At 47.4% G+C, this 71,337-nt stretch overlaps 1 protein-coding gene, 1 long non-coding RNA gene and 1 pseudogene across 4 annotated transcripts; 2 read left to right on the top strand and 1 right to left on the bottom strand.

Annotated features, from left to right (window-relative positions):
• Positions 1 to 19,698: 19,698 nt before the first annotated feature.
• Positions 19,699 to 24,349, bottom strand: LOC105476680 (praja ring finger ubiquitin ligase 1). Of its 3 annotated transcripts, none has more exons than XM_024791210.2 (2): positions 24,221 to 24,349; positions 19,699 to 22,297 (listed from the first exon to the last, which is right to left on the bottom strand). In XM_024791210.2, the coding sequence occupies exon 2, from the start codon at positions 22,071 to 22,073 to the stop codon at positions 20,139 to 20,141; it is 1,935 nt and encodes a 644-aa protein (XP_024646978.1). In that variant the 5' UTR covers positions 22,074 to 22,297; positions 24,221 to 24,349; the 3' UTR covers positions 19,699 to 20,138. The 3 variants fall into 3 exon arrangements, with proteins under 3 accessions (XP_024646978.1, XP_011731124.1, XP_011731125.1); XM_011732822.2 differs by having other exon boundaries at positions 19,699 to 21,975; XM_011732823.2 differs by having other exon boundaries at positions 19,699 to 21,969.
• Positions 24,188 to 38,861, top strand: LOC139360680 (uncharacterized; annotated as a pseudogene).
• Positions 38,862 to 38,914: 53 nt separating this feature from the next.
• LOC105476679 (uncharacterized) lies at positions 38,915 to 68,836 on the top strand. The gene is made up of 5 exons (XR_984178.2): positions 38,915 to 39,003; positions 60,457 to 60,612; positions 63,352 to 63,469; positions 63,800 to 63,936; positions 67,173 to 68,836. It is a non-coding gene; the product is annotated as an uncharacterized lncRNA (long non-coding RNA).
• Positions 68,837 to 71,337: the final 2,501 nt, after the last annotated feature.

The raw sequence follows: 71,337 nt of genomic DNA, 5'->3' as shown, positions 1-71,337 counted from the left end.
CTGCCTCAATCGCAGCACTCTCAGCTGCTGAAGTCTGCTTGGGAGCCTTGACCCAGTGGCTTCTGGGCCTGGGAGAGATGTGAAGAAACCAGGAAGGATAGAGAACATATAAAGTAAGAAGAGAGATGAACTTCTCTGGGGGAGCAGAGGAGGAACTACCGGGTCATAAGTAGAGTTGTGCATCTAGGAGACAGATGTCCATTCCAGCTCTTTTCTGCCACTCTGATGCCACTGAGGTGGAGCCAGTTGTTCCTCACTCTCAAAAAGTCCACAGGGCAAGGTTTGTGTTCCCCATACACCACACTGTGTGCACCCGCATGCACACACACACTGATGCACATGCACAGAGCCCTAGGGGGGAATCTGTCCCATTATGTGACAGAGGCAATGGTTATAAAGACAGTCTCTGTCCCTCCATCTCACAGTAGGGCCTAGCATTGCAGTTAGAAGGGAAGTACCGGGTGGCTTGGGGGACAAAGGCCCTTGGATTCCATACACCCCCGATGGATATTTTTCTTGTTAACATACAATGCTGCTTGCATAACTGGAACTGGCTAGACACTGTGAGAAATGTTTAGTGCTTGGGAAAAAAGCAGGAGGAGGAATAAACAGCCACAAAGCCACAGGGTCCCAGGGGCTGCTTTCCCAAAGATGGCCTGCTACCCCCACCCTCCCACATTCCATGAATGGGGTTCTGGAAAGGAGGCTGCGAGGAGCGAGCAAGCGCTCCTCTCAGCCACACCAAATGGCCCACTGGGTATGCAGGGCTTGTCTCTTTGCACAGAACCCAAGGTTCTCCGTGGCCTCTCATCTTTTTGTCCAGCTGACCCAGCAGGACCCTCTGGTCCTGGATTCTGGTCAGATCCAATCTCTAGGTTGGGTCCAGGCTGGGTGAGCAGCAGTTGGACAACTGTCAGGGCCTAAGCCGAAGGGATGTCTCCACATGCCTAATCAGGTCTATGTAGAAAAACCAGTTGTTTCTATTCAACCCAAGCCCCAGTCTTGGCCCTAATTCCAGCGATAAAGTGATCCCTGAGATGGTAAGCAGTGGCTTAAGGATGTGGGAAAGATGAGGGGGAGATGATCAAAGAAAACTGATTTTATCAGATGATTTGGGAAAACTTCTTTGGCGAAAATGTGGCAAACTCCTTTGTCCCCTCAGCTGGCCCCCTTAGCATTGTCAAATGCATAGGCCTTATCTTTAAATACAGGGCTAGGATGAAAGGACAAGGGAAAATGGGCCCAGATGCCTCAACCCAAGTGTGCAAGGAGATGCATATGGGTACGTGTGCAAGGCCAATGAGCAAAGATGGCATGATGCCCGTCCTCAGCCACCAGGGCCAAGCCATATGAAAACCACCTTCTTGATGCTTCCCTGGAGCCAACAGGCCCAAGGGTAAATAGTCCTCAGAAACTGACATTCTCTCACTGTAGGCTTTGGGGTGGGGAGGGTGAGAAACATTGTATCCCCTGGCCCCTGCTCCTCAGTTCTTTTGCAGACAACTTCCTGTTGCCATACCCTTAAGCCTTTTCTGGAGGCAAGACCCCCCAGAACTTCATTTTCTTCATTCCCACCTCTGCCTTTCCCATTACCTTTTGGGAGGTGGACTCCTTGAAAAGAGGCCGTGCTAGGCCCCAAGCATCCCATTCCAGTTCTCGTTCTGCCTGCCCCCTGGAAAATGGGTAAGGGGGATCTGGTGACTGGCACCCCTGGGTCCTTAAATGAGAAGCGTGTTTGTTTATAGCCAGAAGAAATTCATCCCTACTCCTACCTACCCCCTCCCACGTCTGTGTATACGTCTCAGAAGTTCCTGCCACGGCCTCTGCACCAAGCTGGCTGGGGAGGTGGGGTCCCCTCCTCCCACTTCTCCCAACCTTCCCACCCCTGGATCCCCGAGAGGCGGGGCTGAGGCAGCTGCCACATTCAGCGTGGCAGAGCCGCTAGCTCAGTACAAATCAGAAACACATTGGAGGCATGCAGGCCGGGCGGGGAGCAGACAGGCCGGGGCTGGGGCCCATTAAGGCCGGAGCCCGGCCGCGCTGTTTACCGTCTCAGCACAAGGTTTCAGGTTTGCCTCTTGATTGTTTGTTTGTTTCAGAGATGAGAAAGGCCAAGAAGGTAGCTGACAAGGACCATGGGGGGCATGGCGGGGAGGGGGCACGGAGGCCCTGGCTCTCACAGGTTCTCCCCACCCTGTGTAGGAGAACTCACCAAGTGTAGGAGAAGCAAGCTGCCTCTTTTCCCTACCCCCACCCCCAAATTTCAACCAGATGTGCAGTCAAGATTCTTCCTCTCTTGGTTGGGGGAAACAAAAGAAATTAAAAATGGGACCCTAGAGACACCACTTTAAAAAGAACCCTAATATAAAGAAGGGATGAAAGGGAGACACAGGAAGGACTTCCGGAGGTGCAGGTGAAATGGGAGAAGTGAGGGGGGTAGCTCACCCCTTTCCCGAAAGACAAGTTCCTAAAGATTCCTATCTGGGGTTGGGTGGTTGCAGGGAGAGTGGTGCTGCCTGGAAGGATGATTGCTCTGGGAGGTCCCACTGAGTCTCAGATGTAAAGGATTCAAAGATGTCCGCAGACATGAATAGAGTCTATATATCTTGATTCAGTGAGTCCTGACTTAATCAGGGCTGGCAGTAGAGACCCTGGAGCCCAGCCCTTCACTGAGAGACAGAGACTCTGAGGCCCAGGGAGGGGAAGGCATTGCTCAGGATAGCACGGCAGATCAGGTTCTGGACAAAGCCTGCATCAGAGGTCTGCTGGCTCCCAGTCCAGTGCTCTTTTCATTTTGTGCTGCTCCCCTTGCTCAAATGTTGTGATTTTGTAGGAAAGCAGATTCCGGGCTTCTCTCACCCAGTCTCACCCCAGCTCAAACCTAGTGTCTCGGCGTTCTCTTTCAGGGGATCTCTGCAAAGTCTGAAAGTTCTCTCTGGATTTGCCCTGCAACCACAGCTGCCTGTGAGGGGGTTTCTACTAGTGCCTGCCTCTTCACCCAGGCCAGTCTCAAATTGGTTGTGAACAGTGTTGCCAAATGGTGAGCACCTGAGTTTAGGCGACTGGGCCAGTGACCTTGTTCCTGGAAGCAGAGCTTCCAGCCTGCCACTGGCTAGGCCAACCCAGGCTACCAAGAGTTTCATGCCCAGCACTGTTCAGTCCCTACTCAGCTCCTCCCTCATCTCAGATCTGTCTGCCTCCTTGCTAAGACTGTTGTAAACCTGGTCTCCTTCCATGCGCACCAGAGGCCAGGCTGAGGGAGTAGAGACCCTCTGGTCTAGTCTGTAGCAGACTCCAAGGCTGTCTCTGGATGCTCTCTGGACTCCTGGAGGGACCTGGACAGAGATGGTCCCCACAACATATACATACTTGCACACATACACTGTTTCCAGAAGCATCTGGTGACGGCTATTCTTCCACTTGTGCCTAGGGAACTGGCCAAGCCTCACCCTACTGTTAAGACTACTAGCCCTGCAGTAACCCATGGCCCATTGTCTACACAAAGCCCTTACCCCAAGGGGCTTTGAAAACGCCTGTGTTGGTGTCCATGCTAACAGCGCTAAGGATCAATGCTAAAGAACAGGTTTGGGGAGATGGTGACCAAGGAGATTACATTCTCTTTCAGTGACCCCCTCCTCTCTCTCTCTCTCTCTCTCACACACACACACACACACACACGCACACACGCACATGCACAAACATCCTCCTCGTTCCTCTCTCTTTCCCCCCTCACTCCCCAGTTCTCTTTTTTCTTGCAATAAATTCTAAACAGATGGGCAAGTCTTCTACCCCCACTTCTGAAGTTGAGAGGGAATATCAGCCATGGGGGAACAAGAAATCACTCCCTTCCTCAGACTGGATCATCCCAGCTTCTCTGGGCCTCCCTTTCCAGTGTCTCATGCCTCACTGGATTAGGCCAGATATTACAAAGTATTTCCTTAGTCCTTTTTGTTCTGCGTCTACTATTGACACTTGTGCTTTCCTCACTGCAGGGCCTTAAACACAGTGGGGGGTGAGGAGGAGGGAGGGGGGAGGACACACTTTCTAGGATTCAGCTATCTGAAGGGCCAGACCCAGGCTGCAACCCTATTATCACAGGGGAAGAAAAGCTAAACTCTTGGGCATGACTGAGAATATCAATGGAGTGTCGTGTCTGCCTATACAATCTCTCTAAGCCTAGAGACAAGCACAAACAGAAACAGCAGCATTTGGAGCAGTCAAGTGCTGCTTCTTGCTTTGCAGCAAGAGCTGGGTCTTGTTATTTGAGCTATAGACAGAGGGATTTCTGTCTCTATGTGATTTTCCCTCTCAGTGCCAAGGCCCAGAATCCCTATGCATAGGCAGGGCTGGGACAAAGCCTCTCACATCTCAAAGACGTTCCCAGAATCAGCAGCGGGGACAAAGGTGGGCTGAGCTACCTGGTTTCTTCGGCTTGCAGCCCCTTATGGCTACGGCTGTGGCCACAGAGCCAGCACCCTGGCCCCTGGGGTTGACCTTTAAACTCAGCTGAAGCTTCACCTGGACTCTTAGATCCCTGGCTTGGGTGTCATCATCACCTGCAACTGGTTTCACAACAACTTGTGCCTCTGCCTTGCACCCCAGATCCAGCAGCTAACCCCCAAGCTTATCTGTTTGGGCCCATCATAGGACTATGGAAGGATGCCATAAGAGGGACACAATCGCTACTTACTTCTCTGACAAGTAATAATAGCAATGATAACTAACACCTTTTGAATGCTTACTATGAGCCAGGCACTGTTCCAAGAGCTTTATATGTATGCTATGACATAGAAACTCAGCATTGCTCTCATTTGAGGCGAGGGACCTGAGGCACAGAGAGGTTGAGTAACATGTCCAAGGTCACACAGCTAGCATATATAAGAAGTGGGATTCAGCCAAGTATAAAGATCATGCCCTCAAGCACATAATCACTGCCTTCCAGGGCTGCTGCCCTGTTTTCTCAGTCTTCCCAGGATTGCAGTCAGGCCTCCAAACCCCATGCCCTGTGGCTATTCTTCGATTGGCTGCCTATCAGAGTCTTACCAGATGCCACCCACCTGCCTAATACCTCTCCAACTTTCCGACCCTAGGCTCACTGGCCCTCCTGCCTGGCAGGCGGGGCCTTGGCTTCTTGCCATCTGATGGGACCTTCCCCCATTACCTGCCCTGCTCTATCTAGGGCATCTCTTCAGAACCGACAGCATTGTTACCTCTACTGGAGATTTAGCATGGTGCTGTCCAATAGAAATATAATGCGAACCACATATGGAATTTTCTAGTAGCTCAGTTCAAAAAGTTTTTTTTAAAAACAGGTGAAATTAATTTTAGTAATATATTTTATTTCACTCAATATGTCCAAACTATTATTTCAACATGTAATCAATATAAAAATTATTAATGAGATGTTTTACTTGTGACCTTCCACAGTAAATCTTCAAAGTCCAGTGTTTATTTCTGCTTCCAACACATGTCAATTCCAAGCAGGCACAGGTCAAGTGCTGACTAGCCACAGGCAGCGAGTGGCTACTGTATTGAATTGCACTGATCTAGAGACACAGTGTGGACCTGGAGGGGCCCAGAGTACAGAAGATAACGAAAATAATGCAGAGGCAGGGTCAGTACACTGTGCAAGGGAAGCAGGAAGCAAGAGGGATATTGACTTGGGAGCTAAGAGTCCTGGGTTCTACTCTCAGTGCTGATGCTACATGACCAGGGAGTTTGAATAAATACTTCACCTTCTCTAGATATTACAACTGTATTACAATGAGAGGATTGGCCTGAAGACTCTTCCAGCTTAAACATTCAACCACCACCGCCTCCTATCTCCCCACACACCGAGGGTATCCAGTTATTAGTAAAAATAGAAAGTCCAGTAAGTGATGCAGTTCTCAGGAAGCAAGATGAGCACTGGTAGAGCCCCATTTCTCCAGACCATAAAACTGTGGCCTCTTCTGGAAATATCCCTGGTTTTGTGGAACTTGGCCCTTCATTCCTCAGAACCAAAGGACACTGAAACTCGGCCTTGGACTGTCACAGATAGACACTTAAATCGATGCAGAGTCAGGTCACCTTTCCAACAACAGGAGCAGCTTAAGCACAAGTCAGCCCAGGAGTGTATCAGTCAGTCGGTTCTCAACTTTTTGAGAACCCTCCTGGCTCAGTGTTTCTCAATCTTCATTCATGCGCATCCACCTCCACATTCTGTGTATCCCATATCAACCAAAAAGGTTTGATACAAGCTTGACTTTCTGGAGGTCAGATCACGGGGAAGAAAATAGGTATCTTGAATCTGCTTCTACAAATTACACATGCCCTTGGGAATTCTGTAATCCACCACCAGCACATCCCTACCTCCTGACCAAGCTCACAGTCATTGACCTAAATGAAAACACTTTTTCCATTAGAGAAGTGTTTTTAGTAGAGTTCTAATCCTGAGATTTCAGAAGACAAGGGAATTTTCCAGTGATTTGGGCTAGTTATAATCCACTTGGAGCCATGTTGGCCTATTAGAATTATTCTTCTAAAGAAAATATAGCCTGCTTAAAGTTATTACTGGAGTAGCCTTATCACCAAGGTCAAATGTTGTAGAATTAAAATAAGTATTCTACTTCCAGTTCATAAAAAGAAATAATTTTTCTTTTTGTTTCATTATCATTATTTTGAGACAGAGTCTCACTCTGCCACCCAGGCTGGAGTGCAGTGGCGCGACCACAGTACACTGCAACCTGGATCTCCCGGGCTCAAGGGGTCCTCCTGCCTCAGCCTTCTGAGTAGCCGGGACTACAAGTGTGTGCCACCACACCTAGCTAATTTAATTTTATTTTTTTTGTAAATACAGGGTCTCGCCATGTTTCCCAGGTTGGGCTCAAACTCCTGGTCTCAAGCAATCCTCCTTCCTCGACCTCCCAAAGTGCTGGGATTACAGGTGTGAGTCACCACACCCTGCTAGAAGTCATTTTTCTTTGGTAACTTAAGACTTTGTTTATGACGGTGGGATGGGCCAGTGTATGTATTGATAGGGGAAAACCTTTGCAAATGTGGTCCAGGACACAGAAAAAAAAAATGGACATTTTGCTTGGACATTGCCCCTGAGACAAATATTTCAAGACTTGGTTACAGCTTTTGGCTATGGGACCTTGGGTAGGTTTCTTCCCTTCTCTGAGACTTGGCGCCCCCATCTGTAAGGTGGGATCAACAGAGCCAGCCTGCCTGAGTCCCAGAGTTGTTATGAGGGAAGGGCCTATGAGATAACTAACTTGCAAACAGAATTTGTAGACTTCAAAGTGTTGAGCACATGTGAAGGGTTATCTCCCCACCCAGAGGAAAACAGGGGTACAAACGCAGAGACTATCCTGTCTTTTGGCTATCTTCTGCACGTTCAGTGTCAGTGGGGAGGCTCAGAAAATGTTTTGTCTACTATGGTTGAAGGGTAGATTGGGCACTGGGAAGCAACCAGTGCCCAGGAGGAGTGGAAGGAATTCCTGAGTCAGAGGTGAGAATGGAAGAGGCAAAGGATGTAAAGATCTTGGGTAGGATCTTGAGCAAAGTTAGTAACAATAATTTTTAAAGCTTATAGTTTATAGCATTCTACTTTTCGAGAAAACACTTGTGCAAATATTAATCATCATAACAACTCTGAGAAGTGAGAGCTATCATTATCTCCACTTGACTGCTGAGGCCCAGAGAGGGTAAGTCATTTATCCAAAGACACACAAGGCTAGTAAATGACAGAGCTAGGATTTGAATCCTAGGCTGTCTGATGACAAAGTTATCCTCTGTTCACACCATGCTGCCCCTGACCCCAAGAGAACCGTGGACAAGCACACAATAATACTGACAGACTCATGGCGCTGTCCAGGCACTGTTCTATGTCCCTTGTGCATATTATCTCATTTAATGCTCATTACACCCCTGTCAGGTAGGTATCATGATTATCCTCCTCACTACATAGGGAATACTGAGGCACAGAGACACTAAGTCACTTATCTAAGGCTACCCAGCTGCCAAGTGGCAGAGCTGAGATATGAAGCTGGCCATCTGGCTCCGGCGTCCTTAACCACTTCCCCATGCAGTGTTTTAGGCCAAGCTGTCTTGCCCAGGCAGTGGCCTAAAGGAGGCACCACCTATGAGCCTCTTAGTTAGTGGCAGCTGGGAAACAACCCAGGCCCTCCTCTGCAGGCTGGATCCAGCATGCCCTCCCCAGGAGTAGTGAGCCACCATGTCCATCTTTTTTTTTTTTTTTTTCTCGAGACGGAGTCTCACTCTGTTGCCCAAGCTGGAGTGCAGTGGCAAGATCTCGTCTCACTGCAACCTCTGCCTCCTGGGTTCAAGCGATTCTCCTGCCTCAGCCTCCCAAGTAGCTGGGACTGCAGGCGCGTGCCATCACGCCTGGCTAATTTTTTGTATTTTTTTTAGTAGAGATGGGCTTCGACATGTTGCCCAGGCTGCTCTCAAACTCCTGACCTCAGGTGATCTACCCACCTCGGCCTCCCAAAGAGCTGGGATTACAGGCATGAGCCACCACGCCCGACCATACCCACCTTTTAAGAGAGCTCAGCCAAGCAGAAGCAAGCTCAGCCTGACAGAGAGGCAAGATGGTGTAGTGGAAAGAATGTGGCCTCTAGCATCAGACAAACCTGAGTTGAAATTTTGGCTTTGGAAATTACTTTGTGACCTTGGGCAACTCACTGAACTTCTGTGGATTTCAGTGTTCCACATCACTAAGGGCTGTTGTGAGAAGTAAATGAAATGGCTATATAGAAAAGTGAATTATATACTCTAAAGTGCTCTTGAAGGTTAGTTATAATTGTTAGTTGTTCTATAGGGCTAAGTTCCTTGGCCGAGGCTGGGCCACAGCGGCGACACGGAGAAGTGGGCTTTAGAAATGCTAATACCATGGGTGAGTGACAGGGCGAGGACAATGGAGGAGGGCGCTGTGAATGGGGCCGCCGAGGCCTGGGAGCCGGGCTCCCCACGTGGGAGCTGGGTGGGGGAGGGGCGGGAGGGGAGAAGCGGGTCCCAGCCTAGGGGCTCCGAGCCTGGGCTAATTGGAAGGGGCTGCAGCTCCGGGGGCAGGAAGGGGGAGGGGATTACCTGCTGGTCGGCCGCGGAGGGGCAGGGCTCTGAGGAGGTGGCGGGCCCTGCCGGCATTGGGAGGGGGCGCCGGAAGAGCCTTGGACCCGCTGACCTGGAGACCTGGAGAAAAACGGTGGGGAAGCCAGCGAAAAAAGGCCCTGGGCCTAGGCCTGCTGGGGTGAAAACTGAGCAGGGGTTTTTGGGATGGGCAACTCTAGGTCCAAGCCTCTCCTGAAGGTAGGAAAGACATGACAGCTAGTTTCCAAAGTCAGCTCGGATCCTGACCACCTTGGGTTGACTTGGGAATCAGCCTCCCCAGAGAGCGAGGGAGCGAGCGAGAGGTGTGCGGGTGCGTGTGATGGGTTGGAGGGTAGGGGGAGGCAGGAGCTGGGTTCTTCTTCTCTTCTTCCCCCACTCCTCACCCCGTCTCTTCCCTCTCTTCCTCTTCTCTCACCCCTCTCCTTTTGCCCTCCCCTCCCCCTCCACCATGAAGGCTGTTTTTGTTCCTCCTCCTGGCCTAGCCCCTGAGGTGTGCAAACAGGAAGGACCTCTCCCTGGGCAGTGAGTAAGGAGGGAAAAATGAGGTGTTGAAAAGATGACAAGTCGCCCTGTCAGAGCTCACCTTGGCAGGGAGCAGGCGGCAGGGGCCTGTGGGTGGTTGGGGGAGGTCGGCCCTGGAAGCCAGCCTACATGTGCCCAGAGCCAGGCAAGCTGATACGCAACAAGCAGGCACTGTGTATGCGTTTGTTTGGTTTAGAAAAGTCTAGCCCCCTCCCATTCCCACCATCAAAGATTCCTTCCTTTCCTTCCCAGTAGGAAGAGTAAAAGCCGCTGGGCCAGCGGTTTAGTGTATGATTGAAGGAGGAGGGGCACTGGGAGAGGGCTGGGCAGGAGGCCCAAATCTGTCTTCTAAACTCCGAGACTTGGATCCCAAAGCCTCCTGGACATCCCTTGCATGTTTCAAAGGCTCCTCGCCCTTGACACATCCTAACCTGAATTCATCAATGCCACTTTCCACACCCGTGCATTCAGTCTCTCCTATATGGCTCCTATCTCAGTAAATGACCTCATCCTTCAGCCACCCAAGCCAAAATCTTGGGAGTCATCCAAGACTTCCTCATATCCCCGTTTGGATTGGTCTCCCAATCTGTTCAGTTCTCTCTTATCTCTCAAATCTGTCTCATCTCTCTTCCCTGTGGCCACGACCCTATTTCAGCTTCCTTCATTCATTTACTCATTCGGCAACTTTTCATTAAGCCCTTACCGTGTGCCAGGCACCGTGCTAGCCACTGAAGATTTGGCTGTGAATAAATCTGATCTGGTTCACACTCCCATGGAGTTTTGTGTCAGGCACAGCTGGGCTCACTGCAGTGGGATGGGGCCGACAAGAGGAGCCAGAACACGATGGTTAAAAGCAGGGATTCAGGTCAGGCATGGTGACTCACGCCTGTGATCCCAGCACTTTGGGAGGCCAAGGCAGGCAGATCACCTGAGGTCAGGAGTTCGAGACCAGCCTGGCCAACATGGTGAAACTCCATCACTACTAAAAACACAGCTGGCTCTACCACTCATAACTGTGTGGCCTTGAGCAAGTCACTTAATCTCCCTGTGCTTCAGTTTTCTTGTGTAGAAGATGCAGATGATGATAGCACCTACCTCATAGGGCTAATCTCAGGGTTGACTACATTGATATTTTAAAGTGCCAGGTAGCACAGTGTTCTATTCGCATTGTTAATTTTATTATTTAAAATATGCAGTGAGGCAAGGCCTGACCATAAACCAAGTTCCAGGAGTCCAGGGAGAGGCCAGGCTGGGCTGGGAAGCAGTGGGTCGGATTGCAAGAATATGACAGCAGGAGCTTGCCATGGTCCTGTCAAGAATTCAGCACAAGGAAATCCAACCGAGTCCTCATTAGCTGGCAGAGGCCTGTCATAGGACCTCCAGGTGCAGCATCCAGAAATCCAAAGGATATGAAGCAAAGGGTAGCATAACAGTTACTGCCAAGAAGGCTGGACTAGCAGCTCCAGCTCTGCTGCTTCCTAGCTATGTGACCCTGAACAGGTCATTTCCCCCTCTGAGCCTCAGTTTCCTAAGGATGGCAGTTGGCAAGTGCTGAGAGCTTAATATGTGCCAGGCACTGTCCTATGCACCTGCTCCCTGCAAAGGGAGCTACTATTATTTAACTCCCATTTTACAGATGAGAAAACTGAGGCACAGAGCGCTTCAGGCTCTTGCCCAAGGTCACAGAGCAAGTGAAGTGCAAAACTCAGACCTGAAGGCAGGTATCTTTGAGACTAGTGATCAGAGCACCTTCCTTATAGAGCTGCTGGGAAAATTCCCTGAGATGATACTTAGGGAAGTGTTTAACAGGCTGGCAGGCTGCCCAGGAAGGACTGTCATCAGACTGTGGGCTCTTGCCACTGGGCTGAGGCTACAAAGGCTAGACCAGCAAAAGGAAGCCTGAGCCTCAGGCATCAAACAGGCCCTGAGGCAGCATCAGCAACTCCAGAAACAGGCCAGAATTCCGCTGGTCAGAAGCAGGGCTCAAGGTCAATCCTGGGCTAGTGGCTAATAACCCATGAGACTGAGGGCAGAGACCATTTTCCTCACTTTTGGATTTCCCAGTGCTCCACAAAAGGAAGTACTTAATAAATATAGGAAGGAAATGGCACTTTTAGAGTGCCTCCTGTGTACCACCACGGCACTAGTCCCTCATGTCCTCTTTGAAGCAGTTCTGTGAGGTTATCATTCCCCTCCAACTGATAAGGAAACTGAGGCTCAGAGAGGTGAAGTGTCTCACTAAAGATCTAGAGCTGATAAATAGTCAAGTGACTCTTTCAACCTAGAGAAGAGAGGGAAAAAAAAAAAAAACAGTACAAAGAACCCCTCCCATTCATGGCAGGGGAGGAAGGTGCATTTTAAAACCCCAATTGACAATTTTCTGGTGATCATGGGCCTTACCACCTCTGCCTCACACTACCCATCTATAGCCAATGGACGAGCTCTACCTCTGCAGAGCCAACACAGGACGAGATTTGCACTTACATGTCCTAAGCCTTCACTGACAACCCTTGGGGACTGGGCCATAGAAGCCCCCATCCTCTCTGGCCTAAAAACTTGGTGCTGTGGGACTTTTCCACGTGAGAACAAAGAGACCAGCAGGAATTTCCGACTCTCACAACCCTAGATAAGATCCCAGGTCAGCTACCCTCTTAGCTGAAGGGACTCTGGGCAAGCTTTGGGCTTTTCTTTTCCCAGTGCCCAGCCTGGGAGGGAGGAGTCGATGTGGCAGCCATGTCTAATCAGGCGGGGCCCCATGACACAGAAGCTCCTTCATCTAGGCCTGCGGAGGGGTCAGACTGGGGCTCTGGGAGGGGCCACAGGAGACACAGAGCCCATCCAGCCTTGACCAGCCCACATTCCTCAGCAGGCCTGGATGGGGTGGGCACGCGCAACAGGAAGCCAAGCCCTTCACCAAGAGGCTAAGCCACCATCTGTGCATGTAGACAGCAGTGAGCAAAGTGCCTGGGCCAGCAGAGTCAATTGCACAGAAAAAAAATAGCAAACATTTTGCTTCCTCCCCCTACTCCCGCCCCCACCCCACCATCATGCAACACTCCGCTTCCAAAGGGAATGTTGGAGTCCTGCTAACTATTTTTCTCCAGACTGGGGCCAGGCATCCGGAGCCAGCCTTGCTAAGTTGCTGAAGACAGAACGATGAGGTGGAGGGATTCTTTCTACCCAGGGAGTTTGTTTGTTTGTTTGTTTGTTTGTTTGTTTGTTTTCCTTCTGAACCTTAAGCTCCTACTGCCCCAGCCCAGAGAAAAAAGAGCTAGGAAAAACAACAACAAACAACAACAATCCCATTAAGATGGTATAGTATATTTTGTCTATCATTTGCTCATTCCCATCACTCTGTGGGATAGGGATTTTTTGGGGGTCCCATTTTATAAATAAGCAAACCAAAGCTGAGAGAGGGCATATGCTTGATCAAGACTCGCAGTTAATTAGCACTAAAACTGCTTCAGACCCAGGTCTGACTCCAAATGCTGTGGTCGTTCCACTAGGCGACACTGCCTGGGTGCAAAGCCTCTTTGCAACTCCAACACAGGATCAGGGTGGCCAACAAGGGCCTGCTTGGCTTCCCTCAGGAAGATCCCGGCCTGAGAGGTTTCAGTCAGTGTTCGAGCAACATTTTAATTGTCTCTTAATTCTTTCTCCCCAATCATCTGCTTGTTGAAGAGAATTTAAGAAATGCCCTCAAAAAGGAAAGACAATTAAAATTAACTACATCCCACCACTAAGAGAGAATCACTGTTAGCTAACTTCATGGTAGGTTTCCTGATAATCTTTTTATTATGCACATATACAATGTGGAGATCTCTTTTACATACCTGAGATCATGGTGGACCTGCTTTCAGTGCTGGGCCACCTTCCAGCCCCCACATCATGTCTTCATGAGGCTAGCTCAACTGCAGTTCTTCTTCTCCGTTGGAGACCTGCTGGAGCCACAATTTCTGGTTCCCCGGCGGGGGCCTGACCTTGTAGCTGAAAGTCCCGACTGGTGTTTTTCCATTTATATCCTGACAATAGACTCCCCACTTCATTACTACATTACTAGATGTCACTTGGGAGGGTCTTTCTTTCACAACTCAGGGTCTCACGTGCACAACACAAACACACGCACACACACACACCCCACACCACACACGGTACTGTTTCATACCTCCATGCCTTTGTTCATTCCGGCCCTTTGCCTGAGATTTCTGCCCTTTTTTCTCCCTCCTTCCCTCTTTCTCTGTTTCTGTCATGTATACACATGGTAAAAAAAACAAAAAAAAAAAAACGAACAAAAATAAAAACAAAATCAAATTAACATAACAAAAACTCCAAAAGGGAAAAAGCATACAGTGAGAATTGAGGCTCCTCTTGTCCCTCACTTTGGCCCGTTTCTTATATATCGTCTTTCCTGAGATATTCTGTATATTCGTTAGTACAAATGAATATGTATCTTTTGTGAAACGTGAATGATGATAACTGCCCACTGTTTCACGCCTTGCTTTTGTAACTTCTTGATTTTTTGATACTGCTGCACGGCAATAACTGTGGATGTGCCTCATGCTGGGTATAGGCTGTCTAGCGAAGTATCTGATGGCTGTGCCATAATTTATTAAACCAGGCCCCTAGTAATGGACATTTAAATGCCTTTCTGTCTCTTGCTACTACAAACAATGCAACAATAAAGATACTTGTACAAACAACTTTGTGCTTTTGCACATGTAGCATAAATTCCTACTACTGGAATTGCTGGGTCAAAAAGTATGTGGATTTTAAATGTTAATACATTTTACTAAAGGGCCCTTCAAACAAATGGTAACAACTGACACCCCCACCGTCAAAGACAACCCGACAATGTAGAAAGGGCCCATCCTACACTCCCTTTCCTTACCTGTTTGGTGCCTCTGAGGCCCAGCCCTTCCCAGCTGGGCCAGCCAGGCTCTTTGCTCTCAGGTCACCCTGTGCCTGCCTCCACATTGCCTTTCACAAAGAATATGGCAAACCTATGTTTGTCTGTCTCCCACACTCGACTATGAGCTTTTTGAGGGAAGGACTAAGCCCTACTCATCTCTTGCAGGCCCCAGTTGAACACACCACAGGCAGGAGCTCAATCAATATTTGTTGAGCTAAACTAGCCAACTCTGAACCTCCGTTTTTGAGTGCAAGAGTGGGCAGAAATGTGTTTGCTGAATGCAATTCGAGCATGGTCCTGACTGAGCAGAGCCTTGGGCTTGGTTCCCTGGGTCCCTGCAGATCTGTCTCCATGGGTTCGGTGGCCCAGTCACACACCTCTGACTATGAGCAGACACTATCTGCTAGTCCCCAGTTCTATGTATGAATTCTTCTACGTATGTGTCTTGTTTCTCCTCTTCCTCCTACCAAAGTGCCTGACTTCTATTGTCTGCGTGCCCCTGGGCTGCTCTTGCCCTGGTCCCACAGTGCTGTGCTTGGACGCAGGTAGCACACAGTGCTTATGACCAGAGTGCCTGAATGGGGTCTAGCTGCAGCCAGTTGGGGGTTCTACATTGACGTCCAGATCCCCAGGTGCTCCCCACCACGCTGGGACTAGGATGGATGGGGAGAAAACATCTCTGCTGCCCTCCCCCACCAAGCAAACATGCTCTTGCTCTGTCTTCAGAATGTCATCACCTTTCTGAACATTGGTCTCCTTACCACTCACCTGAGGTTGATGGCAGGGTCTAGTGAAATCAGTGAATGCAAAGGGGTCTGGGGAAATCTTATCCAAATGTGAGAGATTGTGAAGTCTCACTAATGTTTTACCACCCTTCTTGGGATAGTGAAGTACCCAGGGAGGAAACAGGAGGAAGGGGGGCCTCCAGGGGTCAGCAAAACCCACAGCAAAGGGCCTAGCCACTAAGTTCCAGGCTGCAGAGGCATATGCCAAGGCAGGCTGAAAGGGTTGCCCAGGGGTCCCAGAATCTGGCTTGCTCCACACCAGACCTTGTGCAAGGCTGGGACCGTGTCGGCAAACACCCTATCAGCTTCATTTTATTCAGAGGTTCAATCCAGGCCAAAGAGGGGTGTGCTGAAGCTTGTTGCCATGTATTTCTCCATCTTCAGATAAATGCCACCTTCTCTCCACAGGCCTTGGGTATGAGAACAGCCTCTGACACACTGGGGATTCCACAGGACAAACAGAAAATGGGATAGAGTTTGAGGGTTGAGAGGGTGGCAGGAGGGGAGGGGGGCGCCAGGGCCTCAGAGGCTGGGGGTGGGAGTGGGGCTAAGCTTGGTCCAAGTCCCCATGACCCCTACTGCGTTCTCTGAACACAGCCCCTGCTTGAGCCTACCTTGGGAGAGGAATCTATTCACGCTGTCACCCAGTGTTGCAGAACACTTTTGTGCCAAGCAGTGCATGCTGGGACTGTAGAAATGGCTCACACATAGCTTTTGACATCAAGAACTTAGAGATGGGAGACACAGAGAGGCAAGGAGCTAGGGGATATTGAATTTTTCTTTCCAGGAGCTGGCAAATTAGTTTTTTTTTTTCTTTTTTTGAGATGGAGTCTCGCTCTGTTGCCCAGGCTGGAGTGCAGTGGTGCGATCTCGGCTCACTGCAACCTCCACCTCCCTTGTTCAAGCCATTCTCCTGCCTCAGCCTCCTGAGTAGCTGGGACTACAGGCGCGTGCCACCATGCCTGGCTAATTTTTGTATTTTTAGTAGAGACGGGGTTTCACCACATTGGTCAGGCTGGTCTCAAACTCCTGACCTCGTGATCAGTCCACCTCAGCCTCCCAAAGTGCTGGGATTACAGGCGTGAGCCACTGCGCCCGGCCACAGATGAACTTTTTAAAGGATGAATAAAATTTAAACAGAGCTGGAAAGGACACTTCAGGTCAGAGATCCCTAGGCACTTCCATGGAAGGGTTTCACTGAAACAAAGGGCTAAGAGAAGGGTAGGGCCTTAGGGCACAGTAAGAGCCTTCTAATGGTTCAGCTGTAGTGCCAGCTGGGGAGACCACCTCAGGAAGTTACAGTGCTCTCTTGCAAGATGTAGTGCTTTATGCCTCAAATGATTGACCAAATCTGGGGTTTTTTATTTCACAGCCAGAAAACAAGACCAGAAACCCAGAAGTAAAGTGTAGTGGGTGATACCTTCAATGAATATCCAAACAACTTATTTTCATAAATGACTGCTTCATGTCTGGAGGCCCCTGAGGCCTGCTGTTCTAAAACCATGGCCCCGGGTGCCAATGACAGGTCCACTGCATCATAAACAGAAATTGCCTGACCCTTGGCCATGTGAAATATCTCATATGATGAGGAAAACAGCCACAAAAGTGGGATATGGTATTGGCAAGTACTTGGGGTTCCTAGTTACAAACAACAGAAACCAATGCTAGTTTAGTTGAATCCGAAAAGTTTTATTGGAAAGCTATAGAGGAGATTGGGGAATTGTCAGAGAGGCTGGAGAATCAGAAACTGGCAAGAGCAAAGGAACTGGGCAGCCAAGCACACAGCCACATCCTGCCATAGGAGCTATTGGCTGCCAGCACTGTCAGCACGGGACCCACATCACTGCCACCCTGTACCACTGCTGCTGCCGCCCCTGCTGCCACCACCATCATCACCACAGCAGCATGGGGACAAATGCTTCAGGATCCCTGCTTCTCTGACTTTCTCCCTCCAGCCTTAAAGTACTGGGCACGAGTGTATGATGGGCTTAGTTCATGTCCCAGGTCCAAGTCACAGCTACTCAGGGCCCCAGGAGTACAGGTCCTGGGGCCTGTGGGCTTTCCTGGTAGAGCACGCCTCAAGTCCACCAAGACACTGCAGTAGCAGGTTGCTCCAACACACCAGCAGGGGGCTTTGAGCACTGGGTAAGTGTCCCTTTCTGTTTCTGTGCAGAGACTAATTCTGACTAAAAGGCAAATTAGGGTCACTGCTATGCAATAGCAACAGAAAGGAAGATGATTAGGACCCAAGCGTGCTCCTAAAACACCTCCTTAGGTGGTGCCAGTCAGAGCACAGCAAAGGTTAATGGTAAACCTCCAAAACCCCACCCTAAAAGGGCTCTCCAAGGACTCAGACTCCTGAGCCTCCATAACCAGCTGAGGTGCTGGCTGAAGGCCAAGGGGAAACCTAGAATGACTTGTGAGGGATGAAGTCATAAATATCAGCTTGACCAGTTGCAGAAAAAAGAGCTGCAGTTTCAACCCACATTTCTGTACTTGCAGTGAGAGAAGAATGACATCCTGCTTTTCCTAATTGGAAAATTTTTTGATTTTGCTTATTTTGTTGTAATAATATTCATGAAAATGCACTGACACTGTAAAAAATATGAAGCAAATTCATTATTTCAGGTGAAAGACAAAAGCCTCCTTCCTGACTGCTTTCCCCCAATCCTCCGTCCCTCCCTAGAGGTAACCCCTGCCATCAGTTAGGCATGTCGCCTTCCAGACATTCTTAGGCATTTTCATATAAAGTTTGGTTTTGTAAGGTTTTATTTTACACAAACACTGTACATATTACTCTACACTATGCTTTCGTAACACTGTCTTGGAGATCTTTTCGTATCAGTACATCCAACTTTTAACTGCTGCATAGTTTTAATTCCATACTAGCAAGGAACCCAGGTTGGGCTGAAGTGCACGCACCAATTGAATATGCTGATAGATAGCTACTACCCAAACTGTTCTCCAAGAAGACCGCTATAGTTTATATGCACACCAACCCCATGAGTCTTTTCGTTTCATCTCTTCCTAGCCCAAACTAGATATTATCATGAAGAAAAGCTATTGGCTTCTGATAGATGTAATATGTTTCATCGGTGTGTTAATTTACATGTCACCGATTATGAGTCAGGTTGAACTTGAACAACATCCAGCCTGTTGGAGATGTGCGGAAATAGCACTCAGAAACTGTCAGTAGGAGCATGAACAAGTACAATGACTTTGGAAAGCAATTTGGCAATATCTAGTTGGGGTGAAGATGCTCAAACCCTAGAACCCAGAAATTTCACTTCCATATACTTACCTCTAGAGAACTTCACACATGTGCACAAAAGGACATCTGTTTAGTATGTTCATTGCTGCAAAATGCTGGGAAGAACCTAAGTGTTCACCAGTAGGGAAATGGATAAATAAGGTGTGGTAATTCATACAATTAATATTTTGTATACAGCAGTTAAAACTGCATGAACTAGATCCACATATATCGAAACGGCTAAGTCTCCAAAACGCTGTTGAGCGTAAAATTCAAGTTGCAAAATGATATATATAGTCTATCAATTATATCCATTTAGAAAACATTAATACTGTATTTGATTATGAATATATACACACATATACATACATACACACACTCATATATGTGTCTAAAGACACACACAAGAAGTAAACACACCATTTTCTGGTGTGTTTCTTACCTCTGTGTAAGAAAGAAGGTAAATATTATGGGCTGAGGAACTTCACCTGTGCTTAAAAAAAATATATTTATTGGAGAGAGAGAGAGAGAAGAGAGGGGTGGCGGGAGAGAGAGAGAGAGAGAGAGAAAGAGAGAGAGAGAGAGACATCTCTGAAGCAAATAGAGCCAAATGTTAAAACCTGTTCACTCTGTGTAGGTGAGTACCTGTATTTTCCTATAGCACTTGTGTGGCATATTTTTTCTATTCCTATCTGTGTCACTGTGTTAAGCTATAAAATTCGCATATAGCTTTATTTTTTTGGACCCATTCCCTCTGAGAGTTTCTATTTTCTCAAAGGTGATTTCAACTCATTCATCCCTACATTCAGTTTGGACTTAATCCTGCCATTGTTTTGTTTCTTTACCATGCTTTCTTATTGTTTCTTTCTTTCCTTCTTTGTTTTCTTCCTTCTTCATCTATTTGACTTTTTCCCTGTAGTAGCTGGACAACCATACACTTTATTCCTACTTTTAAAGTCACTGCCCTCATTTTTTTTTTTTTTTTTTTTTTTTTTTGCGATTGTTGAAGTCAGCATTTCCAGTGAAACTAAAGTTTTTGATGCAAATGCAAGGGATCAATTATAAAGTCATTCAGTACCACTGTTTCAGACAAAACCAAAGAATTCCATTACACCATGTAAAACCAAAAGAAAAACTTTAATAAGCTTTTACAGCACTGCAATTACAGGAACATCGACCCATAACATGCAACAAAAATGATTTTGCCTTTTGGACATATTTAACAGATACACTTGACATTACAAGTAACAGCAACACATTCTACTGAAGAAAACAAATGCGATTTAACTTTCAGGTTAGAAAACGTATGTTCTTACTGCAATCTCAAGTAGCATTTATAAAGTTTAGTTTTCCCTTTTCTAACCTCTAAAAGATGATATGATTTTTAATGCAATCATACACAACTGTTTTCACATTGGAAATAATCACGAGGAATCAATAGGTTTAGGCTAACTGACTGACTGGTTTTGTTTCCATTGTTAATTTCAAGAGGGCTCCTGCAGTATTGTGGATTTCAGATGGGGAAAATAATCAGACCAGGAGTAAACAGCCTTGGTCTTTAGAGTGGGGGAGGGAACATGCAGCGGCACACAGGGCAGGTGCCTGACTTCTGAAGCCAGATGGACACACACGGCTTGTGGAAATAGTGGTGGCATGGCAGCTCAGTTGCCACCTCCCCCTTCACATATTCGCTACAGCAGATGGGGCAGCACATCTCCTGACCAACTGCGCCATGATCTTCAGTGACCAGGATCTCGGGAAGAGCGTCAATGCTCTCCTTGCTTGCTGGTGGATTGGCCACCTCCACATCCACTGCAAGAGACTCCAAGTGTGCAAGGGCAGTTTCCATTGCCTGGGCCAGGCGTTCTTCAAGTGCCATGTAGGTGAGGAACTGAGGATCCACATAGGAAATGGCTTCAGCCACTCCTAACCCATCTGCAAATCCATCAAAGAGGCTCCAATCCACTTCTAGGTCTTCGCTCACACTGGAGTCATCTTCAAGGTTGTTGTTCCCATCCAGCATGAATACCCCAGGCTGCATCAACTCATGACCAGAATCATTATCCCCCTCACTGCTACTCTCATTCTCATTGTACTGGAGCCAAGGAATTTCTCCTTCTTCCAGGGATGCCTGCTCTTCCTGAAGAGATGGTTCTCGAACTTCTTCAAGGTAATTGTTGCCATTGCTGCCAGCACTGGCCCCGGCGCCAGCCCCGGCACTGGCACTAGCACCGGGGCCGGGGCTGGCGCCAGTGCTGGCACTCACCTTAGCCTGTGGAGGTTCCCGCTCTTCTTTCCCCGGCAGAGTCTCCCAGCTTTCGCCACTGGAGGACAGGGCTTGCTCTCGGCTTCGATATTTCCGACGCAGAGCAGCAATCCACTCTTTGTCACTGTCAGAGTCTTCCTCGCAGTATTTGTAGTAATCATCACTGTGCGTCCAGAAGTCAGGGTCGGCCATGGTGTGTCGTCGTCTCGGCACCTTTTCTGGTTTCACTTGGTCACTCCTCACTTCCCGTTTGTCTTCAGGGTACTTTGGCTCAGAATAGCCACTTGAACTCTCGCCTCTGCCTCTTCTTGCTGGGCCATCTGAGTGGCCTTCATTGTCATTGGCAGTATCCCTCCACCTGGAAGTACTGTGTGGCATATCATCATCATCATCAGTATCAAAAAAAATTTTTGGTTTCACGCAGTTTGGACTTGCCAGGTTTCTGATTTTGGGCCTGACCACAGGTTCCTCTGCACTCTTTGAGGTGTTTTCCCCACCACCACAAATACTCACAGGAGCCCTGCTGGGACGTGCAGGTAAATTTTGCTCCCTTTTCTCCCTCTCCAAGCTGTCACCTTTTGTAGCCACCTTGCCTTCAGCAGAAGACGACTGTGAGGCCACACTACTTTGTGGAAGGAAGTCAGCTCTGCTAGCTGAGCATCTTGCTGCAGGGACTGGGTCTAACTTGTCTCGCTCCTCTCTCACATCACGGCTAAAACTAGAGAACTGTGGAGGTGGCCCAGCCAAAGACCTTGCCCCTTTCTCTGGGTCATACAGCTTATCATCTTTAAACTTGCCAGTTTTTCCTCTCGCTGGCGGTCGCTCAACAGGCCCAGCCCCCTCCTCCTCACTATCATCTGCCCCATAAGAGTCAATATGTCCATAGGTCATTCCTCTTCTGCTACCCGAAGCTCTGTACTCTCTTGGCGGATACCTGGAATAGTCCTCATTATCAATATTTAGGTTGGTTCCCGAACTCTCGCTGTCGTCCCAACTACGACGAGTAGTGGAAAATGGCGATCGGCTCCTCTTGGTGGTTTGACTGGAGGCTGATCTGTGCATTGGGACTTTGGAGTTCGTCTTTCTCTGGCTGGCAATCCTTTCCCGCTGGCTCGTGGGTGGCCTGAAACTGACATAAGCATGCCTTCTTCCATACCTCCTACCTGTATTGGACTGATACCCTCCTGTTGGATTGGGCCATACAGGCTTGCTAGATTCCTGACCCATCACTCTGACTTAGGAGGGTTTTCAATACAGCTGGGGCTGGGGCAGGAAGATTCCTGCTCCCTGCACACGTTTTTCAGATGGGAAAGTAAAATCAGTTTAGAATAAAGGAGCAGGGAGATTTATTTTCACTTCAGCAGGCAGGTAACTGAAAGAATAAGGGGCCTTTAAATTTAGTTTCACTTTCTTCTAAGGCCTGGAGTAGCATTCCAGTGACAGGTGTAGACCTGGAACACATTTTTAATGTTGGCAAAATGATTACAAGACTGGGTTTGCAGGAAAGCCAGACTTAGGGGAGAATCTGACGGAAGATGGGGGGTGACCGGACACTTGGAAGGTGGGTGAAGTACTGTAGAATTGTGCCAATGTGGGGAAAGGAAAGACTGCTGTAGTTTTCTTTTTATGGGGTGTCTGCCTTTTTCTGAGTGCTGCAAACATACAGGAGAAATGCAAATTGGAATAGAGTGGAAAATACAGATCGCTGTGTGCGCACAAGTGCCTATGTGTCTATCAAGAGGAGAGGGACAGGTGGAAGGGGACCAGCAATCCTGCAACAGAGGGATGTTTATGTTTGTAGGGGGAAAGGGTATGAGTGTTAGAATGATTCTGGATGTGGGTATGAAAATGACAGGCATGGGTGGGGTGGCTTTGGAGGAGAGGGGTGTGTGTATGTATGAGGAAAGGGAAGGTGTTTATGTGTGTCGCTGTATGTGTGGCAGCTGAAACTACAGAAGGATGCCCATGTTTATGTGTATGTCACAGGCAGGGGAGTGTATGGTTGGCAATGGAGAGGAGTGTCTGAGAGTTTGTGTGTGCGTATGTTAGTCAAAATGGGAGGCAACAATGGAGAAATGTCAGTGTGAGCAAATGCAGCAGGCACAAACGGAAGCGGGGGTCGGGAGTGGCGCAGCACTGGAGACGGATGCGCTTGAGGTGGATGGAACAGAGGCCGGCAATCAAAGAACGATGCCTGCCTGTGTGGATATGGCAAGCAGGGAAGCAGGTGGTGTCCCCATAGAAGGATTTATGTGAGTGTGTGTGTGCACCTCAGGGACCAGCGAAAGAGCTGTGTCTGACACACGTGGCAGAGAGATCAATAGAGGAGAGCATTTGAGGAGGGGGTATGAATGAGCATATGTGGCTGTATATGCATGTCACTGGCCAGCAATAGAAGGATGTCCTTATGTGTGTATATGACAGGAAGGAAGAAGGAGAGCAGCCTGAGGGGGTGTGTGAATAGGCATGTGTTCGCGAGAGCACGCAGAGGCCGAGCAGGGAGGGGGCCGGTGCTAGAGGTGTGTATGTGGTAGGCGGGTAGAGGAGGGGGAAGGCATGGGAGGGTGTGAGGGTGTGAGGGTGTGTGAGAGGGTGTGTGAGAGGGTGTGTGAGAGGGTGTGTGCTGCGTGTGCCTGCGCATGCGCGGGAGAGAAGACGCACTGGAACCTTGAGGATGGAGGGGCAAGGAGGGGGCTGCAATGGAAAGCTTCTCTGCGGGGGCGCGTGCTCGCGAGACATGGAGGGGTGTGGGGTAGGGGGTACGCAATGTCATAATAAGAGGTGGGAAAAGGCCATCAGCTCAAACGGGAGACCCAAACCGATGTAGCAGGGAAGAGGCAAAATGAAAGAAAAGGGCGTGCGTAGGTCTAGTTTTCCCTGAGAATAATTATTTTTTCCTCCTTACAATTTTTTCCCTGGGAACAGTATTTTTACCTAAAAATCTTAACCATTTACCATTTGGCAAAACAACAGCAAAATATGGGAAGAAAGGCCACGGAGTGCTCCGCAAAGGGGCCGAGGAGGGAAGAAGGAAGGAGAGGGGAGGAGAGGCAGGGAGAAGTGGGAGAGGGCCGCGACCACCACTACCCTCCCAATAGCGATGAAAGCCACTCGAGTGGGGACCGCGCCACACGAAAGGGGTTCCCGGCAGCGGAGGATGCGGCCCCAGAACAGGCCGATGTAGAACATGGGCCTCACTCTGCAGTCAGGTCCCGCGTCCGCCCCACCCCTTCCCGAGGGGCGAACCTGAAAAGCAGTTCCCAGGAACCCCGCAAAATCCTCGTCCCCGTGCCCGGCCACTCGCACTGCGCCCGACCACTCGCGCCACCGCCAGCGCCCGGATGAATCGAGGAAACAATCAGCCTTTCACTCACCAAGTCCAGAAAGCCACACGCTTTTCAGAGAAGCAGAGCTCTCGGACCTCCGACCGCCACGACCGCCAGAGCCGCTGCTCCCGGTCTCGAGCTCCTCCCCCGCCAGACAGCAGCGGGGCGGGTGGCGACTGCGGCGGCGGAAGTGATTGTGAAGTCAGCTGGAGCCCGCCCCCTTGATGTGGCGGGGGCGGCAGCTGCTCTCCACAAATCAGGGTGGGCCCGAAAGCATTATTTCATCTTAAATGATGAAATCGTCAAGGATACAGCAAAGGACAGCGAAAAATGTCACGAACACCCAGCTTTAACTAATGTTAAATATTTAGCTATATTCCCTTCTGTTTTTTTTTTTAATAAAATAAAATCTGCAAATTCTTTCTGATTAAGTCCAATGTGAGAGTAATTACGTTACTACATCACATCCTATGTTACGTGTTATGGTTGTACCGAAAGTATTAAACCTGTGAAACTATATTTAGGGTTGCAGTAAGCTTAAATTTTTTTAACCTTATTGTTAAAGCAAACTGAAGCTGTTTAGTGTTGAATTTGTTGCTGCTAATCACAAAACCAAGCTTCTCTATTCAAGAGATCATAAGACACAACACAGGTTCATATTCTGGTATTGCATTGCAGTTAAAACATATTACAGTTATGCCTTTTGGATTTATACCATTTTACTGAATTCTGAAGTCTTTAAATTGCGCTTTATAATGGAACTCTAATATTTACAGCCAATGTAAACATTTCCTATGTTCACAACAGTAGCAAAGTTTTGTTCTTACTGGAAACAAAATGCACAAGAGAACAAAAATCTTAGGGGTAGCAACATAATAGAAATAGAATGTATAACTTTCAAACCATTAAAGTAATAATATGTGGAACAAAGAGAAAAACTCATTCTGAACAAAGGTCAAGAAATGTTGCTGGGGGTGTGCAAAAAAAAGGATGCAAAAAGTAAACAAAAACGCAGGAATCTAAATATATCAGCATGCATTATGGGTTAACATCTCCTAATAAAAACCAAACTCTTATTTTGAGGATTTTGTTTTTAAAAGTCAAGTTATATACTATTTCTGTGAGTTTCACCTAAAGCAGAAATAGAAAAAATATATATATGACAGTAAAATACTAGCAGAAAAAAAGGAAGGGAGGGAGGGAATGAGGGAAAGAAAGAAGCAAAAAAAAAAGAAAGAAAGAAAGAAAAGGAAGGAGGAAAGAAACTCGTAACAACATCAATATCCTAAACATCGAGAACTCAGAGTAAAAAGCACTAAAGAGAACAAAACAGGTTGTTTTATTCACTCAGAAAGATACGACAAGCTGATGGTGTGTGCCTGTAGTCCCAACTACTTAGGAGGCTGAGGCAGGAGGATCGTGTGAGCCCAGGAGGTTGAGACTGAAGTGAGTGGAGATCACGCCACTGCACTCCAGCCTGGACAACCAAGCAAGATGCTGTCTCAAAATAATGATGATAATAATAATGATAATAATAATTGAACTTCATTGGCGAGAAATCTGAAGCTATCAATTTTTTAAATGGAGATACATTTTCTTTCTTTTTTTTTTTTGAGATACATTTTCATCTAGCAATTCTACTTCTAGTCAACTTCTCTGTTGTGTGTTCTATTGAGACACACAAGTGGAGAAAGATATGTGAATAGGAGTGTAGCAAGATAATGCAAACCACTTTAATTCTCCTCAACAAATAAATTGCTTAAATTTACTTAAACATGTTGCTTGGTGGCTCATGTACAGACATGGTGGCTGACACCTGTAATCACAGCACTTTGGGAGACCAAGGCAGGAGGATTGCTTGAGCCCAGGAGTTTCAGACCAGCCTGGACAATATGGTGAAACCCCATCTCTGCAAAAAAATGTAAAAATTTCCTTGGCACAATGGCACATGCCTATAGTCCCAGCCACTTGGGAGGCTGAGGTGGGAGAATCACTTGAGCCCAGGAGGTTGAGGCTGCAGTGAGCTAAGATTGCGCCACTGCAATCCAGCCTAGAAAATAGACTCAGACCCCGTCTCAAAAAAAGAAAGAAAGAAAGAAAGAAAGAAAGAAAGAAAGAAAGAAAGAAAGAAAGAAAGAAAGAAAGAAAGAAAGAAAGAGAAAAAGAAGAAGAAAGGAAATAAGGCAAGTATATACATACTGATCTAATATAAATATATTAAGTGAAAAAAGCATGTTGCAGAACAACGCATTTTTTTTTAAAAAAATGATAGTCACAAAAATTTATGTGCCAAACAACGTAGTTTCAAAATATATAAAACAAATACTGTTAGAAATATAAAGAGAGATCAGGAAGTCTGCAATTATAGTGGGAAACTTCACCTCATTTCTTATGGTATAGATAAATCAAATAGACTGCAAAATAAATAACGATATGAGGAAATGGGACAATACAATATACTGAATGTATATGTATTTTTGTTTTCTGTTTTTTTGAGACAGAGTCTTGCTCTGTCACCCAGGCTGGAGTACAGTGGCGCAATCTTGGCTCACTGCAATCTCCACCTCCCAAGTTCAAGCAATTCTCCTGCCTCAGCCTCCTGAGTTGCTGGGACTGCAGGTGCTCACCACCACACCCAGCTAGTTTTTGTATTTTTTGGCAGAGATGGGATTTCACCATGTTGACCAGGCTGGTCTCAAACTCCTGACCTCAAGCGATCCACCTGCATCGGTCTCCCAACATGCTGGAGTTACAGGCTTGAGCCACTGTGCCCAGCTTGTATATGTATTTTTGGACTCAAGAGAGGATACATTTTCTTTATAAAATATTTTTAAGTATGTCAACTATACAGAAAAGTAGAATACAAAATACACATTTGAATGCACCTGTCACATGGATTGCGCAAATTTTATTTTCTCCAGATCCTCAGATCCTTCTGTTTTTGAAACAAAATAGTACAGTTGAAGCTCTCACTTCATCCTATTCACTTGACCTCTCTCTTGAAAATAAGCCTTATTTGGAAGTTGATGTGCTCTCGTCTTGTTCATGTTTGTGTGTGTATATATATATATCTATGTATAGATAGATGTGTATATATGTATATGTGTATATGTATGTGTATGTGTATATATATACATATATGCATATATGTAGTATATATTTACAGATGTGTATATATATATCTGTGCATATATGTAGTATATATTTACAGATATATATATATCTGTGACCAATACACAATTTTTTTCATGTATTTAAATTATGCAAATGGTATCATTATAAATATATACTTTTGCAACTTAGATTTTCACTCTATTGATTTTTGAAACTCAGCAATTTTGATACCTGTAGATCTAAGTCATGCATTTTAACTGCTGAATATTACTGTATCAATTATCCAATATATTACTATAACGTATTATTGTATGGCCTTCTTTTGCATAAGTTATCTAATTTATCTCTTTTCCTACTGTTTCTGTTTTGTGCAATTATAAGTGAGGATTTCAATGAACATCCTAGTGCATGGCTCCTTGTGCCTACATAGAAGAGTTTCTTCAGGGCAGAGCTTCCCAACTGAGTTATAAGTGTTCTGATATATTGATCCCCTTAGATCTACAGGAAGGTAGCTCTGGCTTCAGCAGCTGCCCCTAGGGACTGTTGCCTCTGGCCAAGAGCACACTGTCTGTTTATTCCAATGAGCTGACACAATATTAGCATTTTAAATATATGTTCTGATGTGAAAAGGATTGAAATAAATTGCTCCAGTATAGAAACACTGAAATAGAATTTCTTGGTCAAAGAGTATGTTGTAGTTATCTATTGCTGTATAACAAATTTCCCTAAAACATAGCAGCTAAAAACAACAAACATTTATCATATCACGGTTTCCATGGGTCTGGAATCCAGGCATGGCTTAGTTAGGTGCCTCTGGCTCAAAGCTTCTTATGAGGTTGCACCCAACCTCTCATCTAGGGTTGCAGTCTCATTTGAAGGCTCAAGTAGGGTAAGAGGTCCACTTCCAGGCTCTTTTACATGGTTGTCGACAGGCCAAAGAAGACCCATTTCTAAGCTAATTCATGTGACTGTTGTCAGACTTTGTTTCCTCGTCATGTGGACCTATCCGTAGGCTTCCTAAGTCTCCTCACAGCATGGTAGCTGGAGAGAGGGAGAGAGAGATCCCAAGAGGAAAGATGCAGTGAGAGCCCATCACTTTTGCCATATCTTATTCATTAAAAACAAGCCATGGAATTTGTTCATTTTATCTAAGTTACCAAATTTGTGGCCATAGAGTTGTTCATAATACTTTGTATTATCCTTTTAATGTCCATGAGGTCAGTCGCAATGGCTCCTCTGTAATTTCTGATATGAGTAACTCTGTTTACTCTCTTTTTTTCTTGGTTAGTCTGGCTATAGGTTTCTCAATCTTGTTGACCTTTTCAAAGAACCAGCTTTTGATTGTATTATTTTTTCTCTACTATTGTTCTGTTTTCAATTTCATTGATTCCTGTTTTAATTTTATTGCCTGTTTTTTTCTACTTACTTTGGACTGAATTTACTCTTTTATTTTCTAGTTTCCTAAGATGGAAGCTTAGGTGATTTATTTAAGGTCTTTCTTATTTTCTAATGTATGCATTCAATGCTACAAATTTCCCTGTAAGCACTGCTTTTGCTGCATCCCACATATTTTGGTAAATTATCTCAAAATACTTTAACATTTATCTTGACACTTCTTCTCTAACCCATGTTTTATTTGAAAGTGTATTGTTTAATCTCCAAATACTATATGATTTTCCAGCTATCATTCTTTTATTGATTCCTAATTCAATTTCATTGCGGTCTGAGAGGATACTTTGTATAGTGTCTATTCTTTTAAATTTGTTGAGGCATGTTTCATGGCCCAGGATGTAGTCAATCTTGGTGAATGTCCAATGTGAGCTTGAAAAGAATGTGTATTCTGCTTTTGTTGGATGAAGTTGTCTACAAATGTCCATTAGATCCAGTTGATTGATGGTGCTATTCAGTTCAACTATATCTTTACTGATTTTCTGCCTGCTGGATCTGTCAATTAGTGATAGAGTGGTGTTGAAGTCTCCAACTATAATTATGAATTCATCTATTTTTTCTTGAAGTCCTATCAGTTTTTGACTCATATATTTTGATGCTCTGTTGTTAGGCACATACACATTGAAGATTGTTACGTCTTCTTGGAGAACTGACTCCTTTTTCATTACATAACACCCCTATTTGTCCCTAATAATTTTCCTTGTTCTAAAATCTGCTGTGTCTGAAATTAACATAGCTAATCTGGCTTTCTTTTGATTACTGTTAGTATGGTATATATTTCTGAATCCCTTTACTTTTAGTTTATCTCTGTCTTTATACAGTTGGTTTCATGAAGATAACATATAGTTAAGTCTTGTTTTTAAAATCCATTCTGATAGTCTCTTTTAATTGGTGCATTTAGATCATTCACATTTAAAGTGATTACTGATATAGTTGGATTAATATCTACCACACTTGTAGTACTTGTAACTATTCCCTATTTGATGCCCTTGCTCTTTTTTTTTTTTTTTTTTTTTCTTGTTGATGGAGTCTTGCTCTGTCACCCAGGCTGGAGTGCAGTGGCTCAATCTCGGCTCACTGCAACCTCCACCTCCTAGGTTCAAGCGGTTCTCCTGCCTTCACCTCCTGAGTAGCGGGGATTACAGGTGCCCACCACCACACCCAGGTAATTTTTGTATTTTTTTAGTAGAGAGGAGGGTTTCATCATGTTGCCCAGGCTAGTGTTGAACTCCTGACCTCAGGTGATCCACCCACCTTGGCCTCCCAAAGCGCTGGATTACAGGTGTGAGCCACCATGTTCAGCTTTTTTTGTTTTGTTTTGTTTTGTTTGTCTTTTTGTTTTTTTGAGATAGAGTCTCACTGTGTCACTCAGACTGGGGTACAGTGGTGTGATGTCAGCTCACTGCAGCCTTGCCTCCCAGACTCAAGTAATCCTCCCACCTCAGCCTCCTGAGTAGCTGGGACTGCAGGCACACACCACCATGCTTAGCTAACTTTTTAACTTTTTTTGTAGAGATGAGGCCTCCCTATATTGCCCAGGCTGGTCTGGACCTCCTGGGCTCAAGCGATCCTCCCACCTCACCTCCCAAAGTGCTGGGATTACAGGCATGAACCACTGCACCCAGCTTCTCTGATTTTAATTAAGCATTTTATTCTCTCCTCTCTTAGCATATTAAGTTTACTTTTTATTTTTACTTTTTTAGTGATTAGAGCTTGCAATATACATTTACAACTAGTCCAAGTTCACTTTTAAATAACACTATAACTCCTCATGAATAGTGCAGGCACCTTGTAACATACTATTTCCAATTCCTTCCTTCAGTCTCTTATAACAGATTTAATAATCATTTCTGTCATTCATTTCATTAGTATATATACTATAATCATTCAACATATTGATACTATTATTTTGAACAAGCTGTTATTAGATCAATTACTAACAAGAAAAACAAAATATTTTATTTTATTTATACCTTAATTTATTTCCATTTCAATGTTCTTCCTTTCTTTACGTAGATTCATATTTCTAACCAATATTATTTTTCTTCTCTCTGAAGAACCTCTTTTAACATTTCTTGCAAGGCAATTCCTAGAAGTGACATCATAATACTTTTGCCACATTCTATTTATTAAAGGTGAGTTACTAGGCCTAACCCACATTCAATGGGAGGAGATTACCCAAGAGCATGCATGGGGGCAGGAGGAGGCCATCATGAGGCATCATGGGGGCAGGAGGATGTTGGAGCATTTCAACCTTAATAAATATTCCCAATCTGTTTTCCAAAATGGTTATAACAATCACATTTTCACCTGAAGTTTATTCACATCTCTGCTTTTGGTGAGTATTCGCCAGATCCTCACCACTCTTGATATAAGCTTTAAAACTGTTGCCAATCTGATGAGTATGGAACACTGGCTTTGCTTTTCCCTGAATTACTAGAGAAGTTAAGCATCCTTTCACAGTTGTTGACCATTTAGATCTCTTCTCTGAATTGCTTGGTCATATCTTTTGTCCGTGTTTCTACTGGGGTTGTTTTTATGGTTATTGATTTCTAGGAGTTCTTTATATATTCTGAATACCAGATGTCAGCTGTATTTGTACCATTGCAACTATCTTCTCATAGTCGGAGTTTTCTTTAAATGGAAATATGAAATTTTAAAAGCAGTTAAAATAAACCATGGGAGAATGTTTTTTTTTATAATCCTGGAATGGAGAAGACCTTTGTAAGTTCAACGAAATATACAAGAGAAAAAAAGAGAGAGAAAGAGAAAAGTTTCAACTACATCAAAAAAATCTTCTGGCCAGCAAAAAATAAACAATTCTAAGTAAAATAAAAGAAAAATGAAGTGCCAGGCACAGTGGCTCACCTTGACAACTTGAAGCCAGGAGTTCAAGACCAGCTTAGACAACATAGCAAGACCCCATTTCAATTAAATATTTGCTGCTAATTGCATAAAGGACTAATTTCCCAAATACATGAAGAGTTCCTATAAATCAATAAAAGGCCAACAAACCAATTTTAACATGAGCAAAGGATACCAATAAACATTTTATTAGAAAGGAAATACAAATGGTATTTCAACATGTGAGAAGACATTCAAGCTCAATTATACAAATAAAATGGAATATGATTTCACCCATCAGACTGAGCAATGAGAGACAGTTTGATAAACACTGTTGTTGAAGGTGTGGAGCCACAGGCAGGCATCCTTCAACATTGCTGGTGGTAGGGTGAGGGTACTTGGTAGTTAGAGCCTCTGTAGTCAGCAAGTTGGCAATAGCTATCAAATTACTAATGCACATACTTTTTGGCCCAGAAATTCTACTTCTAGGAATTTGCTTACAGATATACTTGCACATGATTGAAATGAAATATGTGCCATTATATTCCTTACATCACAGTGTTGTTTTGAATAGCAAAAAACTAGAATGAACCTAAACATTTATCAAAAGGGAAATGAATAGTTGTGACGGTGGAAGACCTACTGTAACACAGCTAAGATGCAGACTCTAATGCTAGTTGTATCAGAAGGGATAAATCTAGAAATCAATATTGAATGCAAAAAGTGAGTTGTAAGAGGGTATGTATATTACAATAGCATCTATATATGTTTTAAAAGCACATAGGGGGCATTGTAGGTTTGAGATTGTTCTATCTTCTCAGAGAATTATTTATTTGATCACCAATAAATGACATAATGATATACCTCTAATAAGACTTTTGGTATAAAGGTCAATCCTGCCAGCAATTCTACTTTCCAGTTTTTGTTGTTGTTGTTGTTGTTGTTGTTGTTGTTGTTGTTGTTGTTGTTGTTTGAGATGGAGTCTCGCTCTGTCGCCCAGGCTGGAGTGCAGCAGCATGATCTCAACTCACTGCAACCTCCACCTCCTGGGTTCAAGTGATTCTCCTGCTTCAGCCTCCCGAGTAGCTGGGACTACAGGCTCATGCCACCATGCCATGCCAAGTTAATTTTTGTATTTTTAGTAGAGACGAGGTTTTGCCATGTTGGCCAGGCTGGTCTTGAACTCCTGACCTCAAGTGATCTGCCTGCCTGGGCCTCCCAAAGTGCTGGGATTATAGGAGTGAGCCACCACACCCAGCCTCCAGTTTTCTTTTGTTAAGATTTTTTTCTGGCATATTTTTACTCATCTTCTAAAAATATTTTTAAGGTAATATCTTTATAATTACACACAAATATTTATGTAATTTTAGACCCAGTCATAAAAGAAACCCTATGTGCATGCTTTATTAAAACTATAGTCCTTTCTCGGCTTGGGCGGCGGGAGGGCTGGCAGCAGCCAGCCAGGCCAGCTTCGCGAAGGCTCTCCAGGCGCCGCAGCCCACAGGCACCCGGCACGGGAGGCACGCGCCCTCCCCGCCGCCAGGATTCCCAAGAGGAAGGTCTGCTCCGCCTAAGGGGCCGCCAAGGAAGAGCCCAAGAGGAGATTGGCGCGGTTGTCAGCTAAACCTCCTGCAAAAGTGGAAGCAAAACCGAAAAAGGCAGCAGCAAAGGACAACTCTTTAGACAAAAAAGTGCAAACAAAAGGGAAAAGGGGAGCAAAGGGAAAACAGGCCAAAGTGGCTAACCAAGAAACTAAAGATTTACCTGCAGAAAACGGTGAAAGGAAAACTGAAGAGAGTCCAGCCTCTGATGAAGCAGGAGCCAAATCTGGTTAGTGCCATATACCATGTCTTATCGGTGGTCCCTGTCTCACTTCTTGTACAATCCAGAGGAATATTTTTATCAACTAAATAGTTGGTAAATTTACAAAATTGCAAATGTAAATGCAAGTTTTTTAGTAGCTCTAGAAACATTTTTAAGAAAGAGGGAATCACACCTCATCCCATTTTTTAAGTGTAAATGCTTTTTTTTTTTTTTTTTTTTTTTTTAAGGTGAAATCATTTGCTGGTTGTTTATTTTTTGGTACAACCAGAAAATAGTGTGGGATATTGAATTATGGGATGTTTTGACTGTCTCGGGTGTCAGCTTAACATTCCGTAGATGGGGGTTAGTTTTTATATCCTGTAATACAAAGCATATTAAATGGCAATATGGAGTCAGTCCTGCATTTAATGTCTTGAACATTTTAAATTACTTCTATTCCCATGGTTTTTTTTTGTTTTTGTTTTTTTGGTTTTTTTTTTAGTAGAATTGTTTCCTAGAGAAAACCACTCTTTGATCATGGCCCTCCCTGTCAGAATTGTATGCACTCTATAACATCTTTGGTTGTGGTAGTCCTGTTTTCCTGATAACTTTGTTACTGTGCTGTGAAAGATTTAAAATTTGAATATGTAGTGTACATGCTATTCAGTTGTGAATTGGTGGGATATATAATAGCTTATCAACATGTGAAGGTACTGGTACTTGATAGCCTCTTTTTTTTTTTTTGAGGCGGAGTCTTGCTCTGTCGCCCAGGCTGGAGTGCAGTGGCCAGATCTCGGCTCACTGCAAGCTCCGCCTCCTGGGTTTATGCCATTCTCCTGCCTCAGCCTCCCGAGTAGCTGGGACTACAGGCGCCCACCACCTCGCCCGGCTAGTTTTTTGTATTTGTTTTAGTAGAGACGGGGTTTCACTGTGTTAGCCAGGATGGTCTCGATCTCCTGACCTCGTGATCTGCCCGTCTCGGCCTCCCAAAGTGCTGGGATTACAGGCTTGAGCCACCGCACCCGGCCTTGATAAGCAGCAAAGTCACTGGAATAACTTTAAAAAAGAATTACAATACATAGCTTTTTAGATTTTTGTTACATGTGTTAAGAATTGTGTACAAATCGAAATGTCTGTACTGATCCTTAACCAATAAAATCTCAATTATGAAAGAAAAAAAATTATAGTCCTTTCTATTTTTACTTGCTTCCCACCTCGGCCTGTATCAGTACTCCCTCCACAACCTATGTCAATAAACTAGTATTCATTATTCCATATTTTTCTTCATACTTGTGTAATCACATACAAACATATGCATACACATATATGTATACTTTTGTGTGTATATACATATACACATATGCAATACATGCACAAGTTTTTATTTGTCCTTTTTTATTAAAATGAGGTTATATACATACTCTTCCAGTTCATATTCTTCTCACTCAACAACACTCCCTGGAAATCAATCATATGGATCTAATTACTAATCTTCAATGGTTGCCTAGTACTTCATAGTGTGGATGTGTCATAATCTACTCAGCTATTAACCTATTGATAGGTTACTATGATTTTTAGGGTTTAAAAAAGCTGTAAGTAATTATGCAATACACATCTGTTATGGTTTGAATGTCTCCTCCAAAACTCATGTTGAACTTTAATTGCCAATGTAATGGAATTGGGAGATGGGGCCTTTAAGAGGTGATTAAGTCATGAGGGCTCCACCCTCTTGAATGAATTAATGCCATTATTGTGGTAGTGAGTTAGTTACAGAGGGAATGGGTTCCTGATAAAATGATAAGCTTGGCTTCTTCTTACTCTGTGCTTTGCATGCTCACTTCCACCTTTTGCCTTCCACCATGGGATTACCCTCACCAGATGCCAGTGCCATGTCCTTGGACTTCCCAACCTCCAGAACCATGAGCCAAATAAACTTCTGTTCTTTACAAATTACCCAGTCTGTGGTATTCTGATACATCAGCAGAAAATGAACTAAGACATCTTTGTCCATATAGGACCTTAAGTACTGGGGTTTCCATTCTTACAGGATGATGTCCCAGAAGTAGGATTGCTAGGTCAAATGATGTGCATCTTTTTATTTTAATAAATGGTGTCAGACTGCTTTCCCCAAAGCTTAGAGCCTTCTCACTTCCTCAACAATGTGTGGCCCAGCAGCCTGGCTAACTTGACTTATTCTTGGCAGAGATTCCTCTCCAAAGAATTTGAAATTCAAAAGGAGACACACAGAGATTGAGAAGATTGGAGCTGTGTCATATTCATATCAATCAATTCTGAAAACAAGCCCAATATCTTGAAAATACAGTCTTAGTTTTTGCCCAAGTTAGCCAGAGTTGAATTCTGTTGCTTGCAACCAAAAGACACTAATAAACCGTAGTCATGGACTGAGACCTCAACCTGGTCACAAATCCAGCCCTGATCCCAACTACGAATTCAACTCTAATCCATGCCATAGACTTAATCCTCACCCAGGTTGGAAACTGAGGGTCATTCCTGGCCCCAGACTTCACTGTACACTGCCTGCCAAGAACTCCTCTCCAAGGGATGTTCCTGGCTGCCAGTGGATACATTTCAGTGGAAACATTTCGGCCAAACGTATCCATAGCCTGGGACCCAAAGTTAAGGCTTCTTTGTGGCAACCAGTGCTGATTACTTCTGGAGACGGGGGAATTTCTTGTGAAGAAAAATTTGTAAAATCTAAGAGATATTTTGGGGACATCTGGGTTGCAGGAAATAAAAGATCAAAAGGGAACACGGTTCTGGGGTGAAGGTTTAGTTTGTGGAGGCAGATAATAGGGATATGAGGGAGCCAAGTGTCTGGAGCTGAATGGGGCTGGGCTGAATCCCCTGCTGGAGCCTACATGGGTCTCTATGAGAGAGAGATCCCGTGCTCCCAGGATAAGCTCAGAGGAATTGTCACCAAGAGGTCCGGGCAGCCTGTGACCCACAGTCTTCCTTCTTTGTCTCTCTCAACATTCTGGCACTGCCTCAACTGGCCCAATGGGCCCCCATGAGGCTCAGGCCCCTTTCCCCACTGTTCTGACACAGGCCCCAAAGCCACCTGCCACTTTCTCCTTCCTTCCAATTTCCCTCCCATCATCTTTTCCCCTGGTGTATCTTCTCACTGCATGCCTCCTGCTGAATTTCAGGGATTAGGACTGTCTACCATGGGACACAGCTCCCTTCTCTTCTCCCTGGAGCCAGGAGGTTCTTGCCAAATCTGGCCCCAGCCTCACCCCAAGGATCTCTGGAAGGAATTAGGCAGAACTTGCTGGGTGTGTGACTGGAGAGACAAGTCAAGAGTGTGGAGAGGGAACTACCATTTGTCAAACACCTATTATTATATACCAGGTAGGGAGTTAGTACTTAGCTCCCCTATTTAATCTCCACAGCAAGTCAATGAGATAGCAATTTTTATGGTCAGATAGGGAAGCTGAGGCCCAGGTATGTTCAAAGATTTGTCCAAGGCTACTCAGCTAGAGGTGGCAGAGCTGGGATTTGGACTCAGGACTGTTGAATCCAAAGCCAGCTCCTTCCAGGACTTAAACAAGAGGAATGTAGTGGCCTCAATTTCTGCCTAAAAGAGAGGCCCTACCAGGTAGAGAGTTCCCTGGTGGAGGCCTAGAGCACCTTCCTGGACCCTGGGCCCACTCTGTAGGGAGGGCTAGCTGGGTAAGAGCTGTACTAGAGGGGCAGAGAAGCAGGTTTCTCTCACCCCAACCCCTGCAGGTTCCACTCAGGCAGTGCTGGCCTCCCTCCTCCCATAGTGTCTCCCCACTCCCCTTATTCCTCTGTGCTTCCATCAACAGGGAGAGAAGAGAGCCAGCAGACAGTGCTGAGAGTAGGGTAAGCAGAGTCAGAAGACCAGACACAGTTCATTCACAGGCAAGAACTCTGGGCTGCTCCCGCTTCACTGTTCCCATCAGGGCAATGGGGCATGGGGGGGTGTATAAGACGATGGCTGAGACCATGTCATCTCCACCAGTGCATGTGTGGTGAGGCCTGCCTGGGCAGGCAAGCACTGTGACCATGTCAGTGGAGATGACTTTGTCCACAGAACATGATTCAGGGGATAGCAAGGGCAGGAGCTAGGGTAAGCCAGGAAGACACATCAATAGCTGGTACAAGAGCTCTGTTAGGCCCTGCCTGGGGTCCAAGCCCTGCCTCTGGCTGCCCCATCATGACAGAAAGGTGGAGGATAAGCAAATGAGAATCTGTGGTTAATAGAAATGGGGACTTTTTGAAAAGAGGAACACTACAGGAAGTACAAGAAAGTAAGAAAGGGCTGGAAACACTCTCCTGGTTGTCCTGAGAGGGAGAGGAAATTACACCTGTAAGAAAAAGCTTGCCTTTAGATCTCCACAGAGGCAAGGGGCACTGTGTGGCTGATTAAGCGGCGTTCTAGTTACAGATCTGATACCCCTGCTTGCTGTACAACCCTGAGCAGGTCTTTTATTCCTTTCCGGGTCTCAGTGTTTCCATCTGCACAGTGAGAATTTGGACCCAAATGTTCTCCAAGAGCTCTGTCAGCTCTCAAATTCCAGCATCTTCTCCAAACCTGCTCTGAGTCAAGCCCCTTGAGCATGGCTGTGCCTCAGGCACTGATGGTTGTTTTAATGTGCTGATCAGTAGTGGAAGTCACAGTAACATTGTGACATAGGGGTGGTGTGCGTTGGGGTCATCCTAGGATCCAACATGAACTCCTCACCACAGCCTAGAGGCTTGAGTGGATTAATGCCCTGCCCATCTTTCCAGCCTCCCCTCTCCCTCTCCAGTTTCCCCTGACCTCCTTTCCTTGCCTGGGACATATCAGACTCGTTCTTGCTTTGGCACCTTCACATACACTGTTCACTGTACTTGGAATGCAGGATCCCCACCTCTTTGGTAATTCTCTTCCTTTTGATCTTAGCTGAAATGGCCTCTCTTCCAGGAAGTCTTCCTGGGTCCCTAGCCTAGGCCACCTCCCACTCTGAAACACACTCATAGCATCATGATAAGATCACAGTAGTAATTGCTTGTACCATACAAGTATGTTTGTATCTGTCTCCCCTCCTCAATTATTATCAGCTCCCTGATAGCAAGACCCTTGTTTATCTCATTCACAGCTCTACCCTTGGTGTCCAATAACCCAGGAAACTTTTAACCAACAACTATTTCTTGAAAACAAAACCCCTAGAAGCTGCCATGTGCTATAGACTTACTGGGCGCCAGGCACAGACATACAACATCTCATTGGATCCTTGGATGATGCCCTCCCTACTTATTTCTTAGGTGCAGAGATAGTGTGGCAGAGAGCTGATGGGTTTTGTCCTTTCAGAAGATCTTTGTCCTGGACCAGTTGGCTGGGATGCGCAGAGCTGGGCCTGGCAAGCAGGTCTGCCTGTTTTGCGCCTCCTTTATTTGCTTGCCACCACTCTTCGGAGAGGAGCAGCAGCTGTGGCCGCTCCTCGTGTTCCCATAGCAACCAATGCTTACCTCCCGCTCACACTGGTTCCTAATTGCCTGATTACGCATCTTCTCCCCCACCAGCTCGCCAGCTCGGGAGCTTCTTGAGAGCAGGGTCCATGGCAGGCTTTGCTCACCATTGCGTGGCTCCAGACTCAGTGAGTATTAGTTAAATGAACAAAAATGAATGCATGACCATCCATGCACATGGGTTTTTACAAGCTTTCATCAAAAACAAGGCACCTGGCAGCCTGTAGTGGCTGGGGGGAGGGCGAATTTGAGGACTCAGTGCTCCTGGCTCACCTCTGCTTAGTGGCGTGGGTGGCCAGCCCCCCTTCTCCTTTCTCCCCTGCTGCCTGGGGAAGCTCTTTAGAAAACAGGCAAGACAGCCTGCACGGTCATGGCTGCTGGCAGGAGGGGGATGCTGGAGATGGTGTGACACCCTCCCCTACCAATCCCCCCACCCCTGCTCCGCCATGCACAGGCACACTCGAACTCCCTCACCACCTCCTTCTGATGGAAACCATCTCAAATGGCCAGTTTTTGTTTTAAGAATTACCAGAAACAATTGAGCAGCCTATCCAATTCTAATGCTCTGTTCACAATCTCACCAGTCAGCCCCTTTACTCTGTTCCCATTGCCATCATGTTAATCCCACTCACCACCATCTTCCACCTGAGCTGCTCCAACAGCTGCCTCTCTGTCCCACTTCTGTCCTCTTCTCTTCCCCCTCCTGCCCTCCCTCACCCCATCTTCCGTGGCACAGACAGAAGGAGTGTCCCAAACAGAAATCATACCATGTTATTCCCAGCCAGACTCACGAGGGAGGCAGGTGCATTTTTTACTATTTTTGTGGCATGACAGAGTCTGTGTAAGTCACCGAAGTGCCTAGAGGGGGAGCAGGCAGAGCTACTAGTCCATTAACTTAGTCTTTAAATGTTTGTTTCCTTAAATGTTTGGCTTTGGACCACACATAAGCTGGTGAGTCCAGAGCTCACAAGGATGGGACCAATATGAGTTTTTACCCTAATGGAAGAAACAGAAAAAAAACAAAAACAAAAAAAAAAAACAAAAACTGAGACGTGATCCGCACTTTGTAGAGGGTGCTATGGGAATGTACAGGGAAGTATGTTTGTGCGGAACCAGAGGAAGAAACATTTGAGCTGGACTTCCTATCAGAAATTGTTGGTTGCAAGCAACAGAAAGCATCTCTCATTAACTTAGGAGAGAAGGGAATTTGTGGGGTTGGAGGGGTAAGCTATAGGGAGCTTACAGAATCAAGAGAAAAGCTAGAGAACCAGATATGGAAATTGACATAAGCAAAGGCACTTCTTGGGGAGGGGTTGGGAAGGAATAGGAAGCAGGAATGGTTTGATCAGGATGCTGCCAATAAAATGAATGAAATATGTTTCCTCTATTCTTATATTCCTTGTTCCAGATTCAAAGTCCAACGAGAGTGTCCAGTCACCAAGCTTAGTCACATGCTCTCCTCCTGGCTATACTGGGCTGGGGAGGGGAAGGCAACTTCCCTTTGGCTTCTATGAAAGGAGGCATGCATAGATTTATTGTTTCGCCAACATCACCCACAATCAGGCAGAGACAATTCACTAAACGGGAGCCTAAGGAAAGGGGAGGAATGAAGGCTGGGAAGCCACAAACCAACAAATGTCCACTCTCTGCTTGATGGCAGCAAAAAAAGAGGAAGAGGACATTCTAGCCAGAGAGAACTGAATGGACAAAGAAAGAGCTGAAGCCTGCTGTGCTCATGGCAGGCAGGCAGCAATGTGTGACTGGGGTGTAAGAAGAGGAAGGCAAAGAGATACAGATGAGATGAGAACAGGGAGAAGACAGATCACAGTGTGTCCTGTGGAGTGGGCCCTAGGGAGCTAGTCTCTAGGGGTGGGGGGGTGGTTACCACATTGGCATTTTAGAAGCTTCACACTGGGGGTGTCAAGAATGGATCAGAGATGGCAAAGTTGGAGATGGGGAGACCTGCAAGGAACTCTTGTAGGCAAGAGATGATGAGGCCTGAATTCCAACATCGGCCATGAAACGGAGAGAAGACAATGGATTCAAGAGCAATTCAGGACCTAGAATCCTGAAGTTTGAGAGGGTGGAGGAGGGAGAGGAGTAAGAGATGACTGTGTGTCAAGAGGGAGGAGTGAGTTTGGGAGAGTTTGTGCTTTCTTCACGGACTTCAAGAAGCCCACAAAGAATGGGTGTTCTCTCAGTACTCATTCAATCAGTAGTTAATGTCAGCCTGGCCCCACTAGTATGTACTGTATTGAAAAAGGTGGGGAGAGAGAGTGAGAACTTTTTTTTTTTTTTTTTTTTTTTTTTTTTTTTTTTTTTTTTGAGATAGAGTCTCATTCTGTCGCCCAGGCTAGAGTGCAGTGCAACTTCACTCGACTCACTGCAACCTCCACCTCTCGGGTTCAAGTGACTCTCGTGCCTCAGCCTCCCGAGTAGCTAGGATTATGGGCGCATGCTGCCACACCCAGCTAATTTTTTTTTTTTAGTAGAGACGGGGTTTCACCATGTTGGCCAAGCTGGCCAACTTGTGACCTCAAATTACCCACCCGCCTCAGCCTCCCAAAGTGCTGGGATTACAGGCATGAGCCACCCGCGCCCAGCCAAGAGTGAGAACTCTTAATGGACCCTCTCATACTCTGCTGGTGGGAACATATACTGATGCAGTTACTCTGGAGAACAATCTGCAAGTATGTTTTACTGTTTTAAATATGCATACCTCTGCACATTGATTTCTAGAAATTTGTCCTTACAAAATAACAAGTGTGTACAGATAAACATAGGTACAAGGATGGCTCAACAGTGTTTATAAGAGTAAAAAACTGGAAACTACCTCAATATGCATCAGCAGGGAAACTGGCTAAATAATAAGCCAGTAGGGACAGAAAAGAGAGAAGACACTGACCACATCCCTGGCCTCTGCAGCCTGACAGGCCTCAGTGGAGGAGAGGGGTAAAGCTTTCACTTTTAGTGAAGTTTGGGTTTTGTCTGTTCCATTAGACTGGACATGTTAATTCCTGGAAGTAATCGGAGGATTTTTTTAATTATCTGAAAGCACCTCAAAAAGTTCTGGCTCTTCAGGAGATTTCACCCAAGAAGCAGGGGAGAAATAGGTCACAGAGAGTGTTTAGGAAGAAATAGGAGAGAGAAAATAAGTTTTCTGCTTGTGATTTCAACCCGTTTACTAAAGTTACAATAACAACCATTACCTCTGGGGAATTCTGATTGAAAGAGGCAAGACTTTTACTTAATATTTTAACAACTTTCGCATTGTTTGAATGTTTTACAATGTGCCCAAATCACAGAAATAAAAAGATAGTAAAAACAATAAAGATACTTGCATTTGTGGAGAGGGTGGAGATGCTGACAAGCTCCCTGAACCCCTGGAGCTTCCAGAGCAGGGTTTCTCAACCTGGGCACTATTGACTTGTTGCAAGGGCTATCCTGTGCATTGCTGGGGTGGGTGAGGCAGACTGTTAGCAGTATCCCTGGCCTCTGCCCACCAGGTGCCAATAGCATACCCCTACCCTGAGTTCTGACAACCAAACTGTCTCCAGACATTGCCAAATGTCTCCTGGGGAGCAAAATCACCCCCAGTTGAGACGACTGCTCTAGAGGGATTATTCAGAATATGTGGGCGTCTTCTGAGCCTCTAAGCCTGGTGACCTCATTAATGCTATCTCCTAATGGCTCCCTGCCAGCACCTTTCCATGACTCCATTGGTCTGGTAGTCAGAAGATGTAGCTTCCAGTTTCGGTTCTGCCACTTACTAGCGATGTGATCTTGGGCCTTCCAGAGCCTCATTTCCTCATCCCTAAAATGGAATAATTAACAATGACGTGGCTCAAGGACAACCAGGTTCTCCCTTTCAACTGGATCTTTCCCTACTGCTTTTCAGGTGCCCAGGTGTCTCCCACTGAAACCAACAAACCAACCCACCTTCCTGGACCTTACTTCCTTCTGCAGCTACTGCCTTGCCTCTCTCTTCTTCACATACAAACTTCTTCAAAGAGTCATCTCACTCTTTGAAGGCATTTCACACTCAATGTGTCCTAAACTGATCTCATGATCTTCCTCCCCAAACCTACTGTCTTTTCCTGTCCCTTACATCTAGTTACACAAGCCACAAGCCTAGGGGTCATTTTCAACATCTCCCACATTACCAACCTCATAGCCAATCCTGCTCATTTTACTTCCTATGTTGCTTTGACTTTCAAGGTTATTTATCTCTAAATAGGAAATACATTGAAAAATCAAAATAAATATAAAACAAGATTTAGTAAGGAGTCTCACCCAACTCCATCAACTTCAGTACTCCCCCTAAAACACACACAGATAAACCACCTTTATTTGAGGGGGTAGGTATCCTTCTAGTGCATCTTTATGGAAAGACAAACAATAGATATTGCTCCCTTTCTTCCACAAAATACAATACTGTACATGCTGTTTTGTACCTTGCATTTTTCACCTAAAAATATATTTTGTCAATCTTTCTGTTCAGTATTAGAAATCTTTAGCTCTGTTTTTACAAATAGTATTCTACTGGGTGGACCTAATAACATTTATTTTACCATTCCCTTATTTACAAGTGCCAGTTATAGGTAATCTGCTATTCTAAGCAATTTCTAAACATCTTTTCAACCCATCCACTTGTTTCAGTCTCCTTTGTCTCCCCTCTAATGCAAGCTACCACCATCCTTTCCTGGACTCAGCAGTATCACTTTCTAAATACTCTGCCCAAATCATCTCTTGCTCTATCTTCATGTAGTGGCTGGACTGGTATTTTCAAAACAGGACTTTGATCATATCCTTGCCTTGATTAACGACCTGCTGCAGCTTTCTTGTGGTTTCAGGGTAAAGACAAAACTCCTCCTTATGGCCTGTGAAGCCTCATTGAGTCTGGCTCTGCCTCACCCACCTCTCCCTGCTCCCCTGACCCTCTCTGCCCCTCTCCGCCCCTCTCCTTCTCCACTCCACTCCCAGTGGCCACCTCTTAGTTCTTTGCATATGATGTTCCTTCTGCGTAAAACACTCCACTCTGCTCCACTCACCGAGTTCCTTTCTATGTGTCCTTCAGATCTCAGCTTCTTTGTCCACTCCTCAGGAAGCCTTCGCTGAGCTCCCTGCTAGGTCAAAGCCCCAAATTAAAGGATCTCATTAGTACCACATGCTTCTCCTGCATAACCCTAGTCCCAGTTGTAAGTTCACATTCATTTGGGGGACACTTTGATAAATGTCTGGCTCCTATTCCCATGTGGACTATGAGGTCCATGAGGGCAGAGGCCATACCTATCTTTGCTTTCCATAAGGCCCTGCATCTAGAAAATTGTTGACCAAATGAATGAAAGGATGAGGCATATAAGGGCCCCAGCAGAGAACCTTACACATAGTAGGTGCTCAAGAAATGTTGCTTTCCTCTTTCTTGCATTCACTGTCTGTCTTTGCTCTGGAGCCTGTAACGGGTTGCCTTCCATGTGCGCTACTCAAAAACGCTGCTCTCTAAACACTCAGCCTGTGGCCTTTGCTTGGACTTCTCCTTTCTTGATATGACTCATTTAATGGCTGATCATTTATTCCTCCTGAAAATCCTCTCTTGGCTTGGCTTGATGCCCTGGGATCCCCTTACCCATGGTGGCTTCCTCTCTACTTTCTCTTCCTCTGCCTACCCCTGAGATGTTGGGATTCCTCAGGTTTTATCTCAAACCCCTTCTCCTCTCATTCTATACACTCTCTTTTGAGCCATCTCATTTATGCTCATAGCATCCATCACCACATATGTGCAAACTTTGAGTCTCCCGCTCAGGCTTTTGTAATATGCCTCAAGCCCCCATATTAAATGCCAGCCTCTGCCTCTAGAATGTAAGTGGAGCAAGAGAGCAGAGATTGTGTCTGTGTTTGCTTATTACAGTGTCCCCAGCCCCTGAAGTAGTGCTTGGCACATAGTAGTCGCCCAATAAATACATATTGTCAAATACATAAATGGCAGGGCCCATGTTAGCATGGAGACAGCTGCCTTCCCCAGAGGCAGCCTTTTTGTTGGCAAGGCAGTGGGGCAGAGAAAGAGGCTAGGGGCTAAATGTCATGTCCTGGCTTTTCTCATCCTGGGTCTTAGCAGATATCTCACACCCACAATCAGGGTGAAAGATGAAATTCCAAGCAGGATTTGCACCCCGGAGCCAGCAGTCTCTGAATCAGCAAACTGTCCTATGGGATTGTTTCACTCCATTTGCAAACCATAAGGCAGCCTTTGAGAGAGAAGGCAGCTCAACAGAACATGTGCTAGCATCATGTCCAGCCAAGTAGCCTTTAAGGGGAGCAAATAGCTGGCCACCGTGTGTGGCAATGTTGTCAGAGGGGAGGAGGGCACTAGGCTGAGGCTGCACCTGCCAGGATATGGAGATGAGGTGGAATCCTCCTGCCCCACTGGAGAGGGGAGCCAGACCACCCTGCTTGCAAACCCAGGGCCTTTCCAACAAAGGTCAAGGGTGGAGGAAAGCCAGGTTGAGTAGGCAGAGGAATTCTGCTTATAGCCCTGACACACTGCCTGTGGCACAGCCTCCTACAACAGGCTGTTCTGAACTCAGGCCAGGTCCTGCCTGGTCTGCCATGAGAACTGACACAAAAGTACAGACTGTTCTAAGTCAGAGCTGAGGAGGCTCTTTGAACCCCAGTTCTACCCACCTCATGATTCTGATGGAAAAGCTGAGATTTAGGTTCAGGCAGAGACTGTCCTGTAGTTGGTAACTAGCAAGCCAGGGCATCTGGCTTATCTCTTAGCCTTTAGCCTGCTTGGCCCTACAGACTTGATAGTTTCTTCCTGCTTACATTTTAGAGTGAAGAGACAGACCACAATTTTAAAAAGAATATGCAAGTAAAATATGTAGCATGAAAGGTGGTGGCAAGGGTTATGGAAAAGAAGAAAGTAGTGGAGGGGAAATGAGGGTGCTAGGGTTTGTGATTTTAGATGGCGTTGTCAGGGGAGGCCTCCTTAACAAGGGAGCACTGGAGCAAAGCCTGAGGGAGGTGAGTGGGTGCACTTACTCTCTCTACAGTGTACTGTGAGGACACCTGAGACAGAGCTCGAACCTCCAGACTGCCCCCAACAGGGCCATGGTCAGAGGGCCTCCTGGGAGGTTTGCCTATGGATTTTGGCCTGGCCACAGGGACAGGAATAAGCATATCTTCTGAAACTGAGACTGGACACAGAACCAAAGGCCTATGACACCCTGGGTCAGGTAATATTAATAACGACAGTAGTAATAATAATAATAGCAACATTTTATCTGCATTGAGCACATACCATATGCCAGGCACTGTTTCTAGCATGCTACTTGTGTTATCTATCTTATTGCATTCACACAATGACCCTATGAAAATTGTGCTGTTCTAATGCCCATTTCATAGATGAGAAAACAAAGTCTCAGTGTGGTTACAGAACTTGCCCAAGGTCACAAAGCTAATGAGCAGTAGAGTCGTGCTTTGATCCTAGGTCTTTGGACTCCAGAGCCCGTTTTATAGACAGAAGCAGGTTTTAGGCATCTGGGCTGGAACGGTTGTCTAGAGGCAGAGGGTAGATGAGATGATCTCTTGGGTTCTCTGCTATGGTCATAAGGGCCAGGCAGCTCAAAGGCAGTTGAAAGGGATGTCTAACATGGCAGCCAACCTCGGGGTAGGATTGTGTCTGAGGCCTCTATGGAAGCGGTAGACTTCATCTTCTCTGGAATGTGAGCTCCATGAACAATAAGCCTTGTCTGTCTGGTCTGGTGCTCTATCACCAGTGCCTGACACTTTGTCAGTGATCAATAAATATTGGAGTAAATGAACGAATACAAGAATGAATCAATAATTCACTCTCACTTATCGAAGGTGGGCCCAGCCATAGACACTGCCATCTTTCCAAACAACCAGGGCATCTGGACTTGTGTCTCCCTGAGAATGTGAGGCAAAGAAAGAAGGCATAGCAGAACTAGGAGCAAGGGAGATGCTGCTGGGGTCAGGAGCCAGGACAGAGCCCAGAGCTGAGGACTGGGACAGTGATGGGTGCAGAGAGGCCACCCTTTGTGAACACAGTTCTGCGTGCTTTACGTGTGCTTCCTCATATCATCCTTCCCACAGCCTTGGGAGATAGAGATTGCTACCTCATAGAAAGATGAGGAGACTGAGGCATAGAGAGGCTAAATGACTTGCCATGGATCACACAAGCATTATGGGGTGGAACTGGGTTTAAACTGGGATTGGCAAGGCAGGCCAATTGCTTCATGTGGTCCCTGACTGGGGTGCAGTCAGAAACTCTCTCCCCTCTGCTATCTACCATCCCGCATTCCAACCTCCCAAGCTCCTTTGCTCTGCAGCTGTCTCCAAACCTCAGTCTGGGAGCTGGACCCTGCCTCTTCAGTCTCCCTAAAGAGGGGAGACTCCAATGCAGCAGCTTTTCCCTCCCTCCCTCCTTTCCTCCCTCCATGTACCCTAGAGGTCTGAGGTCAGGGCAAAGCCAGGACCAGCAGTAAAGAACAGACCTGGAGTGAGACAGATCCGAGTTTAAGTCCTGGTTCTTCCACTTAATACCTCAGAGAGGAAGAACTACCTTGCTGATCCTCAGTGTCCTCCTCTGTACGTATGGGATAATATCACCCATGTCATGGGGTTGTGGGGACTAACTGAAATCACTCAGGGGAAGGAACTGGATTCCAGGTGAGCTGAAGACAGGAGGAGGCAGTCACAATAGTCCACCACATTACAGCTTACACAGCACGTTTCCATTAATTTCTAGGCTCCCCTTTTTTTCTGTATCACCATTCCATTGGGTAAAGTTATGGTCCCTCTTTTGTAAATGAGAACACTGGGGCTTGGAAGTGACTTGCTAACCAAAGGCATGCAGTTTGGAAGTCGCAAGGCAGACATTCTAAGCTAGATGCATGTGACACCCGAGTGTGTGGGGAGCCCCCTTCACCTTCCAAGGCGAGCACTCCTTTACACTCCTATATCAAGTCTGGTGGTGAGAGTACTGGTCTTGTAAAGGGCTGGTTCTCCTGATCCTCTCCTCCAAAGCAAGACTCAGTGGTGCACTGAGAGGATCTCCTCCAGGCCATGGCCCGCCTCACTCTGCAGTAGCAGCAATGAGGAAAGGAAAATGGTTGTCCCAGCACAGGATGGGAGAGTCAAGCATGGTCACAATGAGGGCCAGAGAGGGAGAAGGAGGTAAGCAGAAACACTGAAGTAGTGCACCTCAAACCTAGGAAAAACCATGTCTTTGGCCATCTTGAGAGGCGGCTTACCAGAGAAGCTGCAACAAGACCCTTCCCCGTCATCAGGTCATAGCAGTCATCCTCTGTGCATGGCTCTGTCTCATATTGTGAACTTGTTCTTTGTATAGAATGGGTCTCTTTTCTGCTGTAGCCTGTGAGGTTTTTTTCCTTATCTTTGATGGTCTGTGAATTTCCCACAAAGTGTCTAGGTATAGACTTATTTTTATTTATTTTGCTTAGTCCTTGGCCTGCCCTTTCTCCCTGAAACTCATATCTCTTTTCCTTTCTGAAAAATTCTCAGCTATTATCTCTCAATGATTGCCTCCTCACCATTATCTGTTTGGAGTTTCTGTTAGACTTAGGCCGAAGCCCCTCCATGCAAACCCTTCATGCCTACTAACTGCTCTTTCAAAGTTTGTTTCTATGCTGGTGTGAATCCCTCAGCACTAGCTTACAATTCTCTAATTCTTTCCATGATTGTGCCCAGGCTAGAGCTATCCCATTCATTGAAGTTCGCTTTCTTTTTATTTCAATGACTATATTTTTGACTTCCAAAGTTTCTACTTGATTTTCTTTTTTTATCTCTCTTCTTGTTTTTGTGCAATCCTATTTTGTCCTTTTAAGGAATGTCTTTCCTTCATTTCTCTCTGTGAGCAACCTAGGCATGCTTATTTTCAAAATCTGTCAGCCTATTCTCTAAAACTCATCTGGAGTAAATTTATGTGCTGATTGTAGATTTTGCTGGCTCTCCCTGAGCATTTGATTTCTTTATGTGTTTTGGAATTTTGGTTTGGAGAGGCAGTGTTGGTGTTGTTTTGTTTGTGTTTGTGTCTTATTGTCTTTCTCTCTCAGTGCTTACCCCTCCCTGTCTGGTGGTTTCATGGTGGCCTCCATTGGCCCCTCCAAACCCCTCAGCCCAGAATCTGATTTTATGACACTCAGGGCTCTTGCCCTATAGGAGATGTTGGGAGCATTCTCCTGCTTCAGTGTAGAACCTTGGGGCTCGGTTCACTTCCTTGTCATGAGGCCGAGTCTCCCTCCGCCCAGCTCCTCATGGCCCAGGCTGCCTTGTAGTCAGAACTCCCAGAAGCAGCTGGAAGCTGTCTTTTCCAGCTCATAAGGGGAGAACCTTGCCCCTCCTCCCCCTGGTTTCTGCCTCCCATCCCACAATGGAGCACTTGTAGTACTCACAGGAGCTGAGTCTTGGCCACTCCTGCCCACCCCCCGCCACGGTGCCCGTGTTCTGACCCAGAGACTGGCAAGTTACAGCTGTGCTGGTTGCTTTGCATTTCTGTATGTGCTCTATATCTCATTTTTTCAGCCTGACTCTGTCTTTGGGGTTTTCTCTTTTTATAGTGTATCGATCTTCCATCACTCCGTGCTTGGTACAGAGGGGCTCTGTTGCCATCTTAACTGGAAATGTACTCTAATTGTGTACTGTATGTACCATAACCAGAAATGATTTAACCAATCCCCCATTGTTACACTTTTATGTTGTTTGCCATTTGGGGCTACTACAAATAAGAAGGCAATAAACATCCTTAATGTACTTGTCTAATCCCTGATGCGAAGTTGTGAGATCAAAGGGTAGCCATGTTTCCATTTGATACACATTTCATTTTGTATGTACTACCCCAACCATCACCACCACCACCAATACACCATCACTGGCATCTGGTTGGTTGAACAGAACAAGGGAAACCCTGGAAATAAATGAGACCGTGCTGTTGTAAAGTCTAACTTGGTGTACACAGGTGAGGCATTCTTAGACAACTTCTTCCCTGTTCCCATCTCTTTTGGAGCCCCAGATCCTTCTCATGGGTTATTTCATTTAATCTTCGTGACATCCCTACAGGATAGGGAAATCTCATTTTGCAGAGGAGGAAGCCAAGGCTCAGAGAGCTAAGACGACCTCCTAAGCTTTTACTGATAGGAAGAGGAGTCCACATGAAGTTGAGGAGAAAGGTAGGGTGCTCCCCAGTCCACTGAGCTGCAGAAGGGAGTCTTTCTGGCCTTCACTGATCCATATGTTTAGGAATCTGGCTGCCTCCATGAGACTGTGGTACAGCGATTGTGGGCCACTCCTAATCGTCTGGGTTTGGGCACACTGGGGCAGCCTCCACTGTGTGTGGGACAAGTGCTGGCTTTGCAACTCAGGCTCAGCCCCTCTGTAGTTAAGTAATGATGAGCTCCTCCTTATCCTCTCATTTATCAGTTGGAGATAGCCAGGTATAGTGAAAGCACACAGGCTCTGGATTCAGTTAAAAACCAGCTCTACCACTTTCCTGCTGCTTGACCTTGGGCAAGCCACTTCACCTCTGTGGGTCTCAGTTTCCACATCTGTAAAGTGGGGTAATAAGGCTTCTCTTGGAGAGGCATTGTTAAGATGAAAGAAAGACCGGTGTGCCTGGCACATAGTAGAGATTCAAATAAAGCCTGTTTCTGACAAGGGTGAAAGGTCACATAGCTAAGCCTGCTCAGCCAATCAGCTGGGGCCACACCCTGTCCTGACTCCACACTCAGTGTTGAAGCTCTGGTCTCTGTGCATGCTCCCACAGCTTCTGCTGGGCTGCCTGACATGAGCATGGGCCCTGAAAGCTCCACATGTGTCCCTGGACCCCATCACAGGTGTGAGCCTGGATGCGTGACTCTGCAAGATGCTACACACTGAGAGGACTGGAAGTTTGAGATTACTGTGGAATGGTAGCTGCTGACGGGGCTTCCGGCCTGCCCATTGCCTAGACCTGTAACCCTCAAGCAAGTCTCCCCTGCTGTCTTGGAGGCACTGCCAGCAGCCTGTTGGAAGATCACAAAAAGCAAGAATTGGCCCTTCCTCTTCTGGCAGAGCCTGCACAGCCTCTGGGAGGCAATTAGGGCTTGGGCCTTCCTTGGGAATTCCCAAGGGTACCCCAAAACACTTCAAAGTCACAAGCCCATCTGCCTGCTTCACCCTGGGGGAGAGGGGCAAGGGGGTCATATTGCAATCACTCCCCAGATGGGAAGCTAAGGAGACCAGTCTCAGGCCCATGGTGGCCTGGGATGGAAGCTCTGGCCATGTGAGGTTCTTCCTTTGCACAGTGCTGTGGCACATAAAGGTGTCTGGTTGTGGGCTCAGTGTGAGGGAATGGGGTGCTGGTGAGCAGAGGTGAGGCAGGGATACTTGGAGTCCCAAATGCCTGCAGCTCTCACAGCTAATGACCTGGGTCTCAAGATAGGCAGAAAGACTCTGTCACAGGGAGATGGCACTGGAACGTCATGAGATTAGAACTGAAGACCCAGACCCTTCCAGTCTGGTCACTGGCACACTCCTGAGGTGCTCTCTGCCCATCACTGGCAGGTTAGTGCTCCTTGAGCTCTGTACCAGGCTCACCTCTCTTCCATCCTTCACATGCCTCTGGTGTGACCTCATCCACCCCTCAGATTGCAGCTACCACCTCTGCCCTAATAAGAGTTCAGATGAAGTGAGTGCTAACTCTGTGCCAGGCACTGATCCAAACATTGTGCTTGTGTCAATTCATTTAATCTTCACAGAAACCTAATGAGGCTGACCTTACGCCATCACACAGATGAAGAAGACAATGAGGTCTGGGAGGCTATAGAACTTGCTAGGAAGAGGCTGATGACTCCCAAACTGCTCTCTTTCCAACTGGTTTCTCTTCTCATCTCCTTTCTTCCTATTGCTCGTGGCACATCTAGGCTGGAATGTCCCACAAGCTCCTCAAACCTACCACAGCCAAAACTGCACTGGCATTTCTCCTGTACCCACACCCCATCTCAAAATCCTCCTTCTCCCAGAAGCCTCATCCCCCACAGTGACTTTCCCATCTACTACATCCCTGGGTGGTATATCTTGCATTCCTTTCTCCTCCCCCTGCAACACCTCAAGGGTCTTCAGTCCTACGCATTCACATTTCTTCAATCTCCCTCCTGTTTTTCTCCTTCCTCAGTGATCCTTCCCCCTGGGGTCTTCTTCTCCTTCTTCTTTGGTTTTATTTTAATTAATACATAATAATTTTGCATATTTATGGGGTGTAGTGATGTTTCCATACATGTATACATTGTGCAGTGTTCAAATCAGGGTAATTGACATAACCATCATTGAAGCATTTATCATTTCTCTGTGGTGGAGACATTCAAAATCCTCTCTTCTGGATATTTTGCAAGTACACTACATGATTGTTAACTGCATGGCCTTGCTGTACAGTAGCACACCAGAACTTACTCCTCCTGCCTAATTGTAACATAGTTACAGTTGGAACAACCTTTCCCCATCCTCCCTCCCCAGCCTGTGGGAGCCATTGTTCTACTCTCTACTTCTATAAAATCAACTTTTTTAGATTTGTCATCTCATATTTCTACTTTTGTCTTCTCCCCTCACATTTATCTTCCATAGTGCCATGGGGAGAGCCCATGGCCCATCCCCTGCTCAAAATCCTTCTATGGTTTTCCATAGCCTACAGGATCAAGGCCAAATTCCTGATCCTAACATGCAGGGGCCCCCACAGTGGGAACAACTATCTGCTGAGCTTCACCCTTTACTTTCCCGGCCACTCTCTCTAGCCAATCTGGCCTCCTTGCTGTCCTTCCAAGGTACATTTCAATGCCTTGAGCGTACTCCATCCCATCCCCACACTCCTCCACACCCTTGGAAAGCTCTCCTTCTTCCCATCCACCTGTCCCAAATGTCCATCCCAAATGCCACCTCCTTGGTGAAGCCTTCCTGTCCTTTCCTGTTGAAAGTACTCTTGGCTGTTTTGAGACTGCAGCACTGCAATATGGAGATTGGACAGACCACGGGATTTGGAGACAAAACTGAGCCATGGGACATCTGAGAAGGCCCTTTAATCACTCTACCTCAGTGTCCTTCCTTATAAAATGCAGCCGTGAAGACCTCTCCTCTGGGTTGTTGTGAGGGTGGAATAAGAGGCAGCAGGCAAAGCTTAGCACACAGTGAACAGGCCATAGGAGAGCCCATCACCTCTTCCCAGGGGCACTCCATGTCCACAGCCCTCTGTGCCACAGCACACTGCCAAGGACTGTTCTACCACCCCCGACCCCTGAGATTGTTTCTCTCTCTTTGCTTTCTTCCTAGCCCAGCATGCAGTGGTCCTCAGAAATCCCTGAGGGAGGAAAGTCCTGGCAGGAAATCACCTTGCTGGGCAGCCTCAGTTTGGGGCCTGATGGTAGAGATTTTCCCCAGTCTCAACAAGTGAGACATGCATCATTGTATTGTACAGGTCAAGATGGGTTGTTTCTGATTCCACTGAGCACTGAGGACTCCAGGAGTAACACTGACTGGCTCGGGAGGCCAAGCTCAAGCCCCCATCCTTCGTTGGCTGGAGAGGCTGTCATGACATGGTCATCTCCCCTAAGAAAGGGAACTTGGCCTGAGCAGTACTGGGCTCTGGGAACAAGGTATGTAAGTTATGGTCGCAGAAAACCTGTTCTTAGAGGAGACCTGGACACCTTGTTCCTGGATTTATCAACTATCAGGTTTCTTAGCTTTTCTCCCCTGGGCCATGGGTCCAAGAACCAATGGAGCATTTCTGGGTTTGAACAATCTGTACTTCCCTCTGTTCTTCCCCCCAGCCTGATCAAAGCTCACTCTTGGACCTTACTCCCCTGTTCCTTTAACAGCAAGTTCAGGAGCATGGTCATGGTGCCTAGAGTGCCCAGACAATCCAGCTGAGCCCGACAGGACAGAGAATAAGCATTCCCTTATATGTGATTGAGTCATCAGTCACAAATCACATTCTCTGATTCAGAGACTCTCAGAGTAGCAGTGCTAGGGCAGTTCCATAGACCTTTCTCCTTGCATTGCAGCTGGGCAGACTGAGGTCCAGTGAGGGTGAGGGACTGATTCAGATCACACAGCAAGACAGCGGTGGAACCCAGACCTCCAGACTCCCAGTCCAAGGCCATTTTTCCCACACCCAGGACTCTATCTGAGAAAGTGATGGTAACTGGTAGGAGAAGCCAGGGGTGAGGGCTGCAGGAGGCAGGAACTTGAGGGGAGGAATGTGGGACTGGAAGGTGGAGGGGAAGCAAAGCCCCCAGCGTTGAGTGGCAGCCCACCCTGGAGACATCAGCCTAGCTATCACACTGCTTCCTTTGCTGAAGATTAGCACAAACATCCCCCAGCTGTGGCCCTCCCTGCTGGCCAGCTGTGCAGGCTTTGGGTGGCGTGCCCCAGATGCAGGAGGCCCCAGGCTGGAGGCTGGACTTTCTCTCTTGTGACGTTGTGTGCTCTCCCGGCATCCAGAGGGCATGGGCCAGCCTCTGGCTCATCTCTGCTGTCAGGCCTGGTGAAGGACAGTCAACACTCCTGACTGATCAAAGGCACTCCCACCCTCTGGCCCCAGGAGTGCCGGGGCCGAAGGGGAGTGGGAGAGCTCAGATGCCATCCTGTCATGCTTTGAAGTCCCAATGCATTCTGGGATAGAACTTGCTGTGGAGTGAGACCTCTGGAACACAAACTTAACAAAAATTCCTGACATGTGTTATGATGGAGGCAGGAGAGCCGAGTCCTGACACCTTTGGCCAGACCTTTCACCTCTCTGAGCCTTGCCCTTTCCAACTGGGCCAGGAGGGCACTGGATTCTGCAGAGTAAAGGCCAGGCCAGCTTGCCGTCCCATGACTCTGTGACTTTCTCTTTCTTCTCTCAGAGGCCAGGTGGGTAGGGTGGCCCAGAAAAGGCTTATGGGCAGGAATAGAGGTAGTCTGGCACCAAGGACAGGGTACGTGGGATAGCTAGGGGTAGGGGCTATTTATTCATTCATTTATTCATTCATCCATCCATGGAGCACCTACTGCATTCCTTAGCCCAAGGACTTGGAAATCGGGCACCCTACCATGCTGATCCACTACTCAAGGGACCTATTAATAGATTCTGAACTGGCTCCTCCCCTCACCGTGCATCGCCTCTGTTCTAGAGTTAGGATGGGCACCCTGGTTTGTGACTTTTAGTCATCAGGGGCCATATCCAGCAAGAATTTTGGTTGAATCTGAGTCCAGCTAAGTTAAACCAAAAATAGATTTACTGGAAAGCTTTGGGATGGCTCATAGTCTTGTTGGGGAAGGGGGAGAACCAACCTCAGAGAAAGGGCAGGCACCCAACGAGGCAGGGAAGTATGTTACAGAACCAAGGGACAGTCGGGCTCATACAGTACTTCCAGTACTGCTTCTCCTCACCTGACCTCTGCCAATGGACCCTGACATTGGGAATCATTTCTGAAATGCTTCTTTTCATAAGGAGTATCTGTCTGTCTGTCAGGGGACTTGAGGAGGAGCTCTTTGAGCTTCTGGCCTTCTCCCCTTCCTCTCTGAACTCTCTCCAGCTACTGCAGCCGATGCCCAAGCTGATACTGTTTTCTGACTGACCAAGCTCTTTGGCTTCTCCAAATGCCCCAGCAAGCCCTGAGCTTTCTGAACTCACTATATCTCCAAATAACTTCTTTTCCCCCTCCACGTATGTCCTTTAAGGCCACAACTAAAGGGGCCAACACAGACATCTCCCTCACTGGTCTTGATCATTTTGTGCCTGGTCCCAGCCTAATTTAAAGCTCTGTAAACTAGTACATGTCATGACCTCAGGGTACAGGTGAAACCCCCGGCTGTCTGCTGAGGAGTGGGGGCGGGGCTCTTGCTGGAGGAATGGTACAGTCCAGACCCATGATTACCCCAGGAGAATCAGCCAGAGGCGAGCCGGTCTACTCAAAGCCCTGGGGGCTGAGAGGTCTGGTGGCAGCCTGTCAAGGAGCCAACCATGCAGAGGGCTGGCCAGACTGGATGTGGGAACCACACTGGAGACTTATTGGTGTGGATCCCTCTCATAGCTATGCTACAAGCCCTCTTACATGATACAAAGGGGATCTTCTGTTCTCCACAAGGGCAACGTCCTACCAAGGTGGGGGTAAAACTGGCCTTGGGACATTAGAGACATTATGTGACTTGCTGAAGGTTATGTAGATGATAATGAGGAGAGCTGGAACTCCCCGGTCCTTAGTCAGCAACAAAGCACTCCAGCGAAGACCACATTGTACCAACTCCCCCAGATAGCTTTCAGGAGCCCCCAGCTCCCCAGCCAGCCTCCTGCCTCAGGCCTTAACTACTTCATTAGAACCACAGTGTTGAAGCTTGAAGAGACCTCAGAGGTCAGTAGCCTAGCCCTCCCCTCACACACACATATGCACACACACACAAGTACACAAAGTACAGCTGGAAAATTCAGGCTTGGGAAAGGAGAATGCCAAAGATCGGCAAGCGAGTTGATGGGTCTAGAAGCCAGATCCCTGGGCTCCTCTGGCAGCCATGGTTCTGTGTACAGGCCCGGCTACATTCCTGTCCTTATCTTACAACCTAGCTGCAGCAGCTATTCCTACCTGTCCTCTTTTCACCCTGTCCTCGAGCTGTGCATTCCGGGCCGAACCTACTGCTGGAGAAGTCCCCGCCCTCCACCTGAGCACCCATGGATCAGCTGGTACCCCCACGGCTACCCCTGGTGGAAGAGCCACCCCACTTCTGGCCTACTTCCTTCTCTTTTAGTAGTATGTGTGAAGAAGAAGCTGTTGGTGCCAAAAAGATTCCAAGAAAATAGGTAGGTCCAGGCCAGGCAGCCCAGGCTGCTAATGCAAAGAGGCAGCTCCTACCCTTCCATCAAAGCCCTGGAATCCAGAACTGCAAAGGCCCCAGGGAGGAAGTAAAAGGAAGCTGAGTTGCTAAGTGGCCTGCCCCCAGCCTCCACGCCCCTGGGGATGCCTGGCTGACTGGAGAGGAGGGGACTAGCAGAGGAATGATGATAACCATCCCTCCCATCTGGACGGCCCTTTCACACACCACTAATAGGCTTCCCTCCCCTTCCCTTGTCGTAGCCACACAAAACGCTTGGTAATTATCCCCAGCAGCCAGATGGAGGCTCAGAGAAGATAAGAAACCTGCCTGAGGTTGCACAGCCAGTTGGTGGTGGTATTAAGCACAATTTGCAATCCAGGAATCCACGTCCCATGCATATTCCCCTTAGCTTTCACCTGGCTTACAAACCCAGGCCTTGGGCTCCTGGATCTCTGCCCCAGCCAGAGGGCAAAGGGGATAGGGCACCTGGGCTGGAAGGGACTGTAATAGAAGAGGCTTTAAGATGGGGGAGGGCACTGAGGACCGGTATGACAGAAAAAAGCAAGTCTACCCCTGTCCCAAGTTTCCCTCATTGCCCTCTTGACTGAAGAACTTTCTTTAGCTTTTCTTTTAGAGCAGATCTGCTGGAAACACATTCTCTTAGTTTTTCTTCATCTGAGAATGTCTTTACTTCTGCTTCCTTCCTGAATGATATTTTCACTGGATATTGAACTCTCTGGGTTGACAGTTCTTTTCTTCTGGAATTCAAAAAATACTGTGGCACTTCCTCTGGTCTCCATGGTTTCAGGCAAGAAATCCACCATCATTCATACTCAGGTCTCTTCTGACTCCAAGGGTCTGCTCCAAAGGAGGCCAGGCAGGGTAGCAGAAAGAACTCTGGAGGACTGGGAGTTGAGCCACAGCTCCACCACTTCCTATCAACGTGACATTGCATGAGTCCCTTCACCATTCCCAACCTCGGCTTTTACATTGCTGCTATAAGAGGGTAGGACTGGATTGTCACACTAAAGACCCTGACATTCCCAGGGTCTCTGAGAATTATCCAATTCCCAGGGGTGCCAAGCTCCTGGTGATGAGGAAAGAGACCCCACAGAGACACCTTCTGTCCCTGCTTTCCTTGGGGGATGTGGCTTGAGTCCTGTACTTTTTGCTCCCTCGACTCATGCCTACCCTGGCCTCACCTGGTCCATTGAGGCAGGGAGGGTTCTTAGGATGTTTCAGGCTTCCCAACCCAGCTCTCAAATCCTGAGCAACCGGGAGAACCCCCTCATTCCCTCTCATCAGGGCCATTGCAGAGCGCTCCTTCAGTGGGCAGGGGGGCAATCTCCAGGACCACCCAATGTCTCTTGCCATCCTACCCACCCTACAGTACAGTCTGACTGCTGGGCTCTCCCAGACACTGCCATGCTGTTTTCATGCTTCCATTTGGTTCCCTCTGCCTTGGAAATCCTTTCTCCCTTGTCTACTTGGCAAGGTCTTGCAGAAGCAATACTAGCTCTTTACTTCTCTCTGCCTTGGTTTTCTCATCTGTAAATTAGAGATTACAATAATAGTGGTAATACCTACCCCATAAAGTCATTGGGAAGATCAAACAAGCTACTCCCTATGAAATCTTTTGAACAGTGGTTGGCCCATAGTAAATATTCAACAGACACTAGCTTATTATTACAGTTATCATTAACACTATTATAGTGTGATGGTTAAGTGCACTTAGAATCAGACTTCCTCTGTACAAATCCCCTGTGCCACCTCAACCAACTACTTGACCTCTATGTGCTTCAGTTTTCTCATCTTTAAAAGGTGATTAATAATAGCCCCGCCTCATAAGGTTGTTATGAGGATCAAATGAGATAACACTTTGCACAGAGCCTGACACATAGTAAGCCCTCAAAAAATGTTAGCTGTGATGATAAGGAAGCTCGTCAACATTTCAGCTTCCTTTCCTCTTGAGAAAGAGAGGCAGCAGGTACTCTTGGGGAACGTGTTCACTGGAACATGAGCTAGGGAGAGACACCCATGCACCCATGCAACTCTTAGACCACATCAGGTTCCTGGTTCTGGCTTGTGAGATTCCCCACCTCTGTGACTTCATGTGGCCTGTTCTCTATGCCTAAGTTGCCCTGTCCCCAGGCCCAGTTCCAAGGCCTCACCTTTGGGATGCCTCCCGCAGCTCCTGCATGTTGACCGACTTCCAGGTTCTTGTAGGACACACCCAACAGGTCATCTGAAGCTCCATCCAATGCTCCCCCAGGTCTGCTTGGGGTGGAGTTAGTTCTGCACTACAGCCCTCAATTCTAGTCCTGGCTCAGCCCCTGACTTTCTGTGTGACTTGGGGTCAGTGTCTTTTCCTTTCTGGGCCTCACTTTTTCATCTATAACATGAGAATTTTGACCCAAATGGTCTTTAAGGTTTCTCCCAGATGGGTAAATCCTAGTATTACTCGCCACTGTCATCCCAGGGCTAAGCTAGTCCAGTGCATGATGTTAAACGTTTGATGGGGACTCAGGCTGAACTAAAGTGGACTGATTATAGAACCACAGACAAATGCCTCCACCCATTCCCTCCCATACCTCCTGTATGTCCTGTCACCCAGGCTTTAGCCATCCTTGGCTGCCCAGTTCCCCAACCTCTGCAACTCAGGGCTTGAGGACAGAGCCTAGCTGCTGCCTGAAGGCTGGGCTCCTGGGGCCCCAGCAGGAATGTTCCTGGGCTTATTTTGGTCCTTTAAATTAGAAGGCTGGAGGTTCTAATTTACCACTCCCTGCCCGGAGCGGGAGCCTGGACTGGAGTGGCATGCCTCAGCTGCCAAGCATGAACCCCACTCTCGACCACAACCCAACCTCAGAGCTGTCTGTGGCTGTCCCTGCATAGCAACACCACAGACAACAAAGGCCCCTTAACCCTCCTCTTCTAGCGGTGACCGTAGTAGTGGCTGCTGCTGCCTGGGACTCAGCAGGATGAGGCACAGAACGGGGAATGGGCTGGCTAAGTCAAAACACTAGGAAGGTACAGACAGTTCCTGTGCCCACACTGGAGACTCACCCTTTGGGCATCTTGGCAGGGCCACGTGGGCTGCCCCCACAGAGCTAGGCCAGATGGAGAAATCTGGCCAATGGAAACTAAGGCCTAGGACCTAGAGGGCCACTGGGCTTTGAGGGAAGAGCCAGCTGTTTTCCATCTTCACTGAGGACTGAGGGAATAGAAACAGGCAGGAAAAACAGTGAGAAGAACTGCTGGTTTCAAAAGGCAAGCCTTCTATCCTAGGCATACTGTGGAGAGGTGACTGGACCTCCAGTCATCCCCCTTCAATCCACCCTCCAGGTTGCCATTAGAGGTACCTTGCCAGCAAAGACTTGATCGGATTATTTCTTTAATTAAAACATTTCAATGGTTCCCTATCGCCTACAGGGGAAAATCCAGCCTTCCATTCAAGGAGCTAAGGCCCTTCACAATGTGGCCCCAGCCTACCTTTCTGCACCACTCTCAAGGCCTTTCCTACCCCACAAACCCTACAATACAGCCACTCTGGTGGCTGGCTTTCCCCCAGACCTCCCATGCTCTTTCATGCCTCCATTTTATTCCTTCTGCCTGGGAAGTCCTTTCTCCCTTGGCTCCTTAGCAAACTCTTTTTTATGGTTGAAGCCTCAGCTCAAATATTCCCTATTCTTGTACAAAGGTAACAGTTTCCTCTCTTGTGCTTCCAGTGTTTCTGTCAGACTTTTATTCATTCAAGCAGCATGTATTGAATACCTACTATACAACAAGCATTGTTCCAGGAACCAGGGATACAGTGGCAAAAATGACAAGCCATAGACCCTGCCCTCATGAAACTTCATGTGGAGGAGACATACAGCAGATCAGTATGCTGACAAATACATAAGATGATTTCAAATAGTGTTGTGTACAGGGTGTACTGGAAAATGCTGAGTGATCTGCTTGGAGGAGGGCATCTGCAGCACCTGCTGACTTCTGTGGTGCTGACATTCCCATCACGGCTGATCTCAAGCTGGCAGTGTGAAGTCATTGAATACTGAGTTGGGAAGAGCCAGTGAAAGCCAGCTCTAGCACACTGGTACATACTAAAAGGAAAAGAAAACCAGTTAATAGAATAGAGAGCAAGTGAGGCACAGAGGTGGGGAGTGTTGCTCAATTCGATTAGGTGCAGGGGGGACCAGGGAAGGCCTCTTTGAAGAGGTGATATTTAGGGGATGGCCTGAATGACAAGAAGCCAGTTATGCAAAGATCTGGGGAAAGCTCTTGGCACTTTTGGTTTTTAAAAATACTTTTTCTATTGAGGCATAATTTCCATACATTAAAGTGCACTAATCTTAAGCATACAGCTCCATGAATCCTTACATATGTATCAGCCTCTGTAACCACCACCTAGGTCGAGATATAGACCATTTTCAGCACTCCAGAAGGCTCTTGTGTGCCTCTTCCCAATCAGTAATCCCTGCCCCAAGGGAAACTACTATTTTGACTTCTCTCCCTGTAGGTTGGTTCCACATGTTTTTGAAGTTCATATTCATGGAATATAAATATAGCATGCCATAGTATGTTCTTTGTTTGTGCTGTATTTCCCTCACTCAACATCACATCTGGGAGAGTCACCCATGTTGTTACACATTACATGTGGCCATGTTCTTTTTCACTGCTGTATGGTATTCCATTATATGACTCTTTCCTGGTACCTTCCATGTTAGTGATGTTTTCCTGTCTGTCTCCTCCTCAGGGCTTTGTAACACAGCATGAGCAGCTATGAGCTCTGATGTGGGCCCGGCCACCACTGAGATCAGGGATGTGGAGTCCTCTTCTCTGAACAGGATGTTCCCTTCTGTCTTTGTATCTGTGAAACAGATAGTGGCAAGCCCTCCTACATATGTAGCAAAGAGTTAGCAAGATGATCCACAGCAAGCACTTAGTGGAGGCCCTGGTCTGGAGGGTCTGCTCAAGGGCACCCCAGGTGCCTTCTCCGCCCTTGGCCTGTGCATTTGGCGAGCAGCAGGTATAGTTCGTGCATGTGTGTGGGGGAAACACAGCACACGTTTGATTGTGTGTTGTGCTATGAAATGACTGCCGAGATTGCTTTGGGGATGATTGGAGTGAGGGACAGTTTTGAGGGACCAGAGACACTTCCATTGCTGAGAGGGCCTGGAATGTGAGCTGCCACAGAAAGGTCTTCAGTACCCTCCCCACCAGGCTGGACCAGGATGTATTGAGGGAAAGAAAGAGGCGAGGAACTCAAGACCCCTGCCACAGTGCTTGCACAGGAAGGAGTGCAGAGCACTCCGCTTGGAGAGGGAGGCAGGGCAGGGACCATTTTCTTCAATTTACAGTTGCATGAACCTAGGTTTGGAGAAGTAAGGTCAAGTTCACATAGCCTAGAAAGTGTTGGAGGAGAGATTCAAACCTAGGTGTGTTTAACTTAAAGCCAGTGGGTTGAGGGCATCTTGTGAGACCTTGAGGGTTCCGACCCAGCCTCAAGGAGACAGAGTAGCTGGGCGAGCAGGCTGGGCTCTGGCCTGGAGGAAGGCCTTGGGCCTGGTGCTGCCAACTGCAGAAGGGGCTGTCTGGGGAGTCCCTACCAACACGTCCCACATAATGGGGCTCACCTAGGCATCACATCCTCTTTTTTCTACCTTTACTCCTGAGAGGAGACAGTGAGCAGTGGAAGAGGAGTGCCTAAAAAGAAACACGTGTCCTCAGCATTCCAACTACAACTTCCTGCCTGCCCACTCCCCTGCGCCTCTCCCTCACTTCCCCACCAGCCCCTGCCCGTGAGCAGCCTTGTCCTTGGTGCTGCCACCTCTGGCTCTCCCCACACCTCCAATTTGTTTCCAGAGGCCTTGAAGGCCAATCTTTCTTCATGACAGAGCCTCGTCCTTCATTCACTCATTATCTCTGTCTTTCCCTGACTCCTGGGAGCCCTAGGCCAGGAAGGGAGAGTGATGGGGTGGGGACACAAGAACATGTGGCTCCCAGTCCTGACTCTACCACAGATTCCCTGCATGCCATTGGGTCAGTCCCTTCTCTTTTCTGGCCTCTTTCCCTATCTGTGCAATGGACCAATCTCCAAGGGTCTTGTCAGCCTTGGGTTTCTCACCAGGCAGCAGAGACTCATTGCCCTAATGGAGAGAAGCAGAATAAACTACAGCTCGAGGTCAAGAGCAGACCTGGAGGCAGAGAGGAGGCCAACTGGACTGTGTTCAAAATGGAGGGCTGATTCAGGCATAAGGGCATAAAGAGGCTGGGATCTGCTCACCCTGGGCCCCTTTTCCTGTGACCGCTCCCTCAACATGCATTCAACAAGTCACTATGGAGCAGCAGCTCTGGACCAGGCAATGAGTTCGGTGCCTAGGGTACAGCAGTGAGCAAAGTGGACATGGTGCAACTGCTAAAAATTGCAACAAACCCTTGGTTCCTTACTTTGGCCTTACAATCCCAGCCACAGCTTCTACTTCTCTTCCCTACAGACTAGGAGAAATGTGGGGCCTGATCATCCAAGGCCACACAAAGAATTAAAACCGAAAACTGGGCTCAAATTCTCATCTCCTAACCACCCCCACCTCCCCACACCTTGTCAAAATTTTTCTCCCTAGAATCCTAGACTCACTGTCTGATCCGGAAGGCACTTTAATCATGCCTAAGAGCCTGGAGATTTATAAAGGAAGCTGTAACTGGGAACAATCCGGCCTGCGGGGAAGCTGCTTCTACCAGGTACCCACAAGCAAGACACGTGGCTTCACTCCTCCGCACCCCCACAGTATTTTGTTTCCCCATGCAGGCACAGCAGTGGTGCAGGTTGCCCCCTTTCATCATTTACTCACATGCTTGTCTCTGGCACTGAGCAGAGCCTGTGTCTCCTCCATCTCCGTATCTCCCAGGCCTGGGCCAGGCAGACATGAGGAAGCAATTCAGTGGGTGCCTGTGGCATGGAATTGACCATGTTGCTCCTGAAACACAGTTTCTTTTCCTTCCTTCCTTCCTTCCTTCCTTCCTTCCTTCCTTCCTTCCTTCCTTCCTTCCTTCCTTCCTTTTTTGAGACAGGGTCTTTCTCTATTACCCAGAGTGGAGTGTAATGGTGCTATCTTGGCTCACTGCATCCTTGACCTCCCGAGTTCAAGTGATCCTCCCACCTCAGCCTCCCAATTATTGGGACAACAGGCACACACCAACACAGCCAGGTAACTTTTTGTATTTTTAGTAGATGGGGTTTTACCATGTTGCCCAGGCTGGTCTTGAACTCCTGGCCTCAAGTGATCTACCTGCCTCAGCCTCCCAAAGTGCTGGGATTACAGGCATGAGCCACTGCACCCAGTGCCTGAAATGTAGTTTCTTCTGTGCCTGCCCTCAGTGAGTGAGCTCTGGAGGAAGGTGCCCTGGATTTGTGCTGTGGTTCTGTCACTAACCCCAACTTTGACAGTAGCTTAACCTTTCTGTGCTGTGCCTTGCTTTCCTACTGGTAAAATAACAGCAATTACGGTACTGATTCATGGGGTTGCTGTGATGCACCCCAAATAGTGTCTGGTACATAGTAAATGTTCAGTATTTATTACCACTATTACTGCTGCTCCCAATCCTACTACTGCACTCACTACTACTACCATTTTAACTTAAGGATGTATGAAGCTATTTCCTGGATAGGCTTCCAGAAGTGGATATTCCTCATATATGATTGCCAGCCTAAAGGCTGTGAACTAGCCTCCTCTTCTCCAATTTTCTCGTGCCTAGGACTCACCTGGGGATCTCATTAAAATGCAGTTTCTGATTCAGCAGATCTAGGGTGGGGCTAGAGACCCTGCACTTCTAACAAGCTCCCAGGTAGTGCTGACACTGCTGGTCCAGGGACCACACTTTCTATAGTAGCCCTTGCCAATATTAACTACCAAAGAGAACTACTGTCTATTGAAAACCCAGTAAGTGACAGACCCTGTGGAAGTGCTCCATATACATTATCTCCTCGAATCCTTGCATCAGCCCTGGAGAGTATGTATTTTCATCCCTATTTTACAGATGAGAAAACAGAGGCTCAGATAAATCAAGTGACTTTCCCAAAGTTACACAGCTTGAAAGTGGCAGAGACAGGGTTTGAACTCAGACCAGGCTGACTCCCAACTCCTATTTTTTTCCATTCTTGCAAAGAGCCTCCCTGTGGCATGGCATACCCCAGAAGATGTCTGTCCCCCCACAGAGAGAGGACTGCAACGCAGCACCTGAAGTGATAGCAAAAATCACTCTCTGGGCACAGCTCTTTAACATATCCAAAGCGCTTGCCTGCCCACCACAGGCCTGGTAAACAGGCAGGGCAAGGACCTGGATCCCTGTTGAAGCTGGTGAGGACTGAGAGCTGTTGGGGTGGGTGTGAGGGCAGGCAGAGGGTAGAGGAAGACGCTGGCCTGGATTCACCAAGGGATGGCCCATGACCCAGGAGCTATTCTTCATCTCTGTGTGCTCAGGAATCCTCCAAGGTTGCAGACTCAGGGCCACTGAATGCCACTGGCCCAAAGCCCAAGATGCTGAGGTCTCAACCAAAGGACCCATTTCATGCACTGGGGGCGGGACAGCAAGCCAGCAAGAAGCCCCTGTATTCTCACTGGCTTCTTACCATGAGGTAAGCCCACAGCCTCAGCAGAGAGAGCCTGTTGCTTCTGGCAGCTCTGTGGTTCAGGGCTGCTATGTCCCAGCCAAGCCTAGAGACATCCTCACACCTCTGACTACATGATTATGCCCATTCCTATTCCTGACTAGGCCCATAACAACCTGTTTTCACACAGTGCATAAGACGATAAACATGTGCTACTCTCTTGGGTCTTTCTGGGTCTCCTAACGGGACCATGGATCTGTTGGGTATCTGAGAGACAGGTTTCTGGGGTCTGAGATTCCCCTAGAATTGTAGGCAAAACCGTAGGGGGATGTGACATTTTCTGAAGGGGCTATTCGTAGCTTTTACCATTCATCTACTGATTTAGCAAATATTGATTGAATGCTTACTCTGTGTGGGGCACTGAGTTGGGCACTAAGAGTGCAGTGATGAGCGAAACAGAGATCCATGCCTCCAGGAAGCTTCCAGTCCAGGGGGCAGTCAGTGAACAAGTAAACAAACCAATAATACACATAAGGACAGATAGTGATGCTGGGTTCTGTCCAGTCCAGTGTCATTCGCTACATAAACAGGCACTGCTAACATTTTTGAAGTGATGCCTGAGTGAGGGCCAGGGTGAGGGAGGGGCAGGGCCTGCCAAAGGTCATACCCCCAAAACAGACCCTCGGGCTTCCGGGCATGCATGTGGACCATGACATACATGAAGCGTTTAAGTGGGCATGGAGCTGATCAACAGAGCTGCAGAAGAGAATGACCACCTTGGGCCTGGCATGTTTTTCGGTAACCAAAAAAGCCACCCCCACCTCCATTCCTATACTGAGCTTCTCTGTTTCCAACACAGATTGCTTATGGGGGAACCTCACCCCCTAGCCCTCTTACCCCAAAGGCAGCTGTTCTCCCTCTAGCCTGCTGGGTGGGCTCTGCACCTTCCTCGGGCCTCACTCCTGAGAAAGTCCAGCTGGTGGGCCCAGCTGGGGATTTCAAGGACGATGGAGCCCATCTGGAGGGAGCTTGGAGTGAGTCAGAGGGGCCAGTAGAGAGGAAAAGCCCCTTGGGAACAGAAGCCTGGGCTAGGGGAACTCTCTCAGAATGATGCGAAGAAGAAAAGGAAAGGCCGGAAACCTGGGTTGGCATTCATGAGAGCGTTCTGAGGCCTGAAAGAACTCTGAGAGGTCACCTTCACTCACCCCACCTTCATCTAGGACGCACTTCCACTGTATCTGAATCTGTGTCAACGTGCAGTTTCTAAAGACTCCTGGCTGGCGAGTGAGCCCTCTCCCCGCCCACTGTGCCTTAGCACTCTTCTCTTTCTTCTCTTCTGGCTCCTGTGGCCCAGACACCGGGCAATGTGTGGGGAAAGGTAAAGAGTGGATCCACAGCTGAAGAAGTCCTCTCTCTGTTCTAGAGGACTTCAGTCTCATGCAGGAGACAAAGCCTAAAGAATTTGCTTGGATACAATGTGGTCAGTGCTTTCGGTCTTCTGAGGAGGGAAAATTATGTCTGTGGAGGGTGGGGTGAGGGGACCAGCAGGGAGAGTAAGGAAAGGCCTCCCAGATGAGGCCTCAAGAAGTGAGAGGCTCTATGGACAGAAGGCCATCCCAAGCTTCCAGAGAGCTGCCTGCTCTGATCAAATCCTCATTCAGATGTTCAATTCCCGTCTACCATGTTTCAGTCAAATGCTTGCCCAGCCTCTCCTTTCCCACTTCCCGAAGCAGGGAGCTTATTCCCTCTCAGGACAGAGATCATTTCAGGACAGACTTAACTCTAAGAAAGTTGCTTCCTTTTTTTTTTTTTTTTTTGTCTTTCTTTCTCTTTGAGATGGAGTCTTGCTCTGTTGCCCAGGCTGGAGTGCATGGCGCAATCTCGGCTCACTGCAACCTCTGCCTCCTGGGTTCAGGCCATTCTCCTGTCTCAGCCTCCTGAGTAGCTGGGACTACAGATGCCCGCCACCACGCCCAGCTAATTTTTGTATTTTTAGTACAGACGGGGTTTCACCATGTTGGTCAGGCTGGTCTCAAACTCCTGACCTCAGGTGATCCACCTGCCTCGACCTCTCAAAGTGCTGGGATTACAGGCGTGAGCCACAGTGCCCGGCCCAAAAGTTGCTTTATTCAACTTAGCTGAACTCTGTCTCTTTGTGGTTTCCATCCATTGGTCACAGTGCTGCCTCTGGGGGCCACCTAAGCTCTGCCTTCTCCCTCTGCCCTCCAGCAGCCTCTTAGAGGTCTGAAGCATCACCATAGCCATAACCCCCAAGTCTTCTCCAAGCAAAACAACTCCACTTCCTTCAACTGTTCCTCCTGAGACCAGGGCCCCCGCTTTCTCCACGGCATGCTTTTGCCTCCCTGGTCATGCTCCAGTGTGACTCTGGTACCCTTAATACGTGGCACACAGAGCTGACACCATATTCCAGGGCAGTCTGTCACCTCCTTGTTCTTGAAACTTCACTTCTATACTGCCTACAGATGCAGCTGAAGGTTCCATGGATGTATTTGGTCAGACCATGCATATGACAGTCACCTCCTCAGCTCTGCTCCTTGCCCTCTCACCTGGTTCCCCCTTGCCAGCCTACATTTGAGGACTGGATTCAAGAGCAAGACCTAACATTTCTCCCTGTCATATTTCCTTTGTAAGCTTCAGCCCCTCCTTCTAGTCTGTCAGGAATGGGAATGCTTTTGAAAACAGACTCTGAAAGCCAATGAGATGTGCTCCTCCTGCCCACAGTTGGACCCAGGCTCCAAATTTGATCAGTGAATAGCCATGTCCGCACATGTACCATGAGGCACTTGTCTGCAAATTCATCCGGAGACCTTGACAGATGCCTGGAGGCCAGAAATCAGCCTCTTCTATGCTACCATGTGGCCCCAGGAGCCTGAAGAAAACACCAAGTACATCTAGAAGTTGATGGTTGACCGATGGGAGAAGGGGCAAGATGCCAATCACTCAGTCAGTCAACCTTTCCTGAAGATTGTTGGAGGCTCCAAGTGACATAGGGGATCATGCAAAGAACATTCAGAGACATCATCTACTGCCTCTGCCTTCTGGAAATTTCTAGTCTCACAAAAAGGAAGACCAGGGAGACCCTTAAGACAATGTAGTAGGCTAAATAATATCCCCCAAAGATATCAGGTCCTAATCCCTGGAACCTGTAAAAGTTACCTGATTAGGAAAAATGATCTTGGCAGATGTGATCAAGTTAAGGGTTTCTAAATGCAATCACATAAGAGGGAGGCAGAGGAGACTTGACATAGACAGAAAAAGAAAAGACCACGTGACCCTAAAGGCAGAGATTGGAGTGAAGTGGCTACAAGCCAAGGAATGCCGGCAGCCACAGAAGCTGGAAAAGACAAGGACCAGGTTCTCCCCTACAGCCTCTGGAAGGAGCATGGCCCCATCAACACCTTGATTTTGGCCCAGTGATACTGGCTTTAGATGTCTAGCCTCCAGATCCGTGAGAGAATACATTTTTGTCGTCTTCAGCCATTAAGTTTGTGGTCATTGTTACAGAAGCCACAGGAAACTGAGATAGGTAATGAGGGAGCTCCACAGGCAGGTGAGGGGCCTAGACCACAACCAAGGTGGGCCAGGCAACTGATGGCCATAAATCTCAGGCAAGGCTTCCTGGAAGAGGCAGGCCTGGAGCTGGGACCTCAAGAGTGGTAGAGGAGGGGGCTTGGCAGAGGGAAGAGACAGGGCTCCCTGGGTTGTGACAACTGAGCAGATCAGGCCTGGTGTGGCCAGAGATCACTGAGACTGCAGAAGTGAAGGGTGGTGGTGTGTATGTGAAAAGGCCACATCCTGCCAAGTTGCCACTTTATGTTCCTCCCAGGGGAAAGTTAGCAAAACCCTGCATCGCCAGCAGGGTGGCCCTTGGTCATGCTGCAAAAAGCCAAGATGTGAGGTCAGACAGACCTGGTTCTAGCACCACCACATACTGGTGCCTGCTGCCTCCCTGAGCCTCAGTCTCCCCATCAGCAAAATGGGGATGATAATATTGGTGTAATTTCCAAGGTTATTTTCTCATTTTCCAGCTTTCCCTTGTCGCATTTCTTCTTTAAGCTAGATGTTCATAGGCAAGAGGAGGGCTGCTGCTTTTAAATGAAGGGATGCCAGGGGGGCATGGAAATGCCAAGACCCCCCTCCTTGGGATGAGGCGGGGATTGGGCAAAATAGTAGCCGGCTCTGATTCTGTGCACACTGAAGGTCAGTACCCTCCCTGCTTGCCTCCAAGAGCCACCTGCCAGGGCAGGTGCCCCTTCCTCCCCAGAGGATCTGGCTCCTCCCTCCTGACGTCTGCCAGCCCAGCCCCCAGGCAGCCTCAGGAAGGCATGGAGGAGAGTCGAGCTTGGCTATTTATAACATGGGATGCGATAAACACTTCCAAGAGATATTTCCCGATAGACCAAATTCAACGGAGATTACATAAGCAATTAGATCTTTTGAGCTCTCTGCTATCTCTTTGCACGGAGGCTGCCAAAAGCATGTGCGAGCAAGTCTTTCTTTATAGTCATACATTTATACTTTATGAGAATGTAATTGAAACGTTTCAGGTGAGCAAGCCCACCCTCCCTCCCTGCTCCACGACTCACCGTCTCCCTCCAGCTGCCACAGGCTGGGTCGGGAACCTCGGGGCCTCTTCTTCTCAGCCAGCTGTATGTTCCTGGCCAAACTTCTGCCCCTCTCTGTACAAATACAGGGCTAGACAAGCTGGCGTCTTGAAGGATGTTGGGAGATTTGAGGACTCCCCATGCCAGGGGCTACGGGAAGAAGAGCACTAGGCAGGGAGCCCCAAGCCTGAACTGAAGCCTTACTGCCACACTGACTTGCTGAGTGGCCTCAGGCAGGACCCTTGCTCATTCTGTACCTTGGTTTTCCTTCTGTACAATGGGGAGAACAACATCTAGACCATAGTGCTGTCATGAGAATTCTGTGAGAATGTACATGTAAAGCTCCCAGCCTGGCCTATGGTAGGTTCTCAAGATATTCTGAATCCTAGGGTCCCTTTCCTCTCTCTGGTCCACCATGGGCAGAGAGGACAGTTAGTAAGGAGTCTGGCTCCTAGTTCATCTGGCCTACCCTCCCTGGACCCACCTTTCTCCTATGCCACTCACTTCTCCCCAAGTGCAGACGCTGCTTTCTCATTTATCAGGCTGCGGTGAGCCTGAACAGTGGGAGTTGTCTCTTGCTAAGGGTGAGAGCTGTCTACTTTCAACAAGGGTCGTGCCTCCACTTCTTCCTGGCCCAAGTGCCCAGACTCAAGCTGATCCTCAGGTGCTGGCGCTTCCCACCACAGCAGGATCTTTTGTTTGTCAAAATGTGCAGGTCCAAATCCCCCAAAGCCTTACAGCCAGCAGCCCCTGGGTCCTGGCTCTCATGAGTTTAGCTGTCATGACTCGGCACACAGTGGCCCAGTAGGCCTGCCTGCCCACTTTGTCCATGGGGAACTGGGCAGAATGGCTGGCTGGCAGCAGCCCAAGGTGGCTGGGGTGCTGAGAGGAGGCCTGACCCTAATTGTCCTCTCCTTCCTCAGCTCTGGTTGTTCTCTTCACGCACCCTGAGCTCCTGCCACACTCAGTTGCTTACTCTGTTCTTCCCACCTCCAGGCCTTTGCCTATGCTTGTCCCTCAGCCTCTGCTCCATCTCCATGTAATAGGTCCCCACTCATCATACAGGTCCCAGTCCAAATACTGACCTACTCTGTGAAGGCAACAATCTCCAAGATCTGCACTCCCAGGGGCTTAGTGTGTCACCCTCTCCTGGTATCAGGGTATACTGTGGGTCTATGCTCTCTGTGGTCCTCTATGGCTAGCCTGGAGCACCTAGCTCAGAGGAGATGCCCTGGGGCATTTTGGGCAGTAGCATCAGGGTGGTCAGTACGGGAGACAGTGAGGCAGGTGGAATCTCTTCCCCCAAGGCCACACAGAAACGGGCCAGCACAGCTGGGGGCTCCTTTCAGTGGAAGAAATGAAAGTGAGGGGCTGAG

This window comes from Macaca nemestrina, chromosome X, assembly GCF_043159975.1.
Source record: "Macaca nemestrina isolate mMacNem1 chromosome X, mMacNem.hap1, whole genome shotgun sequence".
Lineage (NCBI taxonomy): Eukaryota > Metazoa > Chordata > Mammalia > Primates > Cercopithecidae > Macaca > Macaca nemestrina.
The sequence above is the reverse complement of the archived record's forward strand: the minus strand, read 5'-3'. Positions and strand labels throughout refer to the sequence as shown.

Excerpts from the sequence above, each read along its gene's own strand:
- LOC105476680 (XM_024791210.2), bottom strand. The coding sequence starts at position 22,073 with ATGGGTCAGGAATCTAGCAAGCCTGTATGGCCCAATCCAACAGGAGGG.